This window comes from Pristiophorus japonicus, chromosome 7, assembly GCF_044704955.1.
Source record: "Pristiophorus japonicus isolate sPriJap1 chromosome 7, sPriJap1.hap1, whole genome shotgun sequence".
In the NCBI taxonomy this organism is placed as follows: Eukaryota; Metazoa; Chordata; class Chondrichthyes; family Pristiophoridae; genus Pristiophorus; species Pristiophorus japonicus.
The window spans coordinates 251,374,788-251,446,876 of NC_091983.1; the positions used below are offsets into that span (position 1 = coordinate 251,374,788).

General features: G+C 47.8%; 1 protein-coding gene across 1 annotated transcript; it reads right to left on the reverse strand.

Annotated features, from left to right (window-relative positions):
* Positions 1 to 5,755: 5,755 nt before the first annotated feature.
* On the reverse strand, positions 5,756 to 37,094 carry fbxo28 (F-box protein 28). The gene is made up of 5 exons (XM_070885901.1): positions 36,868 to 37,094; positions 35,312 to 35,421; positions 27,745 to 27,883; positions 11,061 to 11,256; positions 5,756 to 8,031 (listed from the first exon to the last, which is right to left on the reverse strand). The coding sequence occupies exons 1-5, from the start codon at positions 37,054 to 37,056 to the stop codon at positions 7,574 to 7,576; spliced, it is 1,092 nt and encodes a 363-aa protein (XP_070742002.1). The 5' UTR covers positions 37,057 to 37,094; the 3' UTR covers positions 5,756 to 7,573.
* Positions 37,095 to 72,089: the final 34,995 nt, after the last annotated feature.

Genomic DNA, 72,089 nt, shown 5'->3' on the forward strand with positions numbered 1-72,089 from the left:
AAGGTCGTGTCTGATTACCTCCTCAAAAAATTCTATCTAATGAGGAGGGTTGATGAGGGCAGTGCATTTGATGTATTTCAGCAACGCCTTTGACAAGGTCCCACATGGCAGGTTGGTCAGGAAAAGTAAAAGCCCATGGGATCCAAGGGAAAGTGCCAAGTTGGATCCAAAATTGGCTCAGTGGCAGGAAGCAAAGGGAAATGGTTGACGGCTTTTTCCAGTAGGGTTCTGCAGGGCTCAGTACTAGGTCCTTTACTTTTTGTGGTATATAATCAATGATTTAGACCTGAATGTAGGGAGTATAATTAAGAAGTTTGTAGATTATACAAAATGTGGCCGTCTGGTTAATAGTGAGGAAGAAAGCTGTGGACTGCAGGAAGGTATTAATGAACTGGTCAGGTGGGCACAACAGTGGCAAATGGAATTCAATCCAGAGAAGTGTGAGGTGATGCATTTGGGGAGGACTAACAAGGCAAGGGAATACACATTAAATGGTAGGATACTGAGAAGTGTAGAGGAACAGAGGGAGTGCATGTCCACAGATCCCTGAAGGTAGCAGGCCAGATAGATAAGGTGGTTAAGAAGGCATACAGAATACTTGCCTTTATTAGCTGAAGCATAGAATACAAGAGCAGGGAGGTTATGCTTGAACTATATAAAACACTAGTTAGGCCACAGCTAGAGTACTGTGTGCAGTTCTGGTCGCATTACATGAAAAAATGGGACTGCACTAGAGGGTGAGGAGATTTACGAGGATGTTGCCTGGACTGGAGAATTTTGGCTATGAGGAAATATTGAATAGGCTGGGTTTGTTTGGAACCAAGGAGGCTGAGGGGAGACCTTAATGAGGTGTATAAAATTGAGGGGCCTAGATAGAGTAGATAGGAAGGCCCTATTTCCCTTAGCAAAGGAGTCAACAACCAGGGGCGCATAGATTTCAAGTAATTGGTAAGTGATTTAGAGGGGAAATCTTTTCACGCGGAGGGTGGTAGAGGCAGAAACCCTCATCCTATTTAAAAAATACTTAATAGTGCACTTGAAGTGCTGTAACCTACAAGGCTATGGACCAAGAGCTGGAAAGTGGGTTTAGGCTGGATAGCTCTGTCGGCCAGCTCGGACACGATGGGCCAATATGGCCTCCTTCCGTGCTGTAAATTTATATTATAGTTGACTTACAACCACTGGGTGCCAGTGCGCTGAATCTAGTTCCTGCCTTACTAAGACTCGTGCAGAGAATGAGATCGCTCTCACCAGGAGCTGTCAGGTGTACAACTGGATTTACAGAGTGCCAAAATAAGAACCTAAATTCTGTTTTGCACGCTGCCGTTTGACCCCAGCACGACGGGACATCCCAGTTCAGAATCCACGATGAAGTCGGAACTATAGCTGCTTTGTTTGGAGGTGATGGGATTTCATTGCTCTCCTTGAGACTCTTCCGGCTCACCCAGGCAGACAGCCTCATCTCCCCCGACCAACCCTAGCCCGAGAGAATCGACCAGGCCATATGCTGCGCATCCGTCAGCATCAAGCACTTCTCTCTCCTTCCTCACCGAAGGGCCACTGTGCCACATCATGCCCAGTTGAGAGATCAGCCAATGGCACCCATCAGTGCATTAATCTGGTGCCTCCCAACTCAACATCTTTCAAATGGAACGGGAAAGATTTGGAACCGAAACAAGCAACGTCACATTGGATCAGAGACAGTGAGAAGGGGCCAGACCAGAGGTCCCTACCAGAGCAGAGCAGCCAGCCTGTGAATGAGATGCTTGATTTCTGCATGCTCTTGGCGATGAGACTCAAGGTGCTCAGCGCCCTCCCAGATGCAGGCAGTGGAAAGAGCATGCGGCAAACCAGTCCCACCAACCCTTTCCCTCAACGACTGAATGTCCCACCTGTGACAGGGACTGTGGTTCTTGTATTGGACTGTTCAGCCACCTAAGGGCTCATTTTTATAGTGGAAGCAAGTCTTCCTCAATTCCGAGGGATTGCCTATGATGATGAATGAGACCTTGAGCAGTCTGGGTGTAACTGTAAAGAAGACGCAGACTCCAGCCGCCACCGAGAAAGCAGTGCGGTGTTTTTTTTAAAAAACAAACCTTGTTTTTTCAACTCAACAATCCATGAATGGTTAACCTTCGCTGCTTGTTACAACAGTCAGTACAGTCTCAACTTAAGGAACAGCCTTCCCGGACATCTCAATCAGCGAAAGACAAATATTTTAAACAAATAGAAATGTGCTTTTTTTCTCCTTTTGTAAAGCAAGGTGCTTAACCCTTGGAGTACTCCATTGCCCTTTCACACAGCTTTAAGGACACAAAGGCGCTGACATCATGACTTATATAGCATTTGGCCACAGATTTTTGTTGAGCTTAAAAGAAGAAATCCCACACTGAACATTTATTTTATTCTCTCCCTCTCCCCTCCTCCAAAGCTAATTCCATGCTGGGGTACAGTACCACAATTATTGACAGCACTCTGGTACCAAAGTGCTCATTCCTTGCTGCGTGAATTCTGGCAGGATGATCGACTGTGGAATGCATCATAGCTGAGCCCAATGTGGTCTTCCAATGGGCACGCCCTCCCTGATCAGAGATCGCTGGATCGCAAGCAGGAAACAGACAACTGGCCACATTTTCCTTCCAGACCAAAGCCACTGAGATCAACTGGCCTTACCTCCACCCCACTCAACCAAGTTATTCAGCTCATGGGACCCTTACCCGTTAGTCTTCTTCAACAAGATGAAGCTGTAAACCAAGCTTCTCTATAATCTGTTGGTGGGTTGGTGGGCGAGGTATCTGTAAACCAGAACCTGTTACACTACGGCACTACACAATAGGAAGGAGTTAGCACGGACTTGAAATGGGCAGGACCAGGATGTGCCCTTGGGATCCTCAATATGTCAAGAGTCTCTGCAGACCTCCTTGAATGGGGGTTCAGCCCTGCAACCTGAAGGCTTTTCTTCCCTTCAAGAGTTTTGGTTCAGTTCAGTGGCGTATTCCCCTCCCAGGAAACAGGAACCCATTGGTACACAGGAAGCCTTTGAGGGTCCTGGAACGTCACTGTGAATCCTGCAGAGTTTGAGGGGATAGTGCCGCATTGCAAGGGTGAAACACAGGACGTCTCAAAACCCAAGCTATTCCCTGGGCCAATCGGTGACTATCAGCTCAAAGGCACACTCACAGGGCAGTGGGAATTAGGAATAAATTAAAACTGAGGATTAATTATGGACCAAAGGATTGAGAGAAAGGAGCTCAAACAGGGCGGGGGGGGTGTGTCGGAACGAGGGGGACGCGGGAGCAAATCAGCAGTGGAGTCATTTAACTCTGATTCAAGCTGAAAGCTTGATGAGTGTACAAGTGGCACAGGAGACCAGCAGCTACCAGTGACGGTAACACAATGATGGGAGGGAGGGTTTGGAGACTGGTTAAACACCGTGATTTTTGGAGAATCTGAGACCGTCACTCCCGAATCTGGTTGGTGTTAATGCACTGTGTCGAGCAGCACAGAGCCAACTTCAAGTTGGCGCCAATGGTCTGGGAGGACAAAGCCAGCGTGTTTCCAGTGACTCCCTGCTGGACAGTGCAGGTGTGGACACTGGCTGAAGGCAGGCAGGCAGGGGCGGGCTCGGCAGTGACAACACCTGTGGCCGAATAGGCGCTGACCTCACAGTGTGGTTTGTACCCCTCAAGGATAGCAGGTGACGAGGAAAAAACAAATGGAGCAGAGATCGGCCGCGGTTGTGGTTCGCAGGAAGGTCACTGTCCAACCGAGCCCCTCCAAACAGCACCAGAGGGAGACTGTGAGACAGAGCCCATCCACACAGCACCAGTGGGAGACTGTGGGACCGAGCCCCTCCACACAGCACCAGTGGGAGACTGTGGGACCGAGCCCCTCCACACAGCACCAGTGGGAGACTGTGAGACAGAGCCCCTCCACACAGCACCAGAGAGAGCACTGTGGGACCGAGCCCATCCACACAGCACCAGAGGGAGACTGTGGGACCGAGCCCCTCCACACAGCACCAGTGGGAGACTGTGAGACAGAGCCCATAAACACAGCACCAGAGAGAGCACTGTGGGACCGAGCCCCTCCACACAGCACCAGAGGGAGACTGTGAGACAGAGCCCATCCACACAGCACCAGAGGGAGACTGTGAGACAGAGCCCATCCACACAGCACCAGTGGGAGACTGTGGGACCGAGCCCCTCCACACAGCACCAGTGGGAGACTGTGGGACCGAGCCCCTCCACACAGCACCAGAGGGAGACTAAGACCGAGCCCCTCCACACAGCACCAGTGGGAGACTGTGAGACCGAGCCCATCCACACAGCACCAGTGGGAGACTGTGAGACAGAGCCCATCCACACAGCACCAGAGGGAGACTGTGAGACCGAGCCCATCCACACAGCACCAGAGGGAGACTGTGGGACCAAGCCCCTCCACACAGCACCAGAGGGAGACTGTGGGACCAAGCCCCTCCACACAGCACCAGTGGGAGACTGTGAGACAGAGCCCATCCACACAGCACCAGTGGGAGACTGTGAGACAGAGCCCCTCCACACAGCACCAGAGGGAGACTGTGGGACCGAGCCCCTCCACACAGCACCAGAGGGAGACTGTGGGACCGAGCCCATCCACACAGCACCAGAGGGAGACTGTGAGACAGAGCCCATCCACACAGCACCAGTGGGAGACTGTGAGACAGAGCCCATCCACACAGCACCAGTGGGAGACTGTGAGACAGAGCCCATCCACACAGCACCAGTGGGAGACTGTGAGACCGAGCCCATCCACACAGCACCAGTGGGAGACTGTGGGACCGAGCCCCTCCACACAGCACCAGTGGGAGACTGAGAGACAGAGCCCATCCACACAGCACCAGAGGGAGACTGTGGGACCGAGCCCCTCCACACAGCACCAGTGGGAGACTGAGAGACAGAGCCCATCCACACAGCACCAGAGGGAGACTGTGGGACCGAGCCCCTCCACACAGCACCAGTGGGAGACTGAGAGACAGAGCCCATCCACACAGCACCAGTGGGAGACTGTGAGACCGAGCCCATCCACACAGCACCAGAGGGAGACTGTGAGACAGAGCCCCTCCACACAGCACCAGAGGGAGACTGTGAGACAGAGTCCCTCCACACAGCACCAGTGGGAGACTGTGGGACCGAGCCCCTCCACACAGCACCAGTGGGAGACTGTGAGACAGAGTCCCTCCACACAGCACCAGAGGGAGACTGTGGGACCGAGCCCCTCCACACAGCACCAGTGGGAGACTGTGAGACCGAGCCCATCCACACAGCACCAGAGAGAGCACTGTGGGACCGAGCCCATCCACACAGCACCAGAGACTGTGGGACCGAGCCCCTCCACACAGCACCAGAGGGAGACTGTGAGACCGAGCCCATCCACACAGCACCAGAGACTGTGGGACTGAGCCCCTCCACACAGCACCAGAGGGAGACTGTGAGACCGAGCCCATCCACACAGCACCAGAGGGAGACTGTGGGACCGAGCCCATCCACACAGCACCAGAGGGAGACTTTGGGACGGAGGGTTTCACATTCTCCTGTCACTCCGTCACCCCCTCGATGCGTGCAGTTTCATTTACAGTTTGTCTCTGGCGTAAAGTTTTCTCCTTGTTCCTATCTTCCTCCAGTACTCAGAGGGTTAAGCCAGAGGAATTCTGGACTTGAAAGCTTTAATGATCCCAGCATGTGTATAGCCCACCCTACCTTTGCCCCCACCCACCATTACCCCTCCCCTCCCTACGTGATTTGGAGATTGGACTTGCAGAGGTGGGGAGTGAAATAAACCTCCTGAAAATCGAATGGCCAGTGGACCATCAGAAGAAAACATACGGTGGCCCAAATTGTCCACATTCAGCATCTTGTCAAAGCCAGGCTCTCCATCTCTCCTGAACGCTCGAACTCTGGCTGGGCGAACGGACAGTCCCCTGGGCACCAGCCTATCACGTTCAAGATTCCTGCAGGCTATTGGGCCATGGGGGATTCATAGCAGAGTCTGACCCAGTCCCCACCTGGTGTATATACGTGTTTTTCCAGCGGATGGTATTGGACTGCACAGGAGCAGGATCCACCCTACAACCCGAGGGGGGGGGGGGGGTGGGGGGGAAAGAGAGGGACGGACAGATGTTGGTACTGAGGCCAGCTGTACTGCTGCGCTGCCAGAGACCAACAAACTCAGCTCAGACAGAAACTGTCACAACAGCACAATTATAAATTTGCCATCTTGCAAATGGCTTTTTTTAAATACAGATTCAGGCGAATAACTCCAGTAACAAGAGTCAGCCCGAGCCAGAGGAATAACCTGAACGTGTGGGCTGGATTATATTCCTTTCTACCTCTCTATGTTGGGTGTTCCCTCCCAGGGGAGTTTAACTCTGTCACCCAGCACTGGGGAAAGTCAGAGTTTAACTCTCGGTCACCCAGCACTGAGGAAAGGCAGAGTTTAACTCTGTCACCCAGCACTGGGGAAAGGCAGAGTTTAACTCTCGGTCACCCAGCACCGGGGAAAGGCAGAGTTTAACTCTGTCACCCAGCACTGGGGAAAGGCAGAGTTTAACTCTCGGTCACCCAGCACTGGGGAAAGGCAGAGTTTAACTCTCGGTCACCCAGCACTGGGGAAAGGCAGAGTTTAACCCTCTGTCACCCAGCACTGGGGAAAGGCAGAGTTTAACTCTCGGTCACCCAGCACTGGGGAAAGGCAGAGTTTAACTCTCGGTCACCCAGCACTGGGGAAAGGCAGAGTTTAACTCTCGGTCACCCAGCACTGGGGAAAGGCAGAGTTTAACTCTCAGTCACCCAGCACTGGGGAAAGGCAGAGTTTAACTCTCGGTCACCCAGCACTGGGGAAAGGCAGAGTTTAACTCTCGGTCACCCAGCACTGGGGAAAGGCAGAGTTTAACTCTCGGTCACCCAGCACTGGGGAAAGGCAGAGTTTAACTCTCGGTCACCCAGCACTGGGGAAAGGCAGAGTTTAACTCTCGGTCACCCAGCACTGGGGAAAGGCAGTTTAACAGAGTCACTCAGCATTGGGGAAAGGCAGAGTTTAACTCTCGGTCACCCGGCACCGGGGAAAGGCAGAGTTTAACTCTCGGTCACCCAGCACTGAGGAAAGGCAGAGTTTAACTCTCGGTCACCCAGCACTGGGGAAAGGCAGTTTAACAGAGTCACTCAGCACTGGGGAAAGGCAGAGTTTAACTCTCGGTCACCCAGCACTGAGGAAAGGCAGAGTTTAACAGAGTCACCCGGCACTGGGGAAAGGCAGAGTTTAATACAGTCACCAGTTGTTCGAATCGGTTCCCACTGGATGCTTTCCCTCTCCCTACCTCCCTATTCCCACAAAACCCAGAGTAATCCTGTGACTGCAGCTTGTCGCAGTCCCGATCCCCCGCCTGTTCCCCTGACCCGTGTCGCCCCGTCCCATACACAGTGTAACCTGGTGTAGGTGCAGCGGCGCCCCTCCCCCACACACACACACACACACACACACACACACACACAGATAGGGAGACACCAGAACGACACCTCCCTCCGCCACCACCAGCTCACTTCCGGCTCCGAAGGCGCTTGGCGCAGGCAGGTGAGTCCGAGCTGGTGCTCTCGGGAGGCGGGGCCTTCTTGCGTTTGTTCTGCCCGCTGACAGCTGGCCCGCCTCTGGTCCCCGTCTCGATGACCCGCTCCAGCAGTTCCTGCAGGTCCTTGATCTTCTGCTCGTTCTGCTGGTGTTTGAGCGTGTGCTCGCCCAGCTTGCGGTCCAGCTCGGCGAGGCGGGCATTCTGCTCGCCGATGATCTGGTTCTGCTCCAGGATCTTCTGGTCCTGGTCCTGCAGCTGCTTGAGCTGCTCCTGGAACTTGACGCGGAACTCCGACACCTCGCGCCTGGTGGCCGTCACGTTCAATCCCTGCGCCTTCAGCTGCTGCTGGAGTTTGCAGAGCTCCTGTCGGGCGGGGTTCTGCTTGGAGAAGAGCTGCACGGCTGTGAGTGTGGTGGACGGCCCGGGAACTGCACACAGAAAACAGCAACAAAACACCGTTAAAAACCCACTCGGCACCCGATGCCCCTCCCACTCTCCCCCCGCCCCTCCCACTCTCCCCCCTCCCCCCCCACCTCCAATCTACAGCTCCACGTCGTTGCTGGAGACGGTAGTCAGCATTGTCGATGCAGCGCAGGTCAAAGCATAAAGTTACAACGGGATATCGATAGTTTATGGGCAAAACTGGATCAATTGAATTTCAATGTAGGCAACTGTGAGGTCATCCACTTTGGAGCTAAAAAGGATAGAACAGGATACTTTCTAAATGGTGAAAAGGTTAAAAACAGTGGGGGTCCAAAGAGACTTAAGGGTTCAGGTACATAGATCATTAAACTGTCGTAAACAGGTACAGAAAATAATCCAAAAGGCTACGGAATGCTGGCCTTTATATCTAGAGGGCTAGAATACAAGGCGATAGAAGTTAGACCACACCTGGAGCCTGTGAGCAGTTCTGGGCACCACAGGAAGGATATATTGGCCTTGGAGGGAGTGCAGCGTGGGTTCACCAGAATGATACCCGCAATCCCAAGGGTTAAGTTATGAGGAGATTTTACACAAATTAGGGTTGTATTCCCTGGAATTTAGAAGGTCAAGGGGTGATCTGATCGAAGGTTTCAGGGTATTAAGGGGAACAGAGGGTAGATAGAGAAACTATTCCCGCTTGTTGGGGAGTCTCGGACTCGGGGACATAATCAGAAAATTAGAGCCAGACCTTTGAGTGAAATTAGGCAACACTTCTGCACACACAGGTTGGTGGAAGTTTGGAACTCTCTTCCGCAAACAGTAATTGATGCTGGGTCAATTGTTAATTTCAAATCGGACACTGATAGCTTTTTGTTAACCCAAGGGTATCAAGGGAGATGGGCCAAAGGCGGGTATATGGAGTTAGGTCGCAGATCAGCCCTGATCTCATTGAATGGCGGAACAGGCTCGAGGGGCTGAATGACCTCCTATGGAGATACAGTTCCCTGGACACCCCTCCAGCAATGAATCATAGAATGGCTACAGCAAGGAAGGCCATTCGACCCATCGCGTCCGTGCCAGTAAAAGCACCTCAGCTAGTCCCATTCACCCACCCTTTCCCCGTAGCTCTGCAAATTTTTTGCTTTCAGGTACTTATCCAACTCCCTTTTGAAAGCTGTGATTGAGTCTGCCTTCACCACCCTTTCAGGCCGTGCATTCCAGATCCTAACCACTCGCTGCGTAAAAAAAGTTCTTTCTTACATCGCCTTTGGATCTTCTGCCAATCACCTTAAATCTGTGTCCTCTGGTTCTTGACCCTCTGCCAATGGGAACAGTTTCTCTATCTACTGTGTCCAGACCCCTCAACATCTCGATCAATTCTCCTCTCAATCTTCTCTGCTCTCTGCAGAATACGCCCAGCTTCTCCAGTCTATCAACGTAACTCAAGTTCCTTATCCCTGGAACCATTCTGGTAAATCTTTTCTGCACCCTCTCGAAGGCCTTCACGTCCTTCCTGAAGTGCAGTGCACAGAATTGGACACAATACTCCAGTTGGGACCGAACCAGTGTTTTATCGAGGTTCATCATAATTTCCACGCTTTTGTACTCTAGTTTGTGTTTTGGGCAGCGTGGGCCCTTTAAGGGCTTGCACGGCCCATTCAAACATTTGCGCTTGTGCGATTTTTGCATTTAAAAGCCGGTGAGCCGGCTGTGCAGGAGCTCCAGACAGCTGTGTGGCTTAAAGGGAACATGTCCTCCCCCCCGCGTATTTCACGGGCAGCCACTCTCGGTTTGCTCGAGCCCATTTCGGTGGCAGATTATTCGGCCTTGGGGGTGGATGTGGCAGTTCACAGCCAGGCCCCATTGTCTGCACGTGCTTTTCCCAATGTGGGGGAGGGGGTTTTACCAATCAGCAGCAGCAGGGACCCTGCCTGAATCTCTCCATGGACTGCAAGGTGCCTCGACCTTGACACCCCCCCACCCCGGACACCTCACTTCACTGACCATGTACCTGGGCACAGTGCCCAATGTGCGAGAACAGGGCAGCACCAGCGCCAGTCCCTGGTCTGGGCGGATGGCCAGCCAGCATCACTGGACCGTGGAGCCTCAGTGGCTCTATAACTGCCCTGGGTTAGGGAGCGTAAGATCACCCAGTTTGCTAGCCAGTGACCCCCGCTCTAGAGGTCGGGGCAGGAAGAGAAAAAAACTGGACACAAATACTCAAATCATGTGATCATCGTCCTGTATCTGGCTAATGGCAAATACTGGGCAGTGAGCTGTTACAACTTCACCTGTAGGTTCAGTCTGGAGGGACCTGTGGGAGGGACGGGACTCTTGGCAACTTGGGCTAGGTCTTTCGGTCAGGGGAGAAGCAGAGATCAAGTAACGTTCACCCTACGTCTGCAACACCAAGCATGTGCAGCGCGCATGTGCTTGTATGGGCATATACATGCATGTTTGTATAGTTGTGTGTACATGTTTGCATAGTTGTGTGTACATGTTTGCATACAGTGTCAATGTGGCTCAGTGGGTAGCACTTTCACCTCCGAGTCAGAAGGTTGTGGGTTCAAGAACTTGTAGCACAAAAAAATCTAGACTGACACTCCAGTGCATTACTGAGGGAGTGCTACACTATCAGAGGTGCCTTCTTTCAGATGAAACGTTAAACCGAGGCACCGTCTGCTCTCTCAAGTGCACGTAAAAGATCCCATGGCACTATTTCGAAGAAGAGCAGGGGAGTTAGCGCCGGTGTCCGGGTCAATATTTGTCCCTCAATCAACATTAAAAAAAGCGCCTTGAGACGTCCGGTGGTCGTGAAAGGCGCTATATAAATCCAAGTCTTTTTTTTGACATGTATATGCATGGGTGAGCATGTGCGTGCATGTCTGTGTACATGTATATGGGCACAGTTTAACCATGCACACAAGCACAATCCCTGCCCACTGGGAGGAGGGTCCTCCACACTTGCCCTGGCAGATTTCGGGGCCCTCGAAGACTGTAGAATGAAGGGATTGTCAGTGTTTTGGGGAAGTACCTGGCGGGACTCCAAGCAGACGACCCGACATATCTGAACCACTCAGCTTCTTCTTCAGGATGGGGACGATCTTCTCGTCGAAGTATTCCATGGCCATGGAGGAGATGTCCCGCAGTTCCTGCAGGACCTCATGGGCTCGCTGAGGGGACCGGGTGGAGTTCACATACCTTAGCACCCGGTAAATCTCATCAATCACCTGCATGACAGATCACAGTACACAGTACACTGGGTAATAGCACACAGCAAGGGACCAGTCAGCCCAGAGAGAATCGCGGACTCCACCTCAAATCTCCACCACACAGCAAGGGACCAGTCAACCGAAAATCCCCCGACACATCGACACTGTCCCAAACACTCCCAGGGCAGGTATAGGGGGTTAGATACAGAGTAAAGCTCCCTCTACACTGTCCCAAACACTCCCAGGGCAGGTACAGCACAGGTTAGATACAGAGTAAAGCTCCCTCTACACTGTCCCATCAAACACTCCCAGGTCAGGTACAGCACGGGGTTAGGTACAGAGTAAAGCTCCCTCTACACTGTCCCATCAAACACTCCCAGGGCAGGTACAGGGGGTTAGATAAAGAGTAAAGCTCCCTCTACACTGTCCCATCAAACACTCCCAGGGCAGGTACAGCACGGGTTAGATACAGAGTAAAGCTCCCTCTACACTGTCCCATCAAACTGTCCCAGGGCAGGTACAGCACGGGTTAGATACAGAGTAAAGCTCCCTCTACACTGTCCCATCAAACACTCCCAGGGCAGGTACAGCACAGGTTAGATACAGAGTAAAGCTCCCTCTACACTGTCCCATCAAACACTCCCAGGGCAGGTACAGGGGATTAGATACAGAGTAAAGCTCCCTCTATACTGTCCCATCAAACACTCCCAGGGCAGGTACAGCACGGGTTAGATACAGAGTAAAGCTCCCTCTACACTGTCCCATCAAACACTCCCAGGTCAGGTACAGCACGGGGTTAGATACAGAGTAAAGCTCCCTCTACACTGTCCCATCAAACACTCCCAGGGCAGGTACAGCACGGGGTTAGATACAGAGTAAAGCTCCCTCTACACTGTCCCATCAAACACTCCCGGGGCAGGTACAGCACGGGTTAGATACAGAGTAAAGCTCCCTCTCCACTGTCCCATCAAACACTCCCGGGGCAGGTACAGCACGGGTTAGATACAGAGTAAAGCTCCCTCTACACTGTCCCATCAAACACTCCCAGGGCAGGTACAGGGGGTTAGATACAGAGTAAAGGTCCCTCTACACTGTCCCATCAAACACTCCCAGGGCAGGTACAGCACGGGTTAGATACAGAGTAAAGCTCCCTCTACACTGTCCCAGGAAACATAAGAACATAAAAATTGGAACAGGAGTAGGCCATACGGTGCCTCGAGCCTGCTCCGCCATTCAATACCATGGCTGATCTGATCATGGACTCAGCTCCATTTCCCTGCCCGCTCCCCATAACCCGTTATTCCCTTATTGCTCAGGAAACTGTATTTCTGGCTTCAATTTATTCAATGTCCCAGCTTCCACAGCAAATTCTACAGATTTACAACCCTCAGAGAAGAAATTTCTCCTTATCTCAGTTTTAAATGGGCGGCCCCTTATTCTAAGATCATGCCCTCTAGTTCTAGTCTCCCCCATCAGTGGAAACATCCTCTCTGCATCCACCTTGTCAAGCCCCCTCATAATCTTATGTTTCAATAAGATCACTTCTCATTCTTCTGAATTCCAATGAGTAGAGGTCCAACCTACTCAACCTTTCCTCATAAGTCAATCTCCTCATCACCAGAATCAACCAAGTGAACCTTCTCTGAACTACCTCCAAAGCAAGTATATTCTTTCGGAAATATGGAAACCAAAACTGCACGCAATATTACAGGTGTGGCCTCACCAATACCCTGTATAGCTGTAGCAAGACTTCCCTGCTTTTATACTCCATCCCTTTTGCAATAAAGGCCAAGATTCCATTGGCCTTCCTGATCACTTGCTGTACCTGCATACCATCCTTTTGTGTTTCATGTTCAAGTACCCCCAGGTCCCGCTGTACTGCAGCACTTTGCAATCTTTCTCCATTTAAATAATAACTTGCTCTTTGATTTTTTTCTGCCAAAGTGCATACCCTCACACTTTCTAACATTATACTCCATCTGCCAAATTTTTACCCCCTCACTTAGCCTGTCTATGTCCTTTTGCAGATTTTTTGTGTCCTCCTCACATATTGCTTTTCCTCCCATCTTTGTATCGTCAGCAAACTTGGCTACGTTACACCCAGTCCCTTCTTCCAAGTCATTAATGTAGATCCCTGCGGCACCCCACTAGTTACTGGTTGCCAACCAGAGAATGACCCATTTATCCCAACTCTCTGTTTTCTGTTAGTTAGCCAATCCTCTATCCATGCTAATATATTACCCCCAACCCCGTGAACTTTTATCTTGTGCAGTGGCACCTTGTCAAATGCCTTCTTGAAGTCCAAATACCCCACATCCACTGGTTCCCCTTTATCCACCCTGTTTGTTACATCCTCAAAGAACTCCAGCAAATTTGTCAAACATGACTTCCCCGTCATAAACTGACTCTGCCTGACTGAATTATGTTTTTCCAAATGTCCTGCTACTGCTTCTTTAATAACGAACTCCAACATTTTCCCAACCACAGATGTTAGGCTAACTGGTCTATAGTTTCCTGCTTTTTGTCTGCCTCCTTTTTTAAATAGAGGTATTACATTTGCAGGACCTCCCCAGAATCCAGGGAATTTTGGTAAATTACAACCAATGCATCCACAATGCATCTACTTCTTTTAAGACCCTAGGATGCAAGCCACCAGGTCAAGGGAATTTATCTGCCTTTAGTCCCATTATCTTAACTAGCCACTGTCGGAATATTGTTAGTGTCCCCTACCGTAAAGACTGATACAAAATATTTGTTCAGAGTTTCTGCCATCTCCATGTTCCCCATTACTAATTCCCCGGTCTTGTCCTCCAAGGGACCAACATTTACCTTAGCCACTCTTTTCCTTTTTATATACCTATAGAAACTCTTGCTTTCTGTTTTTATATTTTGCGCTAGTTTACTTTCATAGTCTATCTTCCCTTTCTTAATCATTTTTTGTCGTTCTTTGCTGGCTTTTAAAAGCTTCCCAGTCTTCTATCCTCCCACTAGTTTTGGCCACATTGTATACCCTTGTTTTTAATTGGAACCGTTCTTTATTTCTTTAGTTAGTCACGGATGGCTATCTTTTCTCTTACACCCTTTCCTTCTCACTGGAATGTATTTTTCTTGAGAGTTGTGAAATATCTCTTTAAATGTACAACACTGTTCATCAACCGCCCTACACTAATCTATTTTCCCAGTCCACTTTACCCAACTCTGCCCTCAAACCTTCATAGTCTCCTTTATTTAAGCTTAGTACGCTGGTTAGAGATCCAACTTTCTCACCCTCCATCTGAATTTGAAATTCAATCAAGCTTTGATCACTCATTCCGAGGGGATCCTTTACTAGTAGATTGTTTATTAATCCTGTCTCATTACACAGGAGCAGCCTGCCCCCTGGTTGGTTCTGTTACATGCTGCTGAAGGAACCCGTCCCTTACGCATCCTTTTGGCTAAGATCATGCGTAACTGACCTGACAGGGGAGTAGCCACCATGACCTCCGGGTGGTTCTCCCTCTGAGGGTTGCTTTTTTGGAAACAGGAGGTGGGTGGGGTGGCTTGACCCATCCACCTCCACGGAGGTGTGTGGGGGACCTGACCCATCCACCTCCATGGCACGATCCTGGTATTGCAGTACTTCCAGGAACGGTGCAGTGGCTCTAGGCCTTTTGGCTAAGAGCATTGGCGCAGAGTGATCCTTGGCGTGTGCAAGGTGACCTCTGGCGTTTGTGATTTGACAAAGAATTGGAACGATTGGCTATGAATTTAAATTAAAAAAAATAAAAAACCCGTCCCTTATGAACTCCTCCTCCAGGCTACCCTGACCTAGGGGTTAGATACAGAGTAAAGCTACCTCTACACTGCCCCATCAAACACTCCCAGGGCTGGTACAGCACAGGTTAGATACAGAGTAAAGCTCCCTCTACACTGCCCCATCAAACACTCCCAGGGCAGGTACAGCACAGGTTAGATACAGAGTAAAGCTCCCTCTACACTGCCCCATCAAACACTCCCAGGGCTGGTACAGCACGGGGTTAGATACAGAGTAAAGCTCCCTCTACACGGTCCCATCAAACACTCCCAGGACAGGTACAGGGGGTTAGATACAGAGTAATGTTCCTCTACAATGCCCCATCAAACACTCCCCAGGCAGGTACAGCGCGGGAAAGAAAGACTTGGATTTATATAGCGCCTTTCACGACCACCAGACGTCTCAAAGCGCTTTACAGCCAATGAAATACTTTTGAAGTGTAGTCACTGTTGTAATGTGGGCACTGTCATGTATTCTACATGGCTATTGTTGGTACTATCACAAGGTGTGCCACCAGAGGGCACAGCAGTGGGAGACTTGTAGGTTACCTGTACAGGTGTGCCTGGCCTAGTATAAAAGGCAGGCCACCAGGTGTGATCCTCACTCTGGAGTTAGCAAATAAAGGACTAAGGTCACTACAGTTCAAGTACAACACATTGCCTCGTGGAGTCATTATTAAAGCATCTAAGGACACAACAGGAAACACGGCAGCTAATTTGCACACAGCAAGCTCCCACAAACAGTAATGTGATAATGACCAGATAATTTGTTTTTGTTATGTTGATTCTGGGAAAAACACTGGCCAGGAACCTGGGGATAACTCCCCCGCTCTTCTTCGAAATAATGCGACGGGATCTTTTAAGTCCACCTGAAAGGGCAGACGGGGCCTCGGTTTAACGGCTCATCCGAAAGATGGCAACCTTAACAGTGCAGCCCTCCCTCAGCACTGCACTGGAATGTCAGCCTAGATTTACGGGCTCAAGTTCCTGGAGTGGAACTTGGACCCACGATGTTCTGACTCAAGAGGTGAGTGTGCTGCCCACTGAGTCACAGCTGACACTTAAAGAGTTAGATACAGAGAAAAGCTCCCTCTATACTGTCCTATCAAATACTCCCAGGCCAGGTTAATTTTTTTTATTCATTCCGGGATGTGGGCAAGGCCAGCATTTATTGTCCATCCTCGAGAAGATGGTGGTGAGCTGCCTTCTTGAACCGCTGCAGTCCGTGTGGTGAAGGTACTCCCACAGTGCTGTTAGGGAGTGAGTTCTAGGATTTTGACACAGCGACTATGAAGGAACAGCGATATATTTCCTTGTTAGAATGGTGTGCAAGTTGGAGGGGAACTTGCAGATGATGGTGCCACCATGTGCCGCTGCCCTTGTCCTTCTAGGTAGTAGAGGTCACGAGTTTGGGAGGAATTGTCGAAGAAGCCTTGGCGAGTTGCTGCAGTGCATCTTGGAGATGGTACACACTGCAGCCACGGTGCGCTGGTGGTGGAGGGAGTGAATGTTAAAGGTGGTGGATGGGGTGCCGATCAAGCGAGCTGCTTTGTCCTGGATGGTGTTGAGCTTCTCGAGTGTTGTTGGAGCTGCACTCATCCAGGCAAGTGGAGAATAATCTATCACACTCCTGACTTGTAGATGGTGGAAAGGCTTTGGGGAGTCAGGTGGTGAGACACTCGCCGCAGAATATCCAGCCTCCGACCTGCCGTTAAGTGGCTGGTCCAGTTAAGTTTCTGGTCAATGGTGATCCTCAAGATGTTGATGAACATAAGAAATAGGAGCAGGAGTAGGCAATTCGGCCCCTCGAGCCTGTTCCGCCCTTCAATAAGATCATGGCTGATCTTCTACCTCAACTCCACTTTCCTGTACTATCCCCATATCCCTTGCTTCCTTTAATATCCAAAAATCTGTATCTCTGTCTTGAATATACTTAACAACTGAGGCTCCACAGCCCTCTGGGGTAGAGAATTCCAAAGATTCACAACCTTCTGAGTGAAGAAATTTCTCATCTCAGTCTTAAATGGCCGACCTCTTATTCTGAAACTGTGATCCCTGGTTCTAGACTCCATAGTCAGGGGAAACATTCTCCCTGCATCTATCCTGTAAAAATGTTGTATGTTTCAGTGAGATCACTTCCCATTCTTCTAAACTCTAGAGAATATAGGCCTAGTCTACTCCATCTCTCCTCATAGGACATTCCCCCATCCCAGGAATCAGTCTGGTGAACCTTTGTTGCACTCCCTCCTCAGGTAAGGAGACCAAAACTACACAATACTCCAGGTGCGGTCTCACCAGGTCCCTATATAACTGCAGTCGGACATCTTTACTCTTGTACTCAAATCCTCTTGTAATAAAGGCCAACATACCAAATGCTCTCTTAATTGCTTGCTGTACCTGCAAGTTAACTTTCAGTGATTCTTGTACAAGGACACCCAGGTCCCTCTGAACACCAACATTTCCCAATCTCTCACCATTTAAAAATACTCTGCTTTTCTATTTTTCCGACCAAAGTGGATGACTTCACATTTCCCCACATTATATTCCATTTGCCATGTTCTTGCCCATTCACTTAGCCTATCTATATCCCTTTGAAGCCTCTTTGCATCCTCCTCACAACTTACATTCCCACCTAGCTTTGTATTATCAGCAAACTTGGATATATTACACTTAGGCCCCTCATCCAAATCATTGATATAGATTGTGAATAGCTGAGGCCCCAGCACTGATCCTTGCGGTACCCCACTAGTTACAGCCTGCCAACCCGAAAATGACCTGTTTATTCCTACTCTCTGTTTTCTGTCCGTTAACCAATCCTCAATCCATGCTAGTATATTACCCCTAATCCCACGTGCCCTAATTTTGTTTAATAACCTCGTGTGGCACCTTATCGAATGCATTCTGAAAATCCAAATACACCACATCCACTGGTTCCCCCTCATCTAATCTACTAGTTACAACCTCAGAAACTAACAGATTCGTCAAACATGATTTCCCTTTCATAAATCCGTGTTGATTCTGCCCAATCTTATTTTCTAAGTGCCCTGTTACCACGTCCTTAATAGATTCTAGCATTTCCCTACAACTGATGTCAGACTAACTGGTCTGTAGTTCTCCATTTTCTCTCTTCCTACTTTCTTAAATAGCAAGGTTACATTTGCTACCTTCCAATCCACGGGAACCAGTCCAGAATCTGTGGAATTTTGAAAGATGACAACCAATGCATCCACTATCTCTATAGCCACCTCTTTCAAGACCCTAGGATGTAGACCACCAGGTCCAGATGATATATCAGATTTCAGTCCCATTCATTGCTCCAGAACTATTTTTTATTAATTCTAATTTCTTTGTTCCTCATTCTCGCTAGAACTCTTGTTTCTTCACTATTTCTGGGAAGTTTTTTGAGTTTTCTTCCGTGAAGAAAGACACAAAGTATTTGTTTAATTTCTCTGCCATTTCCTTATTCTCCATTATAATTTCTCCTGTCTTAGCCTGCATGGGACCCAATTTACTTTCGCAAAACTTTTCTTTACATACCTATAGAAGCTTTTACAGTCTGTTTTTATATCTCTCGCTAGTTTACTCTCATATACTATTTTCCCTTTCTTTATCAATCTCTTTTGTCATCCTTTGCTGAATTCTAAAATCCCCCCAATCCTCAGGCTTGCATTACAAGCCTCTTCCTTTGATCTAATACTGCCTTTAACGTCACTTGTTAACCACAGTTGGACCACTTTTCATAGAATCAGAGAAGTTTACAGCACGGAAGGAGGCCATTTCGGCCCATTGTGTCCATGCCAGCCAACAGAGGCTATCCAGCCTAATCCCACTTTCTAGCTCTAGGTCAGTAACCCTGCAGTGCACATCCAAGTACTTTTTTAAATGTGGTGAGGGTTTCTGCCTCTACCACCCTTTCAGGCAGTGAGTTCCAGACCCCCACAACCCTCTGCGTGAAGAAATTTCCTCTCAAATCCCGTCTAAACCCTCTATCAATTACTTTAAATTTATGCCCCCTGGTTGTTGACTCCTCTGCTAAGGGAAACAGGTCCTTTCTATCCACTATATCTAGGCCCTCATAATTTTATACACCTCAATGAAGTCCTCCCTCAGCCTCTTCTGTTCCAAGGAAAACAAACCCAACCTATCCAATCTGTCCTCATAGCTAAGATTCTCCACTCCCGGCAACATCCTCGTAAATCTCCTCTGTACCCTCTCCAGTGCAATCGCGTCCTTCCTGTAATGTGGTGACCAGAACTGCACGCAGTACTCCAGCTGTGGCCTAACCAATGTTTTATACAGTTCAAGCATAACTTCCCTGCTCTTTTATTCTATGCCTCGGCTAAAAAGGCAAGCTTTCTGTATGCCTTCTTAACCACCTTATCCACCTGGCCTGCTACCTTCAGGGATCTGTGGACATACACTCCCAGGTCCCTTTGTTCCTCTACACTCTCAATGTTCTACCATTTAATGTGTAATCCCTTTCCTTGTTCACCCTCCCAAATGCATTGGCTTCTCTGGATTAAATTCCATTTGCCACTGTTCTGCCCACCTGACCAGTACATCGATATCTTCCTGCAGTCCGCAGCTTTCTTCTTCATTATCAACCACACAGCCCATTTTTCTGTGGGGTTTTTGTACATTAATGGAATGTATATTTGTTGTAAATTATGTATGAATTTGTTAAATGCTAGCCATTGCTTGTCTACCATCATATCTTTTAATGTAGTTTCCCAATCTACCGTAGCCAACTCTCCCCTCACATCTATGTAGTTTGCTTTGTTTACATGCAAGACCCTAGTTTCAGATTTGACTTTCAAGCTCAATATAAAATTCTATCATATTATGGTCGAGAGCAGGGACTTCAGCCATGATCTTATTGAATGGCAGAGCAGGCTCGAGGGGCCGTATGGCCTACTCCTGTTCCTATTTCTTATGTTCTTAAAACTAGGGGACATAGTCTCAGAGTAAGGGGCCGCCCATTTAAAACTGAGATGAGGAGGTATTTCTTCTCCCAGAGGGTTGTAAATCTGTGGAATTCTCTGCCCCAGACAGCTGTGGAGGCTGGGTCATTGTATAGATGTATGGCGGATAGAGACAGAATTTTGAACTATAAGGGAGCAAAGGGTTATGGGGAGCGGGCAGGGAAGTGAAGCTGAGTCCATGATCAGATCAGTCATGATCTTATTAAATGGCGGAGCAGGCTCGAGGGGCCAGGTGACCTGCTCCTATTTCTTATGTTCTTATGTCTACTGCCCTAGTTATTTGGTTCGCCAGAACACTGGTCACAGCCCAGTTAAAGTGGAGCCTTTCCCAACGGACAAGCCCTCTTTCCCCAGTACTGGTGCCAGTGCCCCATGAACTGAAACCCGTTCCTCCCTTGAGCCATGCATTTAAACTTCTAATCTACATTTCCCTATGCCAATTGGTGCATGACTCAGGCAACAATCCAGAGATTATTACTTCTGAGGTTCTGCTTTTCAATTTGGATCCTAGCTCCTTAAACTCCCTCAGCAGAACCTCATTCCTAGTTCTACCTATGTTGTTGGTTCCTACGTGGACCACGGCAATTGGATCCTCTCCCTCCAAGTTCTTCTCCAGCCGCGAGGAGATATCCTTAACCCTGGCACCGGGGCAGGCAACACAGCCTCCGGAACTCCTTGTCACAGCTGCAGAGAACAGTATCTATCCCCCGGACTATACAGTCCCCTACCACTACCACATTCTGTTTCACTCCCCCCTCTTGGATGTCCCCCTGTACCACGTTGCCATGGTCAGTTTACCCATCCTCCCTGCAGTCCTTGTCATCTATACAGCAAGTACCTCGTACCTGGGAAAAAGTCAAGGCTGAGGCTTATCCTGGGTCACTATATCCTGGGACCCCATACCTTCCTGACTCGCAGTCACACCCTCCTGTCCTTGACCACTGATGAACTCTAAAGTACTGCTTCAGCTGAGGGGCGTGACCGCCTCCTGGAACAAAGTGTCCAGGTAACTCTTCCCCCTCCCTGATGCATCGCACTGTCTGCAGCTCAGACTCCATCTGAACAACTCTGAGCCAAAGTTCCTTGAGCTACAGGCACTTACTGCAGATGTGGGCTGTCCAGGATTGCACTGGTCTCCACTAACTCCCACATGCTGCAGTTACCACACACCATCTGCACTGCCATCTCGATCAACCTTATTTTAATTCATATAATTCGTTACAGTATTTATTCAAACAATTATTTTTGCTTTTAATTTGTAGTTTTAATTTGTTAATTTAGTTAAAATTAATTCAATAAAATTATTGTAGTTAATACTCTCCCAGTTCTGAATTTAATCCACTTACCTGACCTAGAGAGCAAAAGAGTGTAATACTCACCAACCAATCACTACCTGCTGTCCTGTGACATCACTCCTTGTTTTGTGAACTTGCTGCTCAGCATTCTGTATGCCTCAGATGCTCACGTCCGCCAGTGGGGGATTCGGCGATGGGAATGCCATTGAATGTCAAGGGGCGGTGGTTAGACTCTCGCTTGTTGGAGATGGTCATTGCCTGGGACTTGTGTGGCACAAATGTTATTTGCCACTTATCAGCCCAAGCCTGAATGTCACCCAGGTCTTGCTGCAAGCGGGCATGGACTGCTTCATTATCTGAGGAGTTGCGAATGGCACTGAACACTGTGCAGTCATCAGTGAACATTCCCACTTCTGACCTTATGATGGAGGGGAGGTCATTGATGAGTAGCTGAAGATGGTTGGGCTTAGGACACTGCCTTGAAGCACTCCTGCAGCGATGTCCTGTGGCTGAGATGATTGACCTCCAACAACCACCTTCCTTTGGCTGGAGTCATACCTAGCACAGTGGAGAGTTTTCTCCCTGATTCCCATTGACCAGTTTTGCGAGAGCTCCTTGATGTCAAATGCTGCCTTGATGTCAAGGGCAGTCACTCTCACTTCACCTCTGGAATTCAGCTCTTTTGTCCATGTTTGGACCAAGGTTGCAAAGAGGTCTGGATCCTGGTGGAACCCAAACTGAGCATTGGTGAGCAAGTTATTGATGAGTAAGTGCCACTTGATAGCAGTGTCGATGACAGCTTCCATCACTTTGCTGATGATTGAGAGTTGGCTGATGGTGCGGTAATTGGCCGGATTGGATTTGTCCTGCTTTTTGTGGACAGGACTTACCTGGGCAGTTTTCCACATTGTCAGATAGATGCCAGGGTTGTAGCTGTACTGGAAAAGCTTGGCTAGAGGCGCAGCTAGTTCTGGAGCACAAGTCTTCAGTAAGACAGCCGGGATGTTGTCAGGGACCATAGCCTTTGCTGTATCCTGTAAAGGGTAAAGCTCCCTCTACATAGTTACATCAAACACTTGCCTGGGAGTGTTTGCGACAGTGTAGAGGGAGTTTTATTCTGTATCTAACCCGTGCTGTACCTGTCCTGGGAGTATTTGGACAGTGTAGAATATAAGAACATAAGAAATAGGAGCAGGAGAAATATAGCCCCTCGAGTCTGCTCCGCCATTTAATACGATCAGGTACACTTCCCTGCCCCTTCCCCATAACCCCTTATCGGTTAAGAAACTGTATCTCAGTCAGCTCTCTGAGGCAGCGAATTCCACACATTTACAACCCTCAGAGGAAATTTCTCCTCATCTCAGTTTTAAATGAGCGGCCCCTTATTCTAAGATTATGCCCTCTAGTTCTAGTCTTCCCCATCAGTGGAAACATCCTCTCTGCATCCACCTTGTCAAGTCCCCTCATAATTTTATAAGTTTCGATAAGATCACCTCTCATTCTTCTGAATTTCACTGAGTAGAGGCCCAACCTACTCAACCTTTCCTCATTATTACTGTAGAGGGAGCTTCACTCTGTATCTAATCCCGTGCTGTACCTGCCTGGGAGCGTGTGACAGGACAGTGTAGAGTGAGCTTTACTCTGTATCTAACCCGTGCTGTACCTGCCCTGGGAGTGTTTGATGGGATAGTGTAGAGGGAGCTTTACTTTGTAATTTAGGGAACTAGGAGTTAAAAAAAAAGTAGGGCCTCAAAAGGTAGTAATCTCAGGATTGCTACCAGTGCCATGTGCAAGTCAGAGTAGAAATAGCAGGATAGTTAAGATGAGTACGTGGCTTGAGGAATGGTGCAAGAGTGTGGGATTCAAATTCCTGGGACATTGGAACTGGTTCTGGGGGAGGTGGGACCAGTACAAACCGGACGGTCTGCACCTGGGCAGGACCGGAACCAATGTCCTAGGGGGGAGTGTTTGCTAGTGCTGTTGGGGAGGGTTTAAACTAATATGGCAGGGGAATGGGAATCTATGCAGGGAGACAGAGGGAAGTAAAATGGGGGCAGAAGCAAAAGGTAGAAAGGAGATAAGGAAAAGTGGAGGGCAGAGAAATCAAAGGCAAAAATCAAAAAGGGCCACATAATTCTAAAAGGACAAAGAGTGCTAAAAAAAACAAGCCTGAAGGCTCTGTGTCTCAATGCGAGGAGCATTCGTAATAAGGTGGATGAATTAACTGCGCAGATAGCTGTTAGCGGATATGATGTAATTGGAATTACGGAGACATGGCTCCAGGGTGACCAAGGTTGGTAACTCAACATCTAGGGGTATTCAATATTCAGGAAGGATAGACACAAAGGAGGTGGGGTAGTGTTGCTAGTTAAAGAGGAGATTAAGGCAATAGTAAGGAAGGACATTAGCTTGGATGATGTGGAATCTGTATGGGTAGAGCTGCGGAACACCAAAGGGCAGAAAACGCAAGTGGGAGTTGTGTACAAACCATCAAACAGTAGCAGTAGTGAGACATCAAACAGGAAATTGGGGATGTGTGCAATAAAGGGACAGCAGTTATCATGTGTGACTTTAATCTACATAGATTGGGCTAACCAAACTGATAGCAATACGGTGGAGGAGGATTCCCTGGAGTGTATTAAGGATGGTTTTCTAGACCAATATATCGAGGAACCAACTAGAGAGCTGGCCATCCTCGACTGGGTGATGTGTAATGAGAGAGGACTAATTAGCAATCTTGTTGTGTGAGGCCCCTTGGGGACGAGTGACCATAATATGGTAGAATTCTTTATTAAGATGGAGAGAGACACAGTTAATTCAGAGACTAGGGTCCTGAACTTGACAGGTAACTTCGATGGTATGAGACGTGAATTGGCTAGGATAGACTGGCAAATGATACTTAAAGGGTTGATGGTGGATAGGCAATGGCAGACATTTTAAATATCACATGGATGAACTTCAACAATTGTACATCCCTGTCTGGCGTAAAAATAAAACGGGGAAGGTGGCTCAATCGTGGCTAACAATGGAAACTAGGAATAGTGTTAAATCCAAGGAAGAAGCATATAAATTGGCCAGAAAAAGCAGCAAACCTGAGGACTGGGAGAAATTTAGAATTTAGCAGAGGAGAACAAAGGGTTTAATTAAGAGGGGGAAATAGAGTACGAGAGGAAGCTCGCAGGGAACATAAAAACTGACTACAAATGCTTCTATAGATATGTGAAGAGAAAAAGATTAGTGAAGACAAATGTAGGTCCCTTGCAGTCAGAATCAGGTGAATTTATAATAGGGAACAAAGAAATGGCAGACCAATTGAATAAATACTTTGGTTCCGTCTTCACTAAGGAAGACACAAATAACCTTCTGGAAATACTAGGGGACCGAGGGTCTAGCAAGAAGGAGGAACTGAAGGAAATCCTTATTAGGTGGGAAATTGTGTTAGGGAAATTGATGGGCTTGAAGGCCGATAAATCCCCAGAGCCTGATAATCTGCAACCCAGAGTACTTAAGGAAGTGGCCCTAGAAATAGTGGATGCATTGGTGGTCATTTTCCAACATTCTATAGACTCTGGATCAGTTCCTATGGATTGGAGGGTAGCTAATGTAACCCCACTTTTTAAAAAAGGAGGGAAGAGAGAAAACAGGGAATTATAGACCAGTTAGCCTGACATCGGTAGTGGGGAAAATGTGGGAACCAATTATTAAAGATATAATAGCAGCGCATTTGGAAAGCAGTGACAGGATCGGTTCAAGTCACCATGGATTTATGAAAGGGAAATCATGCTTGACAAATCTTCTAGCATTTTTTGAGGATGTAACTAGTAGAGTGGACAAGGGAGAACCAGTGGATGTGGTGTATTTGGACTTTCAGAAAGGTTTCAAAAGTGACTAGTGGAGTACCGCAAGGTTCAGTGCTGAGACCCCAGCTATTTACAATATACATTAATGATTTAAACAAAGGAATTGAGTGTAATATCTTCAAGTTTACAGATGACACTAACCTGGATGGCAGTGTGAGCTGTGAGGAGGACGCTAAGAGGCTGCAGGGTGACTTGGACAGGTTTTGCGAGTGGGCAAATGCATGGCAGATGCAGTATAAATGTGGATAAGTGTGAGGCTATCCACTTTGGGGGCAAAAACACGATGGCAGATTATCTGAATGGTGACAGATTAGGAAAAGGTGAGGTGCAACGAGACCTGGGTGTCATCGTACATCAGTCATTGAAGGTTGGCATGCAGGTACAGCAGGCGGTGAAAGCAGCAAATGGCATGTTGGCCTTCATAGCGAGAGGATTTGAATATGGGAGCAGGGAGGTCTTACTGCAGTTGTACAGGGCCTTGGTGAGGTCACACCTTGAATACTGTGTACAGTTTTGGTCTCCTAATCTGAGGAAGGACATTCTTGCTATTAAGGTAGTGCAGCGAAGGTTCACCAGACTGATTCCCAGGATGGCAGGACTGACATATGAGGAAAGATTGGATCGACTAGGCTTATATTCACTGGAATTTAGATGAATGAGAGGGGATCTCATAGAAACATATAAAATTCTGACGGGATTGGACAGGTTAGACGCAGGAAGAATGTTCCCGATGTTGGGGAAGTCCAGAACCAGTGGTCGCAGTCTAAGGATAAGGGGTAAGCCATTTAGGACTGAGGTGAGGAGAAACTTCTTCACTCAGAGAATTGTGAACCTGTGGAATTCTCTACCACAGAAAGTTGTTGAGGCCAGTTCATTGGATATATTCAAGAGGGAGTTAGATATGGCCCTTACGGGTAAAGGGATCAAGGGATATGGAGTGAAAGCAGGAATGGGGTACTGAAGTTGCATGGTCAGCCATGGTCATATTGAATGGTGGTGCAGGCTCAAAGGGCTGAATGGCTGACTCCTGCACCTATTTTTTATGTTTCTAACCCGAGCGGTACCTACCCTGGGAATGTTTGATGGGACAGTGTAGAGGGAGCTTTACTCTGTATCTAACCCCCTGTACCTGCCCTGGGAGTGTTTGATGGGACAGTGTAGAGGGAGCTTTACTCTGTATCTAACCCTGTGCTGTACCTGCCCTGGGAGTGTTTGGTGGGACAGTGTAGAGGGAGCTTTACTCTGTATCTAACCCATGCTGTACCTGCCCTGGGAGTGTTTGATGGGACAGTGTAGAGGGAGCTTTACTCTGTATCTAACCTGTGCTGTACCTGCCCTGGGAGTGTTTGATGGGACAGTGTAGAGGGAGCTTTACTCTGTATCTAACCCGTGCTGTACCTACCCTGGGAATGTTTGATGGGACAGTGTAGAGGGAGCTTTACTCTGTATCTAACCCGTGCTGTACCTGCCCTGGGAGTGTTTGATGGGACAGTGTAGAGGGAGCTTTACTCTGTATCTAACCTGTGCTGTACCTGCCCTGGGAGTGTTTGATGGGACAGTGTAGAGGGAGCTTTACTCTGTATCTAACCCGTGCTGTACCTGCCCTGGGAGTGTTTGATGGGACAGTGTAGAGGGAGCTTTACTCTGTATCTAACCCGTGCTGTACCTACCCTGGGAATGTTTGATGGGACAGTGTAGAGGGTGCTTTACTCTGTATCTAACCCGTGCTGTACCTGCCCTGGGAGTGTTTGATGGGACAGTGTAGAGGGAGCTTTACTCTGTATCTAACCCCCTGTACCTGCCCTGGGAGTGTTTGATGGGACAGTGTAGAGGGAGCTTTACTCTGTATCTAACCTGTGCTGTACCTACCCTGGGAATGTTTGATGGGACAGTGTAGAGGGTGCTTTACTCTGTATCTAACCCGTGCTGTACCTGCCCTGGGAGTGTTTGATGGGACAGTGTAGAGGGAGCTTTACTCTGTATCTAACCCCCTGTACCTGCCCTGGGAGTGTCTGATGGGACAGTGTAGAGGGAGCTTTACTCTGTATCTAACCCCCTGTACCTGCCCTGGGAGTGTTTGATGGGACAGTGTAGAGGGAGCTTTACTCTGTATCTAACCCCCTGTACCTGCCCTGGGAGTGTTTGATGGGACAGTGTAGAGGGAGCTTTACTCTGTATCTAACCCCCTGTACCTGCCCTGTAAGTGTTTGATGGGACAGTGTAGAGGGAGCTTTACTCTGTATCTAACCCGTGCTGTATCTGCCCTGGGAGTGTTTGATGGGACAGTGTAGAGGGAGCTTTACTCTGTATCTAACCCGTGCTGTACCTGCCCTGGGAGTGTATGGTCAGTGTAGAGGGAGCCATATCCTGTATGCGAAAGCAGTTTGGGCGCTGATGTCGTGAAAGGTGCTATTTAAATGCATCTTTCTTCTTTCTTTCTTTAAATGCTCCCCTACATTTCGAACCAACAGAAAGAGCAGATTCTCGGCCTATTGTCGGGTCAGATTATAAAAGGCCTAGATTTGATAGCTGTCCGAATCGGCCACTCCCCATGACTCTGTCCCTTTCATCACCCACCTTTCCGGGGATGAAGCAGCACAGATTGGTGTCGACATATTTCATGAAGGTCATGTTGAGCAGGGATAATCTCGTCTCCACGGCTGCCAAGATATCTGCGTGACGGGCCAGCGAGTGATTCCTCCGCTCCGACTCCCGTCTGTAAGAAGAGAGCATTAGGCCTTGCCGTGCAGAGTTCCCAAAGTCTGCCCATATCGATTGCTCGCCCCTCGATCATTCCGGCCTCTGTCACGGATTGTGTTGTAGCCAGGGGTCCCCTTTACTTTGCCCTCTTCTGCCTCCCCAGCTGCTGAGCTCCACTTCAGCCCTCCATTATTCAAGGCTGAGCCAGACTGTCCACGGCCTTAATGTCGTATCTGACCCTGAGCTGAGCCTTCGACTGCTTACCCACGCCATCACCGGGACTGCCTACTTACAACTCCGGATCATCACCCGACTCCGCCCTGTCTCTGCTCATCTGCTGCTGAAACCCTCATCCATTCAAGTTGGATGGTATCAAATTGAAAACAAGGGCATACAATGTGGCCAAGACTAGTGGGAGGCCAAAGGATTGGGAAACCTTTAAAAGCCAGCAAAGAAAGACTAAAAAAATAATAAAGAGAGGGAAGATAAATTATGAAAGTAAACTAGCACGAAATATAAAAACAGATAGTAAGAGTTTCTACAAGTACATAAAAAGATAAAGAGTGGCTAATGTAAGTGTTGGTCCTCTGGAGGATGAGACTTAATAATGGGGAACAGGGAAATGGCAGAGACTTTGAACAAATATTTTGTATCGGTCTTTACAGTAGAAGACACGAAAACATCCCAATAGTGGATAATCAAGGGGCTATAGGGAGGGAAGAACAATCACTATTGCTAAAGTAGTAGTACTCGGTAAAATAATGGGACTAAAGGCGGACAGGTCATAGAAACATAGAAAATAGGTGCAGGAGTAGGCCATTCGGCCCTTCGAGCCTGCACTGCCATTCAATAAGATCATGGCTGATCATTCCCTCAGTACCCCTTTCCTGCTTTCTCTCCATACCCCTTGATCCCTTTAGCCGTAAAGGCCATATCTAACTCCCTCTTGAATATATCCAATGACTGGCATCAACAACTCTCTGCGGCCAGGAATTCCACAGGTTAACAACGAGGTCCCCTGGACCTGATGGCTTACATCCTCGGGTCCTAAAAGAAGTGGCTGCAGAGATAGTGGATGCATTGGTTGTAATCTACCAAAATTCCCTGGATTCTGGAGAGGTCCCAGCGGATTGGAAAACCGCAAATGTAACGCCCCTATTTAAAAAAGGAGGCAGACAAAAAGCAGGAAACTATAGACCAGTTAGCCTAATATCTGTCGTTGGGAAAATGCTGGAGTCCATTATTAAGGAAGCAGTAGCGGGACATTTGGAAAAGCATGATTCAATCAAGCAGAGTCAGAATGGTTTTATGAAAGGGAAATCATGTTTGACAAATTTGCTGGAGTTCTTTGAGGATGTAACGAGCAGAGTGGAAAAGGGGAAACCAGTGGATGTGGTGTATTTGGATTTCCAGATGGCATTCGATAAGGTGCCACATAAAAGGTTACTGCACAAGATAATATATTAGCATGGATAGAGGATTGGCTAACTAACAAAAAACAGAGTCGGGATTAATGGGTCATTTTCCAATTGGCAAACAGTGACTAGTGGAGTGCCGCAGGGATCAGTGCTGGGGCATCAACTATTTACAATCTATATTAATAACTTGGATGAAGGGACTGAGTGTAATGTAGCCAAGTTTGCTGATGATACAAAGATGGGTGGGAAAGCAAATTGTGAAGAGTACACAGAAAATCTGCAAAGGGATATAGACAGGCTAAGTGAGTGGGCAAAAATTTGGCAGATGGAGTATAATATGTAGGAAAATGTGAGGTTATCCACTTTGGCAGAAAAAATAGAAAAACAAATGATAATTTAAATGGTGAAACATTGCAAAGTGTTGCAGTACAGCGGGACCTGGGGGGTCCTTGTGCATGAAACACAAAAGTTAGAATGCAGCTACAGCAAATAATCAGGAAGGCAACTGTGACGTTGGCCTTTATTGCAAGGGGGATAGAGTATAAAAGCAGAGAAGTTCTGCTTTCATACTTTACGCAAAAGGCAGGAGGCAACAGAGCAGAGTAGCACTGGGGTAAGTGAAAACCACAAGGCGATAGGAAGGGACAATATGTATGAATATAAAGGGGCTGCAGGAGGGGTTAAAACTAAAATTCATGGCTTTAAAAACTAATATTAAAACACTCTACCAAAACGCACGCAGCATTCGAAATAAAGTAAATGAGTTGACGGCACAAATCATTACAAATGTACAAATGGGTATGATTTGGTGGCAATTACAGAAATGTGGTTGCAGGGTGGCCAAGACTGGGAATTAAACATACAGGCGTATCTGACAATTCGGAAAGATAGACAAGAAGGGAAAGGAGGTGGGGTAGCTCTGTTAATAAAGGATGATATCAGGGCAGTTGTGAGAGACGATATTGGCTCTAATGAACAAAATGTTGAATCATTGTGGGTGGAGATTAGAGATAGTAAGGGGAAAAAGTCACTGGTGGGCGTAGTTTATAGACCCCAAAATAATAACTTCACGGTGGGGCGGACAATAATCAAGGGAATAATGGAGGCATGTGAAAAAGGAACGGCAGTAATCATGGGGGATTTTAACCTACATATCGATTGGTCAAATCAAACCACACAGGGTAGCCTTGAGGAGGAATTCATAGAATGCATACGGGATTGTTTCTTAGAACAGTATGTTACAGAACCTAAAAGGGAGCAAGCTATCTTAGATCTGGTCCTGTGTAATGAGACAGGAATAATAAACGATCTCCTAGTAAAAGATCCTCTCGGAATGAGTGATCACAGTATGGTTGAATTTGTAATACAGATTGAGGGTGAGGAAGTAGTGTCTCAAACGAGCGTACTATGCTTAAACAAAGGGGACTACAGTGGGATGAGGGCAGAGTTAGCTAAAGTACACTGGGAAAACAGACTAAACGGTGGCACAACTGAGGAAGAGTGGAGGACTTTTAAGGAGCTCTTTCATAGTGCTCAACAAAAATATATTCCAGTGACAAAGGGCGGTAAGAGAAGGGGTAACCAAGGAAATAAAGGAGAGTATCAAATTAAAAACCAATGCGTATAAGGTGGCCAAGGTTAGTGGGAAACTAGAAGATTGGGAAAATTTTAAACGACAGCAAAGAATGACTAAGAAAGCAATAAAGAAAGGAAAGATAGATTACGAAAGTAAACTTGCGCAAAAAATAAAAACAGATAGTAAAAACTTTTACCGATATATAAAACGGAAGAGAGTGACTAAAGTAAATGTTGGTCCCTTAGAAGATGAGAAGGGAGATTTAATAATGCGAAATGTGGAAATGGCTGAGGCTTTAAACAATTATTTTGCTTCGGTCTTCACAGTGGAAGACACAAAAAACCATGCCAAAAATTGCTGATCACGGGAATGTGGGAAAGGAGGACCTTGAGATAATCACTATCACCAGGGGGGGGAGGGGGTAGTGCTGGACAGGCTAATGGGACTCAAGGTAGACAAGTCCCCTGGTCCTGATGAAATGCATCCCAGGGTATTAAAAGAGATGGTGGAAGTTATAGCAGATGCATTCGTTATAATCTACCAAAATTCTCTGGACTCTGGGGAGGTACCAGCGGATTGGAAAGCAGCTAATGTAACGCCTCTGTTTAAAAAAGGGGGCAGACAAAGGCAGGTAACTATAGGCCGGTTAGTTTAACATCTGTAGTGGGGAAAATGCTTGAAGCTATCATTAAGGAAGAAATAGCGGGACATCTAGATAGGAATAGTGCAATCAAGCAGACGCAACATGGATTCATGAAGGGGAAATCATGTTTAACTAATTTACTGGAATTCTTTGAGGATGTAATGAGCATGGTGGAGAGAGGTGTACCGATGGATGTGGTGTATTTAGATTTCCAAAAGACATTCGATAAGGTGCCACACAAAAGGTTACTGCAGAAGATAAAGGTAGGCGGAGGCAGAGGAAATGTATTCGCATGGATAGAGAATTGGCTGGCGAACAGAAAGCAGAGAGTCGGGCTAAATGGGTCCTTTCGGGTTGGAAATCGGTGGTTAGTGGTGTGCCACAGGGATCGGTGCTGGGACCACAACTGTTTACAATATACATAGATGACCTGGAAGAGGGGACAGAGTGTAGTGTAATAAAATTTGCAGATGACACAAAGATTAGTGGGAAAGCGGGTTGTGTAGAGGACACAGAGAGGCTGCAAAGAGATTTAGATAGGTTAAGGGAATGGGCTAAGGTTTGGCAGATGGAATACAATGTCAGAAAATGTGAGGTCATCCACCTTGGGGAAAAAAAAAGAGAGTAAAAGGGAATATTATTTGAATGGGGAGAAATTACAACATGCTGCGGTGCAGAGGGACCTGGGGGTCCTTGTGCATGAAACTCTTTTAGATCCTTATCCCAAAAAGTTAGTTTGCAGGTGCAGCAGGTAATCAGGAAGGCAAATGGAATGTTGGCCTTCATTGCGAGAGGGATGGAGTACAAATGCAGGGAGGTCCTGCTGCAACTGTATAGGGTATTGGTGAGGCCGCACCTGGAGTACTGCGAGCAGTTTTGGTCACCTTACTTCAGGAAGGATATACTAGCTTTGGAGGGGGTACAGAGACGATTCACTAGGCTGATACCGGAGATGAGGGGGTTACCTTATGATGATAGATTGAGTAGACTGGGTCTTTACTCATTGGAGTTCAGAAGGATGAGGGGTGATCTTATAGAAACATTTAAAATAATGAAAGGGATAGACATGATAGAGGCAGAGAACTTGTTTCCACTGGTCGGGGAGACTAGAACTAGGGGGCACAGCCTCAAAATACGGGGGAGCCAATTTAAAACCGAGTTGAGAAGGAATTTCTTCTCCCAGAGGGTTGTGAATCTGTGGAATTCTCTGCGCAAGGAAGCAGTTGGAGTACTGCGTACTGTTTTGGTCTCCATATTTAAGGATATACTTGCATTGGAGGCTGTTCAGAGAAAGTTCACTCGGTAGATTCCGGAAATGAGGGGCTTGACTTGTGAAGATAGGTTGATATATTCATTGGAGTTCAGAAGAATGAGAGGTGATCATATCGAAACATAAAAGATACTGAGGGGGCTTGACACGGTGGGTGCAGAGAGGATATTTCCACTGATAGGGGAAACTAAAACTAGGGGGCAAAATTTCACAATAAGGGGCTGCCCATTTAAAACTGAAATGAGGAGGAATTTCTTCTCTCAGAGGGTTGTAAATCTATGGAATTCTCTGCCCCAGACAGTTGTGGAGGCTGGGTCATTGAATATATTTAAGGCGGAGATAGACAGATATTTGAGCGATAAGGGAATAAGGGGTTATGGGTAGCGGGCAGGAAAGTGGAGCTGAGTCCATGATCAGATCAGCCATGATCTTATTAAATGGCGGAGCAGGCTCGAGGGACCAAATGGCCTACTCCTATTTCTTATATTCTTATGCGTGTTGCCTCTAGACTGGACTATTCCAACGCTCCCCTGGCCGGCCTCCCATCTTCACCCTCCATAAACTTGAGCTCATCCCAAAACTCTGCTGCCCTTGTTCTAACTCGCACCAAGTCCCGCTCACCCATCACCCCCTGTCCTAACTCGCATCGAGCCCCGCTCACCCATCATCCCCTGTGCTCACTGCTCCGTGTCCTAACTCGCACCGCTCACCCATCACCCCTGTGCTCGCTGCCCCATGTCCTAACTCGCACCGAGTCCCGCTCACCCTCTGTGCTTGCTGCCCCGTGTCCTAACTCGCACCGAGTCCCGCTCACCCAGCACCCCCTGTGCTCGCTGCCCCGTGTCCTAACTCGCACCGAGTCCCGCTCACCCATCACCCTCTGTGCTCGCTGCCCCGTGTCCTAACTCGCACCGAGTCCCGCTCACCCATCACCCCCTGTCCTAACTCGCACCGAGTCCCGCTCACCCATCACCCTCTGTGCTCGCTGACCCCGTGTCCTAACTCGCACCGAGTCCCGCTCACCCATCACCCCCTGTCCTAACTCGCACCGAGTCCCGCTCACCCATCACCCTCTGTGCTCGCTGACCCCGTGTCCTAACTCGCACCGAGTACCGCTCACCCATCACCCTCTGTGCTCGCTGCCCCGTGTCCTAACTCGCACCGAGTCCCGCTCACCCAGCACCCCCTGTGCTCGCTGTCCCGTGTCCTAACTCGCACCGAGTCCCGCTCACCCATCACCCCCTGTCCTAACTCGCACCGAGTCCCGCTCACCCATCACCCTCTGTGCTCGCTGACCCCGTGTCCTAACTCGCACCGAGTACCGCTCACCCATCACCCCCTGTGCTCGCTGACAAACCTTGGCTCCAGTCCTGCAACGCCTCAATTGTAAGATTCCCATCATTGTTTTCAAATCTCTCCACTGTCTTGCCCCTCCCTATCACTGTAACCTCCTCCAACCCGACAACCCTTGGAGATGTCTGCGCTCCTCCAATTCTGGCCTCCAGAGCATCCCTGATTTTAATCAGTCCACCATTGACAGATCGTGCCTTCTGCTTCCTTGGCCCCAAGCTCTGGAAATCCCTCCCCACCTATCCCTCTTCCTTAAAACCCAGTCATCTGCCCGAATATCCCTTTCTGTGGTTCAGTCAGGCACCTAGCAATGTTATACTGCATTAAAGGTGTTGTGGAAATGCAAGTAGTGGTTCTGTTCCCCCCACTCCGACCCTTTCCCCCGGTCCCCCCACTCCGACCCTTTCCCCCGGTCCCCCCACTCCGACCCTCCCCCCCCCCCCCCTCCGACCCTCCCCCCCCCCTCCCCCTCCGACCCTCCCCCCCCCCCCTCCCCCTCCGACCCTCCCCCCCCCCCCCCCCTGACCCTCTCCCCCCCCTCCCCCCCCACTCTGACCCTTTCCTCCCTGGGGCCATCCAACATGTGAGTTGCTAGGTGCTCACAGCAACAGGCCATGGGCACCGGGAGTTAACCCCCAGTCTCTGCAATGCCTTCCCAATGAATAAAAGCAGCTGTTAACAGGTGGTACAGCAGTAGGTGCTGTCAGTGGGCACCTCTCAGACAGCAATGGCTGGCGCTGGGGCACAGCTCCATCATCCGCCTTCCACCTCCTCTCCCATCGCTATTGTGTGTCGGACTCGCAGGATCGGTAGGAGGCTGAGCCAGCCTGCTGCAGTCAACACAGGCTGCTGACTGGCCACAGGTGTGTCCATGGCGACACCTTTTAAGCCACGCCCACTGATTTTAAAAGAAAAAAAAAATCTTTCATACACTCACACTGCAATCGTGTATAATGCACTTCACGTGTATCCACGTAAACGCCGAGCACCATTCAGTAAGCGATGAAGAAAAGCTCAACGAACAAAAAAGCACTCACTCACACCACTTTTTATCTAACCATCAATACCAACAAAAACACATCAGAATTCCTAATTGATCACATCCGGGTTGCCAAGGATCTGTGGAGGGCCCACTGAACTTCCATGCCTACTGGATGCTGAGAACTTTAAGCGGTGTGGTTACTCACCGTGGGAGCTGTGCTTTGACCTGTTTCTGACACAGGCTGTGGTACCGCTCCACCTTCAGAAATCCCTGGTTCAGCATCCGCTGACAGATAGCATCCATCCGCTTACACACCTGGGGAAAGGACATGAGAAGGTGATGGGAGATTCTCACACACACCTCCGAGGTGTGGAAACAAAGATACTGTACCACGATCCCTGAATAAACCCACTCCCTCAACCTCCCCTTATCCAGAGACGTGGAGATCCAGACCCCTCACCGGGGAACAGGCAGAGCACCAGGCACACCGACCCCTCACCGGGGAACAGGCAGAGCACCAGACCCTTCACCGGAGAACAGGCAGAGATCCAGACCCTTCACCGGGGAACAGGCAGAGATCCAGACCCTTCACCGGGGAACAGGCAGAGCACCAGGCACACCGACCCCTCACCGGGGAACAGGCAGAGATCCAGACCCCTCACCGGGGAACAGGCAGAGCACCAGGCACACCGACCCCTCACCGGGGAACAGGCAGAGATCCAGACCCCTCACCGGGGAACAGGCAGAGCACCAGGCACACCGACCCCTCACCGGGGAACAGGCAGAGCACCAGACCCTTCACCGGGGAACAGGCAGAGATCCAGACCCTTCACCGGGGAACAGGCAGAGCACCAGGCACACCGACCCCTCACCGGGGAACAGGCAGAGATCCAGACCCCTCACCGGGGAACAGGCAGAGCACCAGGCACACCGACCCCTCACCGGGGAACAGGCAGAGCACCAGACCCTTCACCGGGGAACAGGCAGAGATCCAGACCCTTCACCGGGGAACAGGCAGAGCACAAGGCACACCGACCCCTCACCGGGGAACAGGCAGAGATCCAGACCCTTCACCGGGGAACAGGCAGAGATCCAGACCCCTCACCGGGGAACAGGCAGAGCACCAGACCCTTCACCGGGGAACAGGCAGAGATCCAGACCCTTCACCGGGGAACAGGCAGAGATCCAGACCCTTCACCGGGGAACAGGCAGAGCACCAGGCACACCGACCCCTCACCGGGGAACAGGCAGAGCACCAGGCACACCGACACCTCACCGGGGAACAGGCAGAGCACCAGGCACACCGACACCTCACCGGGGAACAGGCAGAGATCCAGACCCTTCACCGGGGAACAGGCAGAGATCCAGACACACCGACCCCTCACCAGAGAACGGACAGAGCACCAGACCCTTCACCGGGGAACAGGCAGAGTTCCAGAGACCCCCCCGGGGGGTATATAACCCTCCCCCCCCGGGGGGTATATAACCCTCACTCCCCCCCCCGGGGGGTATATAACCCTCACTCCCCCCCCCCCGGGGGGTATATAACCCTCACTCCCCCCCCCCCGGGGGGTATATAACCCTCACTCCCCCCCCCCCGGGGGGTATATAACCCTCACTCCCCCCCCCCCGGGGGGTATATAACCCTCACTCCCCCCCCCCCGGGGGGTATATAACCCTCACTCCCCCCCCCGGGGGGTATATAACCCTCACTCCCCCCCCCCGGGTGGTATATACCCCTCTCCCCCCCCGGACTCTCACCAGCCGCAGGCCGCTGATCTCATCGTACGACAGCAGCCCCAGGACGGAGTCGATGGCGACGATAGGGAGGTTGAGCAGCGGGTTGTCCTGATGCAGCTGCTCGGGACCGAGGCAGGGCCCAGTCCCCGGCTCCGGGCCCGCCTCTCCCCCGGGCCCCGGGCCGCCGCCGTCCACTCGCTCGGCCGCCATCTTCCCGCAGCGCCCGGCCGGAACTGACGTCAGGTCGTGTCACAGCCCCGCGTGACGTCAGCTGGCCGCCGCCCCGCGTGACGTAGCCGCCCTGCAGCCGGGCACCGACGGTGCGCATGCGCAAGGTAGGCCTCAAACACAGCAATGTGCTCAGATCAGGAGGTGCCCCATAGAACAGGAGGTGTCCCAAAAACAGGAGGATCCCCATAAAACAGGAGGTGTCCCCATAGAACAGGAGGTGTCCCAAAAACAGGAGGATCCCCATAAAACAGGAGGTGTCCCCATAGAACAGGAGGTGTCCCAAAAACAGGAGGATCCCCATAAAACAGGAGGTGTCCCCATAGAACAGGAAGTGTCCCATAGAACAGGAGGTGTCCCCATAGAACAGGAGGATCCCCATAGAACAGGAAGTGTCCCCATAGAACAGGAGGGTCCCATAGAACAGGAGGTGTCCCCATAGAACAGGAGGATCCCCATAGAACAGGAGGTGTCCCCATAGAACAGGAGGATCCCCATAGAACAGGAGGGTCCCATAGAACAGGAGGGTCCCATAGAACAGGAGGGTCCCATAGAACAGGAGGTGTCCCAAAAACAGGAGGATCCCCATAGAACAGGAGGTGTCCCCATAGAACAGGAGGTGTCCCCATAGAACAGGAGGTGTCCCATAGAACAGGAAGTGTCCCAAAAACAGGAGGTGTCCCATAGAACAGGAGGTGTCCCATAGAACAGGAGGTGTCCCCATAGAACAGGAGGTGTCCCATAGAACAGGAAGTGTCCCAAAAACAGGAGGTGTCCCATAGAACAGGAGGTGTCCCATAGAACAGGAAGTGTCCCAAAAACAGGAGGTGTCCCATAGAACAGGAGGTGTCCCATAGAACAGGAAGTGTCCCCATAGAACAGGAGGTGCCGCATAGAACAGGAGGATCCCCATAAAACAGGAGGTGTCCCATAGAACAGGAAGTGTCCCCATAGAACAGGAGGTGCCCCATAGAACAGGAAGTGTCCCAAAAACAGGAGGATCCCCATAGAACAGGAGGTGTCCCGAAAACAGGAGGATCCCCATAAAACAGGAGGTGTCCCATAGAACAGGAAGTGTCCCAAAAACAGGAGGATCCCCATAGAACAGGAGGTGTCCCAAAAACAGGAGGATCCCCATAAAACAGGAGGTGTCCCCATAGAACAGGAGGTGTCCCAAAAACAGGAGGATCCCCATAAAACAGGAGGTGTCCCCATAGAACAGGAGGTGTCCCAAAAACAGGAGGATCCCCATAAAACAGGAGGTGTCCCCATAGAACAGGAAGTGTCCCATAGAACAGGAGGTGTCCCCATAGAACAGGAGGATCCCCATAGAACAGGAAGTGTCCCCATAGAACAGGAGGGTCCCATAGAACAGGAGGTGTCCCCATAGAACAGGAGGTGTCCCCATAGAACAGGAGGATCCCCATAGAACAGGAGGTGTCCCCATAGAACAGGAGGATCCCCATAGAACAGGAGGGTCCCATAGAACAGGAGGGTCCCATAGAACAGGAGGGTCCCATAGAACAGGAGGTGTCCCAAAAACAGGAGGATCCCCATAGAACAGGAGGTGTCCCCATAGAACAGGAGGTGTCCCCATAGAACAGGAGGTGTCCCATAGAACAGGAAGTGTCCCAAAAACAGGAGGTGTCCCATAGAACAGGAGGTGTCCCATAGAACAGGAGGTGTCCCCATAGAACAGGAGGTGTCCCATAGAACAGGAAGTGTCCCAAAAACAGGAGGTGTCCCATAGAACAGGAGGTGTCCCATAGAACAGGAAGTGTCCCAAAAACAGGAGGTGTCCCATAGAACAGGAGGTGTCCCATAGAACAGGAAGTGTCCCCATAGAACAGGAGGTGCCCCATAGAACAGGAGGATCCCCATAAAACAGGAGGTGTCCCATAGAACAGGAAGTGTCCCCATAGAACAGGAGGTGCCCCATAGAACAGGAAGTGTCCCAAAAACAGGAGGATCCCCATAGAACAGGAGGTGTCCCGAAAACAGGAGGATCCCCATAAAACAGGAGGTGTCCCATAGAACAGGAAGTGTCCCAAAAACAGGAGGATCCCCATAGAACAGGAGGTGTCCCAAAAACAGGAGGATCCCCATAGAACAGGAGGTGTCCCCATAGAACAGGAGGTGTCCCATAGAACAGGAGGTGTCCCATAGAACAGGAGGTGTCCCATAGAACAGGAAGTGTCCCCATAGAACAGGAAGTGTCCCAAAAACAGGAGGTGTCCCATAGAACAGGAGGATCCCCATAGAACAGGAGGGTCCCATAGAACAGGAGGGTCCCATAGAACAGGAGGGTCCCATAGAACAGGAGGTGTCCCAAAAACAGGAGGATCCCCATAGAACAGGAGGTGTCCCCATAGAACAGGAGGTGTCCCCATAGAACAGGAGGTGTCCCATAGAACAGGAAGTGTCCCAAAAACAGGAGGTGTCCCATAGAACAGGAGGTGTCCCATAGAACAGGAGGTGTCCTCATAGAACAGGAGGTGTCCCATAGAACAGGAAGTGTCCCAAAAACAGGAGGTGTCCCATAGAACAGGAGGTGTCCCATAGAACAGGAAGTGTCCCAAAAACAGGAGGTGTCCCATAGAACAGGAGGTGTCCCATAGAACAGGAAGTGTCCCCATAGAACAGGAGGTGCCCCATAGAACAGGAGGATCCCCATAAAACAGGAGGTGTCCCATAGAACAGGAAGTGTCCCCATAGAACAGGAGGTGCCCCATAGAACAGGAAGTGTCCCAAAAACAGGAGGATCCCCATAGAACAGGAGGTGTCCCGAAAACAGGAGGATCCCCATAAAACAGGAGGTGTCCCATAGAACAGGAAGTGTCCCAAAAACAGGAGGATCCCCATAGAACAGGAGGTGTCCCAAAAACAGGAGGATCCCCATAGAACAGGAGGTGTCCCCATAGAACAGGAGGTGTCCCATAGAACAGGAGGTGTCCCATAGAACAGGAAGTGTCCCCATAGAACAGGAAGTGTCCCAAAAACAGGAGGTGTCCCATAGAACAGGAGGTGTCCCATAGAACAGGAAGTGTCCCCATAGAACAGGAGGTGCCCCATAGAACAGGAGGTGCCCCATAGAACAGGAAGTGTCCCAAAAACAGGAGGATCCCCATAGAACAGGAGGTGTCCCAAAAACAGGAGGATCCCCATAAAACAGGAGGTGTCCCATAGAACAGGAAGTGTCCCAAAAACAGGAGAATCCCCATAGAACAGGAGGTGTCCGAAAAACAGGAGGATCCCCATAGAACAGGAGGTGCCCCATAGAACAGGAAGTGTCCCAAAAACAGGAGGATCCCCATAAAACAGGAGGTGTCCCACAGAACAGGAGGTGCCCCATAGAACAGGAAGTGTCCCATAGAACGGGAGGTGTCCCATAGAACAGGAGGTGTCCCATAGAACAGGAAGTGTCCCGAAAACAGGAGGTGTCCCATAGAACGGGAGGTGCCCCATAGAACAGGAGATGTCCCATAGAACAGGAGGTGTCCCATAGAACAGGAGGTGCCCCATAGAACAGGAGATGTCCCATAGAACAGGAGGTGTCCCATAGAACATGAGGTGTCCCATAGAACATGAGGGTCCCCATAGAACAGGAGGTGTCCCATAGAACAGGAGGTTCCTCACAGAACAGGAGGTGCCCCATAGAACAGGAGGTGCCCCATAGAACAGGAGGTGTCCCATAAAACAGGAGGGTCCCATAGAACAGGAGGGTCCCATAGAACAGGAGGTGTCCCATAGAACAGGAGGGTCCCATAGAACAGCAGGTGCCCCATAGAACAGGAGGTGTCCCATAGAACAGGAGGTGTCCCATAGAACAGGAAGTGTCCCCATAGAACAGGAGGTGTCCCATAGAACAGGAAGTGTCCCAAAAACAGGAGGGTCCCCATAGAACAGGAGCTGTCCCATAGAACAGGAGGTGCCCCATAGAACAGGAGGTGTCCCATAGAACAGGAGGGTCCCCATAGAACAGGAGGCTTCCTATAGAAAAGGAGGTGTCCCATAGAACAGGAGGTGTCCCATAGAACAGGAGGTGTCCCATAGAACAGGAGGATCCCATAGAACAGGAGGTGTCCCATAGAACAGGAGGTGTCCCATAGAACAGGAGGTGTCCCATAGAACAGGAGGTGCCCCATAGAACAGGAGGTGCCCCATAGAACAGGAGGTGCCCCATAGAACAGGAGGTGTCCCATAGAACAGGAGGTGCCCCATAGAACAGGAGGTGTCCCATAGAACAGGAGGTGCCCCATAGAACAGGAGGTGTCCAATAGAACAGGAGGCGTCTCATAGAACAGGAGGTGCCCCATAGAACAGGAGGTGCCCCATAGAACAGGAGGTGCCCCATAGAACATGAGGTGTCCCATAGAACAGGAGGTGTCCCATAGAACAGGAGGTTCCTCACAGAACAGGAGGTGCCCCATAGAACAGGAGGTGTCCCATAGAACAGGAGGTGCCCCATAGAACAGGAGGTGCCCCATAGAACAGGAGGTGCCCCATAGAACAGGAGGTGCCCCATAGAACAGGAGGTGTCCCATAGAACAGGAGGCGTCCCATAGAACAGGAGGATCCCCATAGAACAGGAGGTGTCCCATAGAACAGGAGGGTCCCCATGGAACAGGAGGGTCCCCATGGAACAGGAGCATCCCCATAGAACAGGAGGTGTCCCATAGAACAGGAGGTGTCCCATAGAACAGGAGGTGTCCCCATAGAACAGGAGGTGTCCCCATAGAACAGGAGGTGTCCCATAGAACAGGAGGTGTCCCCACAGAACAGGAGGTGTCCCATAGAACAGGAGGTGTCCCCATAGAACAGGAGGTGTCCCATAGAACAGGAGGTGTCCCCATAGAACAGGAGGTGTCCCATAGAACAGGAGGTGCCCCATAGAACAGGAGGTGCCCCATAGAACAGGAGGTGTCCCATAGAACAGGAGGTGCCCCATAGAACAGGAGGTGTCCAATAGAACAGGAGGCGTCTCATAGAACAGGAGCTGCCCCATAGAACAGGAGGTGCCCCATAGAACAGGAGGTGCCCCATAGAACAGGAGGTGCCCCATAGAACAGGAGGCGTCTCATAGAACAGGAGGTGCCCCATAGAACAGGAGGTGCTCCATAGAACAGGAGGTGCCCCATAGAACATGAGGTGTCCCATAGAACAGGAGGTGTCCCATAGAACAGGAGGTTCCTCACAGAACAGGAGGTGTCCCATAGAACAGGAGGTTCCTCACAGAACAGGAGGTGTCCCATAGAACAGGAGGTGCCCCATAGAACAGGAGGTGCCCCATAGAACAGGAGGTGCCCCATAGAACAGGAGGTGTCCCATAGAACAGGAGGTGCCCCATAGAACAGGAGGTGCCCCATAGAACAGGAGGTGCCCCATAGAACAGGAGGTGCCCCATAGAACAGGAGGTGTCCCATAGAACAGGAGGTGCCCCAAAAACAGAAATAATCCCTGAACAGGAGGTCCCACTCTTCCCCCCCCCCCCCCACTGAGCTAATCCATACTTTAGTGCCTCAGCAGGGATTCATCTGCTCCCGTTGCCTTGTTCTTGAGCTGACGGATGGCCTTTTCTACCTTGTGCCGGGCTGGGGTTGTGCTGAGATGGTGGCGGGTAGCATGCTGCGGGATAGAGTCGAGGACACTCGTGTCAAAGGCAGAGTCTCGGTTAAGCACCAACCCTTGGCCTTCTTTGACCACATAAAGGCCTTTGACACTTGTCTACTGCAGCGGATTATGGAGCGTCCTCCTCCGTTTCGACTACCCCCAAAAGTTTGTCACTACCTCCACCTGCTCCACGATGACATGAAAGCCGTGATCCTGACCAACGGATCCACCACAGACCCAATTCAATGTCCGGACCAGGGGTCAAGCAGGGCTACATCATCGCACCAATGCTCGTCTCGATCTTCCTCGCTGCAATGCTCCATCTCACTCCAACAAGCTCCTCGCTGGGGTGGAGCTAAATTATAGAATAAATGGGAATCTGTTCAACCTTCGCCACCTCCAGGCCAGATCCAAGGTCGTCCCATCCTCTGTCATCGAATTACAGTATGCAGACGACGCCTGCATCTGCGCACACTTGGAAGCTGCACTCCAAGCCATCGTCAACACCTTCACTGAGGTGTATGAGAGCATGGGCCTTACACTAAACATCCATAAGACAAAGGTCCTCTACCAACCTGCCCCTGCCGATTATCAAAATCCACGACGAGGCCTTGGACAACGTGGACCATTTTCCATACCTCGGGAGCCTACTCGAGAGCAGACATTGACGACGAGGTCCAACACTGCCTCGAGTGAGCCAGCACAGCCTATGATCACCTGAGGAAGAGAGTGTTTGAAGACCAGGACCTCAAACCCGGCACCAAACGTATGGTCTATAGGGCAGTAGTGATACCCGCCCTCCTTTTTGGCTCAGAGACGTGGACTATATACAGCAGACATCTCAAAATGTTGGAGATGTACCACCAGCACTGCCTCCACAAAATCCTTCAAATCCATTGGGAGGACTGGCGCACCAACGTCAGTGTTCTTGCACAGGCCAACATCCCCAGCATCGGAGCACTGACCACGCTTGACCAGCTCCGCTGGGCAGGCCACATCATCCGCAAGCCACGACACGAGACTCCCAAAGCAAGCGATCTACTCGGAACTCCTACACGGCAAGCAAGTCCCAGGTGGGCAGAGGAACCGCTTCAAGGACACACTGAAAGCCTCCACTGGCACCTGGGAGTCATAGTGGAGGAAAAGCATCCGAGAGGGCGCTGAACACCTCGAGTCTCGTCGCTGAGATCAAGCTGAAGCCAAGCGCAGACAGCGGAAGGAGCGCACGGCAAACCAGGCTCCCCAACCACCCTTTCCTTCAACGACTGTCTGCCCCACCTGGGACACAGACTGTAATCCCAGTATTGGACTCTTCAGTCACCTGAGAACTCACTTTTAGAGTGGAAGCAAGTCATTCTCGACTCTGAGGGACTGCCTATGATGATAATGATGCACTTAAACAGAGTGGTTTATTTGGGAATTTGGAAAGTGAGAGAATTTCTGGTAAGTATTGGGAAAGTAGAAGCTGTACACAGTGAAATCTAGTTTAACATTTTGATTTAAACCTAGAACTTTAAAACTGTAATTAGCAAACATTGTCTGCCAGTGGCAGTTAAGTGTCAGTCAGCTGTAAGTATTTGTCTTGAATAGGTGTTAATCACAGAGAATCATAGAATCATAGAAATTTACAGCACATCGGCCCATCATGTCCGCACCGGCCGATCGGGGCCCAGAAGAGGCAAGGGCCCAGGGGCAGCACGGGCCAGCTCATACTGCGATATGCGCGCGCACTAGGTCTGTGCAGCAGAGCAGGTGGGTTATGCTTGAACTGTAAAAAACATTGGTTAGGCTACAGCTGGAGTACTGCGTGCAGTTCTGGTCACCACATTACAGGGAGGACGTGATTGCACTGGAGAGGGTACAGAGGATATTTACAAGGATGTTGCCGGGAGTGGAGAATCTTAGCTATGAGGACAGATTGGATAGGCTGGGTTTGTTTTCCTTGGAACAGAGGAGGCTGAGGGGAGACCTTATTGAGGTGTATAAAACCAAGAGGGCCTAGATATAGTGGATAGAAAGGGCCTATTTCCCTTAGCAGAGGTGTCAACAACCAGGGAGCATACATTTAAAGTAATTGTTAGAAGGGATATGAGGGGAAATTTCTTCACGCAGAGGGTTGTGGGGGTCTGGAGCTCACTGCCTGAAAGGCTGGTAGAGGCAGAAACCCTCACCACATTTAAAAAGTACTTGGATGTGCAATTAAAGTGACGTAACCTGCAGGGCTATGGACTGAGAGCTGGAAAGTGGGATTAGACTGGATAGCCTATTGTTGGCTGGCGAGGACACGATGGGCCGAAATGGCCTCCTTCCGTACTGTAAATTTCTCTGATTCTATGATTCTCAAGGGCAATTCGAGATGGGAAATAAATGCTGGCCCTGCCAGAGACGCCCGCATCCCGAAACTAATAAAAGAAAGGTCAGACCATGTGGAGTCAGGGGACAAGTATCAGAATGGATAGCAAGCTGACTACAAGACAGGCAATAGAGAGTAGGGGTTAAAGGTCGTTGTTCAGATTGGCAAATGGTGTTCTACAAGGATTGGTGCTGGGACCAACTCTTGTTCACCATTGATAGTGTTATGTATGGAGCAAGAGTCAGACTGAACACTGTGAGCTCAAAGTAAAGTGTGACCTTAGTCTTTTATTGCAGGTCTCCAGAGTGCCTCTCCAACCTGTGAAGCCTTCTTAAATACCTGTGCTCCCAAGGGATTATGGGATCCCTTGGGACTCCAGGGGATGAGCCCTCTGGTGGCTGTACAGAGTAAATACAAGTTTACATATATAACACCACTCCCCCCCCTCCCCGCTCCCCCCAGCCAAAGTCAATCCAATCCATCCAGATACATCACTGACCTCACTTAATCTGTCACTATCGATCCAGACACATCACCGATTTCACTCATACTGTCACTATCCATCCAGTTTTATCACTGACTTCTCTCACAGTGTCACAACTCACCCATATACGGCCGTGAAAATAATCTGACGTATTTCTGCTGGAATTCAGCATCACTCTTCGTGTTTGAAATATCAAAGTGATCTTGTGTTGGGCAGTTTTCGCTCAGTACGAGAGCATTAAAATATATGATCCAAATTCTCACCATCATAGGCAAACGTTCAGCTCAATCTCCCGCCCTGCAATGAGGGACTGTGTGTGTTGTGTGGTTTCTGCCTTATTAGGAGGGATGGGGATTTCCAAATTGATGCACTTGAGACTGAAATTATAAAGATGAACAGTGAAACTATGAACGGTGTTGTTTATAATGGGAGTATCTGTTACTGTATTTTGGAAGTCCTGCTATTACTTAGAACAATCGCACACAAAGTCTGAATTTTCAATCCTGCAGAGTGAACCCGATTTCCACAATGCAACCTCACTGAGTGAGATAAACATCGCTGAGTTTTTTACAGTCAGGGTTTTAATGATTAAATGATAGGAATTGATTTATTGCCGAGAGCAACATGCAGATCTGAACTATGTTCGAAATATATTCCAAAATAATAAACATTAAGAAGAATACTGTATGAACCTGCTGTGTTCAACTGACTGCAATTAATATCAATAATTAGTTCCCATGGAAAGTAGTATTAATTACAGTCATTGCATAGGGGGATATTAACCTGTTCTGGTCCGGCACTTTACATATAAAACAGAAGGTACATAATATATACGCATATAATTAGAGAGGTGTTGAACTTTCACAAGGAGGATGCTCCAAAGAGCTGAATATTATTTCAGTACCTATTGGGAAGTTTAGTGCATGTAAGCACTGCAGTCTGATAGCAGATTTTCAGAGACGGATTTTTGGTAATTTCGGTAATAAATTGTAATCTTGCCATTTCAGCGACTCTCCATCCAATTTATCCAGGTCGGTTTACACTCATACACTGCCCCTGAACCATGGAGCTGGTCAGTTCCCAACTAACGTTATCTGGTACAGTATGTCACAGTGATCAGTTTACACTCATACACTGTACCTGAACCATGGTGCAAGTCAGTTCATAACTAACGTTATCTGGTACAGTACGTCATAATGATCAGTTTACACTCCAGACGTTCCATGATCCATGGTGCAAGTCAGATCACAATTAACATTATCTGTTACAGTACGATTTGACGATCATATTATTTTAGCAAATATGGTGTGTTCAGAAACTGATCTTTGGGCGAATTGGAATATCCTGATTGCCCCTGCTCGATATTTGTACTTAAATAAATTCAGTTATTTAACAAACATGACCGGGAATAATTCCTGTGTGCAACCGACTGGCACTAATATGGTGATCTCATCTGAAAGACTCACTGGAATTTGCAACACCAACAACAGAAGTTATCGCTTCTCACAGAAAATGCGGGAAAATCTGGTAGTTATTTGGATACACCATTGACATAATAGCAACAGTTACAGACCATCCAATGTTCATCGTTGCTCTCAAGCGTATTCTCACGACCCATCCAGTTACATCACTGACCTCACTCATACTGTCACTACCCATCCAGATACATCACTGACCTCACTCATACTGTCATTACCCATCCAGATACATCACTGATCTCACTCATACTGTCACTACCCATCCAGTTACATCACTGACCTCACTCATACTGTCATTACCCATCCAGTTACATCACTGACCTCACTCATATTGTCACGACCCATCCAGATACATCACTGACCTCACTCAGACAGTCATTATCCATCCACGTACATCACTGACCTCACTCATACTGTCATTACCCATCCAGATACATCACTGACCTCACTCATACTGTCACTACCCATCCAGATACATCACTGACCTCACTCACACTGTCACTACCCATCCAGATACATCATGGACCTCACTCATACTGTCACTACCCATCCAGATACATCACTGACCTCACTCACACTGTCACTACCCATCCAGATACATCACTGACCTCACTCATACTGTCACTACCCATCCAGATACATCACTGACCTCACTCATACTGTCACTACCCTTCCAGATACATCACTGACCTCACTCATATACTCACCACCCATCCAGATACATCACTGACCTCACTCACACTGTCACTACCCATCCAGATATATCACTGACCTCACTCATACAGTCACTACCCATCCAGTTACATCACTGACCTCACTCATACTGTCACTACCCATCCAGATACATCACTGACCTCACTCATACTGTCGCTACCTATCCAGTTACATCACTGACATCACTCATACTGTCATTACCCATCCACGTACATCACTGACCTCACTCATACTGTCATTACCCATCCAGATACATCACTGACCTCACTCATACTGTCACTACCCATCCAGATACATCACTGACCTCACTCACACTGTCACTACCCATCCACGTACATCACTGACCTCACTCATACTGTCGCTACCCATCCAGTTACATCACTGACCTCACTCATACTGTCACTACCCATCCAGATACATCACTGACCTCACTCATACTGTCACTACCCATCCACGTACATCACTGACCTCACTCATACTATCGCTACCCATCCAGTTACATCACTGACATCACTCATACTGTCATTACCCATCCACGTACATCACTGACCTCACTCATACTGTCACTACCCATCCACGTACATCACTGACCTCACTCATACTGTCACTACCGATCCAGATACATCACTGACCTCACTCATACTGTCACTACCCATCCAGATACATCACTGACCTCACTCATACTGTCACTACCCAGTCACTACCCATCCACGTACATCACTGACCTCACTCATACTGTCACTACCGATCCAGATACATCACTGACCTCACTCATACTGTCACTACCCATCCAGATACATCACTGACCTCACTCATACTGTCACTACCCATCCACGTACATCACTGACCTCACTCATACTGTCACTACCCATCCAGATACATCACTGACCTCACTCATACTGTCACTACCCATCCACGTACATCACTGACCTCACTCATACTGTCACTACCCATCCAGATACATCACTGACCTCTCTCATACTGTCACTACCGATCCAGATACATCACTGACCTCACTCATACTGTCACTACCCATCCAGATACATCACTGACCTCACTCATACTGTCACTACCCATCCAGATACATCACTGACCTCACTCATACTCTCACTACCCATCCAGGTACATCACTAACCTCACTCATACTGTCATTACCCATCCATGTACATCACTGACCTCACTCATACTGTCACTACCCATCCAGATACATCATTGACATCACTCATACTGTCATCACTCATCCAGATACATCACTGACCTCACTCATACTATCACTACCCATCCAGATAAATCACTGATCTCAGTCATACTGTCACTACCCATCCAGATACATCACTGACCTCACTCATACTGTCATTACCCATCCAGATACATCACTGACCTCACTCATACTGTCACTACCCATCCAGATACATCACTGATCTCAGTCATACTGTCACTACCCATCCAGATACATCACTGATCTCACTCATACTGTCACTACCCATCCAGATACATCACTGACCTCACTCATACTGTCACTACCCATCCAGATACATCACTGACCTCACTCATACTGTCACTACCCATCCAGATACATCACTGATCTCACTCATACTGTCATTACCCATCCACGTACATCACTGACCTCACTCATACTGTCACTACCCATCCAGATACATCACTGACCTCACTCATACTGTCATTACCCATCCAGATACATCACTGACCTCACTCATACTGTCACTACCCATCCAGATACATCACTGATCTCAGTCATACTGTCACTACCTATCCAGTTATATCACTGACCTCACTCATACTATCACTACCCATCCAGATACATCACTGACCTCACTCATACTGTCACTACCCATCCAGATACATCACTGACCTCACTCATACTGTCACTACCCATCCAGATACATCACTGATCTCACTCATACTGTCATTACCCATCCACGTACATCACTGACCTCACTCATACTGTCACTACCCATCCAGATACATCACTGACCTCACTCATACTGTCATTACCCATCCACGTACATCACTGATCTCACTCATACTGTCACTACCCATCCAGATACATCACTGATCTCACTCATACTGTCACTACCCATCCAGATACATCACTGATCTCACTCATACTGTCATTACCCATCCAGATACATCACTGATCTCAGTCATACTGTCACTACCTATCCAGTTATATCACTGACCTCACTCATACTATCACTACCCATCCAGATACATCACTGACCTCACTCATACTGTCATTACCCATCCACGTACATCACTGATCTCACTCATACTGTCATTACCCATCCAGATACATCACTGACCTCACCCATACTGTCATTACCCATCCAGATACATCACTGACCTCACTCATACTGTCACTACTCATCCAGATACATCACTGATCTCACTCATACTGTCATTACCCATCCAGATACATCACTGATCTCAGTCATACTGTCATTACCTATCCAGTTACATCACTGACCTCACTCATACTATCACTACCCATCCAGATACATCACTGACCTCACTCATACTGTCACTACCTATTCAGTTACATCACTGACCTCACTCATACTGTCACTACCTATCCAGTTACATCACTGACCTCACTCATACTGTCATTAACCATCCAGATACATCACTGACCTCACTCATACTGTCACTACCCATCCAGATACATCACTGACCTCACTCATACTGTCACTACCCATCCAGATACATCACTGATCTCACTCATACTGTCACTGCCCATCCAGTTACATCAGTGACCTCACTCAAACTGTCATTAACCATCCAGATACATCAGTGACCTCACTCATACTGTCATTACCCATCCAGATACATCAGTGACCTCACTCATACTGTCACTACCCATCCAGTTACATCACTGACCTCACTCATACTGTCACTATCCATCCAGATACATCACTGATCTCACTCATACTGTCATTACCCATCCAGATACATCACTGACCTCACTCAAACTGTCATTTCCCATCCAGATACATCACTGACCTCACTCATACTGTCACTACCCATCCAGATACATCACTGACCTCACTCATACTGTCACTACCCATCCAGATACATCACTGACCTCACTCATACTGTCACTACCCATCCAGATACATCACTGACCTCACTCATACTGTCACTACCCATCCAGATACATCACTGATCTCACTCATACTGTCACTGCCCATCCAGTTACATCAGTGACCTAACTCATACTGTCACTACCCATCCAGTTACGTCACTGATCTCACTCATACTGTCACTACCCATCCAGATACATCACTGACCTCACTCATATACTCACTACCCATCCAGATACATCACTGATCTCACTCATACTGTCACTACCCATCCAGTTAGGTCACTGATCTCACTCATACTGTCACTACCCATCCAGATACATCACTGATCTCTCTCATACTGTCACTACCATCCAGATACATCACTGACCTCACTCATACTGTCATTACCCATCCAGATACATCACTGACCTCACTCATACTGTCACTACCCATCCAAATACATCACTGATCTCACTCATACTGTCACTACGCATCCAGATACATCACTGACCTCACTCATACTGTCATTACCCATCCAGTTACATCACTGACCTCACTCATACTGTCACTACCCATCCAGATACAGCACTGACCTCACTCATACTGTCATTACCCATCCAGATACATCACTGACCTCACTCATATACTCACTACCCATCCAGTTACATAACTGACCTCACTCATACTGTCATTACCCATCCAGATACATCACTGACCTCACTCCTACTGTCACTACCCATCCAGTTACATCAGTGACCTCACGCATACTGTCATTACCCATCCAGATACATCACTGATCTCACTCATACTGTCACTACCCATCCAGATACATTACTGACCTCACTCATACTGTCACTACCCATCCAGATACATCACTGACCTCACTCATACTGTCATTACCCATCCGATACAGCACTGATCTCACTCATACTGTCACTACCCATCCAGATACATCACTGACCTCACTCATACTGTCACTACCCATCCAGATACATCACTGACCTCACTCATACTCTCACTACCCATCCAGATACATCACTGACCTCACTCATACTGTCACTACCCATCCAAATACATCACTGACCTCACTCATACTGTCACTACCCATCCACGTACATCACTGACCACACTCATACTGTCATTACCCATCCACGTACATCACTGACCTCACTCATACTGTCATTACCCATCCACGTACAACACTGACCTCACTCATACTGTCATTACCCATCCAGATACATCACTGACCTCACTCATACTATCACTACCCATCCAGATAAATCACTGATCTCAGTCATACTGTCACTACCCATCCAGATACATCACTGATCTCAGTCATACTGTCATTACCTATCCAGTTATATCACTGACCTCACTCATACTATCACTACCCATCCAGATACATCAGTGACCTCACTCATACTGTCACTACCCATCCAGATACATCACTGACCTCACTCATACTGTCACGACCCATCCAGATACATCACTGATCTCACTCATACTGTCATTACCCATCCACGTACATCACTGATCTCACTCATACTGTCATTACCCATCCAGATACATCACTGACCTCACTCATACTGTCACTACTCATCCAGATACATCACTGATCTCACTCATACTGTCACTACCCATCCAGATACATCACTGACCTCACTCATACTGTCACTACCCATCCAGTTACATCACTGATCTCACTCATACTGTCATTAACCATCCAGTTACGTCACTGACCTCACTCATACTGTCACTACCCATCCAGTTACATCACTGACCTCACTCATGCTGTCATTAACCATCCAGATACATCACTGACCTCACTCATATACTCACTACCCATCCAGTTACATAACTGACCTCACTCATACTGTCATTAACCATCCAGATACATCACTGACCTCACTCATATACTCACTACCCATCCAGATACAGCACTGATCTCACTCATACTGTCATTACCCATCCAGATACATCACTGACCTCACTCATACTGTCATTACCCATCCAGATACATCACTGACCTCACTCATACTGTCAATACCCATCCAGTTACATCAGCGACCTCACTCATACTGTCATTACCCATCCAGATACATCACTGATCTCACTCATACTGTCACTACCCATCCAGATACATTACTGACCTCACTTATACTGTCACTACCCATCCAGATACATCACTGACGTCACTCATACTGTCATTACCCATCCAGATACAGCACTGATCTCACTCATACTGTCACTACCCATCCAGATACATCACTGACCTCACTCATACTGTCACGACCCATCCAGATACATCACTGACCTCACTCATACTCTCACTACCCATCCGGGTACATCACTGACCTCACTCATACTGTCACTACCCATCCAAATACATCACTGACCTCACTCATACTGTCACTACCCATCCACGTACATCACTGACCTCACTCATACTGTCATTACCCATCCACGTACATCACTGACCTCACTCATACTGTCATTACCCATCCACGTACATCACTGACCTCACTCATACTGTCATTACCCATCCACGTACATCACTGACCTCACTCATACTGTCACTACCCATCCAGATACATCACTGATCTCACTCATACTGTCATTACCCATCCAGATACATCACTGATCTCAGTCATACTGTCATTACCTATCCACGTACATCACTGATCTCACTCATACTGTCATTACCCATCCACGTAGATCACTGATCTCACTCATACTGTCATTACCCATCCAGATACATCACTGACCTCACTCATACTGTCACTACTCATCCAGATACATCACTGATCTCACTCATACTGTCACTACCCATCCAGATACATCACTGACCTCACTCATACTGTCACTACCCATCCAGTTACATCACTGATCTCACTCATACTGTCATTAACCATCCAGTTACATCACTGACCTCACTCATACTGTCACTACCCATCCAGTTACATCACTGACCTCACTCATACTGTCATTAACCATCCAGATACATCACTGACCTCACTCATACTGTCATTACCCATCCAGATACATCACTGACCTCACTCATACTGTCACTACCCATCCAGATACATCACTGATCTCACTCATACTGTCATTACCCATCCAGATACATCACTGATCTCAGTCATACTGTCATTACCTATCCACGTACATCACTGATCTCACTCATACTGTCATTACCCATCCACGTACATCACTGATCTCACTCATACTGTCATTACCCATCCAGATACATCACTGACCTCACTCATACTGTCACTACTCATCCAGATACATCAGTGATCTCACACATACTGTCACTACCCATCCAGATACATCATTGACCTCACTCATACTGTCACTACCCATCCAGTTACATCACTGATCTCACTCATACTGTCATTAACCATCCAGTTACATTACTGACCTCACTCATACTGTCACTACCCATCCAGTTACATCACTGACCTCACTCATACTGTCATTAACCATCCAGATACATCACTGACCTCACTCATACTGTCACTACCTATCCAGTTACATCACTGACCTCACTCATACTATCACTACCCATCCAGATACATCACTGACCTCACTCATACTGTCACTACCCATCCAGATAGATCACTGACCTCACTCATACTGTCATTACCCATCCAGATACATCACTGACCTCACTCATACTGTCATTAACCATCCAGTTACATCACTGACCTCACTCATACTGTCACTACCCATCCAGATACATCACTGACCTCACTCATACTGTCACTACCCATCCAGTTACATCACTGACCTCACTCATACTGTCATTACCCATCCAGATACATCACTGACCTCACTCATACTGTCACTACCCATCCAGATACATCACTGACCTCACTCATACTGTCATTACCCATCCACGTATATCACTGACCTCACTCATACTGTCATTACCCATCCACGTACATCACTGACCTCACTCATACTGTCATTAACCATCCAGTTACATCACTGACCTCACTCATACTGTCACTACCCATCCAGATACATCACTGACCTCACTCATACTGTCATTACCCATCCACGTACATCACTGACCTCACTCATACTGTCATTAACCATCCAGTTACATCACTGACCTCACTCATACTGTCACTACCCATCCAGATACATCACTGACCTCACTCATACTGTCACTACCCATCAAGTTACATCACTGACCTCACTCATACTGTCACTACCCATCCAGATACATCACTGACCTCACTCATACTGTCATTACCCATCCACGTACATCACTGACCTCACTCATACTGTCACTACCCATCCAGATACATCACTGACCTCACTCATACTGTCATTAACCATCCAGTTACATCACTGACCTCACTCATACTGTCACTACCCATCCAGATACATCACTGACCTCACTCATACTGTCACTACCCATCCAGTTACATCACTGACCTCACTCATACTGTCATTAACCATCCAGATACATCACTGACCTCAGTCATACTGTCATTACCCATCCAGTTACATCACTGACCTCACTCATACTGTCATTACCCATCCACGTACATCACTGACCTCACTCATACTGTCACTACCCATCCAAATACATCACTGATCTCACTCATACTGTCACTACGCATCCACATACATCACTGACCTCAATCATACTGACATTACCCATCCAGTTACATCACTGACCTCACTCATACTGTCACTACCTATCCAGTTACATCACTGACCTCACTCATACTATCACTACCCATCCAGATACATCACTGACCTCACTCATACTGTCACTACCCATCCAGATACATCACTGACCTCACTCATACTGTCACTACCCATCCAGATACATCACTGACCTCACTCATACTGTCATTAACCATCCAGTTACATCACTGACCTCACTCATACTGTCACTACCCATCCAGATACATCACTGACCTCACTCATACTGTCACTACCCATCCAGTTACATCACTGACCTCACTCATACTGTCATTACCCATCCAGATACATCACTGACCTCACTCATACTGTCACTACCCATCCAGTTACATCACTGACCTCACTCATACTGTCATTAACCATCCAGATACATCACTGACCTCAGTCATACTGTCATTACCCATCCAGTTACATCACTGACCTCACTCATACTGTCATTACCCATCCACGTACATCACTGACCTCACTCATACTGTCACTACCCATCCAGATACATCACTGACCTCACTCATACTGTCATTACCCATCCACGTACATCACTGACCTCACTCATACTGTCATTACCCATCCACGTACATCACTGACCTCACTCATACTGTCATTAACCATCCAGATACATCACTGACCTCAGTCATACTGTCATGACCCATCAAGTTACATCACTGACCTCACTCATACTGTCACTACCCATCCAGATACATCACTGACCTCACTCATACTGTCATTACCCATCCACGTACATCACTGACCTCACTCATACTGTCACTACCCATCCAGATACATCACTGACCTCACTCATACTGTCATTAACCATCCAGTTACATCACTGACCTCACTCATACTGTCACTACCCATCCAGATACATCACTGACCTCACTCATACTGTCACTACCCATCCAGTTGCATCACTGACCTCACTCATACTGTCATTAACCATCCAGTTACATCACTGACCTCACTCATACTGTCATTACCCATCCAGATACATCACTGACCTCACTCATACTGTCACTACCCATCCAGTTACATCACTGACCTCACTCATACTGTCATTAACCATCCAGATACATCACTGACCTCAGTCATACTGTCATTACCCATCCAGTTACATCACTGACCTCACTCATACTGTCACTACGCATCCACGTACATCACTGACCTCACTCATACTGTCATTACCCATCCAGTTACATCACTGACATAGAAACATAGAAACATAGAAAATAGGTGCAGGAGCAGGCCATTCAGCCCTTCTAGCCTGCACCGCCATTCAATGAGTTCATGGCTGAACATGAAACTTCAGTACCCCCTTCCTGCTTTCTCGCCATAACCCTTGATCCCCCGAGTAGTAAGGACTTCATCTAACTCCCTTTTGAATATATTTAGTGAATTGGCCTCAACTACTTTCTGTGGTAGAGAATTCCACAGGTTCACCACTCTCTGGGTGAAGAAGTTTCTCCTCATCTCGGTCCTAAATGGCTTACCCCTTATCCTCAGACTGTGACCCCTGGTTCTGGACTTCCCCAACATTGGGAACATTCTTTCTGCATCTAACCTGTCTAAACCCGTCAGAATTTTAAACGTTTCTATGAGGTCCCCTCTCATTCTTCTGAACTCCAGTGAATACAAGCCCAATTGATCCAATCTTTCTTGATAGGTCAGTCCCGCCATCCCGGGAATCAGTCTGGTGAACCTTCGCTGCACTCCCTCAATAGCAAGAATGTCCTTCCTCAAGTTAGGAGACCAAAACTGTACACAATACTCCAGGTGTGGCCTCACCAAGGCCCTGTACAACTGTAGCAACACCTCCCTGCCCCTGTATTCAAATCCCCTCGCTATGAAGGCCAACATGCCATTTGCTTTCTTAACCGCCTGCTGTACCTGCATGCCAACCTTCAATGACTGATGTACCATGACACCCAGGTCTCGTTGCACCTTCCCTTTTCCTAATCTGTCACCATTCAGATAATAGTCTGTCTCTCTGTTTTTACCACCAAAGTGGATAACCTCACATTTATCCACATTATACTTCATCTGCCATGCATTTGCCCACTCACCTAACCTATCCAAGTCACTCTGCAGCCTAATAGCATCCTCCTCGCAGCTCACACTGCCACCCAACTTAGTATCATCCGCAAATTTGGAGATACTGCATTTAATCCCCTCGTCTAAATCATTAATGTACAATGTAAACAGCTGGGGCCCCAGCACAGAACCTTGCGGCACTCCACTAGTCACTGCCTGCCATTCTGAAAAGTACCCGTTTACTCCTACTCTTTGCTTCCTGTCTGACAACCAGTTCTCAATCCACGTCAGCACACTACCCCCAATCCCATGTGCTTTAACTTTGCACATTAATCTCTTGTGTGGGACCTTGTCGAAAGCCTTCTGAAAGTCCAAATATACCACATCAACTGGTTCTCCTTTGTCCACTTTACTGGAAACATCCTCAAAAAATTCCAGAAGATTTGTCAAGCATGATTTCCCTTTCACAAATCCATGCTGACTTGGACCTATCATGTCACCATTTTCCAGATGCACTGCTATGACATCCTTAATAATTGATTCCATCATTTTACCCACTACTGAGGTCAGGCTGACCGGTCTATAATTCCCTGTTTTCTCTCTCCCTCCTTTTTTAAAAAGTGGGGTTACATTGGCTACCCTCCACTCCATAGGAACTGATCCAGAGTCAATGGAATGTTGGAAAATGACTGTCAATGCATCCGCTATTTCCAAGGCCACCTCCTTAAGTACTCTAGGATGCAGGCCATCAGGCCCTGGGGATTTATCTGCCTTCAATCCCATCAATTTCCCCAACACAATTTCCCGACTAATAAAGATTTCCCTCAGTTCCTCTTCCTTACTAGACCCTCTGACCCCTTTTATATCCGGAAGGTTGTTTGTATCCTCCTTAGTGAATACCGAACCAAAGTACTTGTTCAATTGATCCGCCATTTCTTTGTTCCCCGTTATGACTTCCCCTGATTCTGACTGCAGGGGACCTACGTTTGTCTTCACCAACCTTTTTCTCTTTACATACCTATAGAAACTTTTGCAATCCGCCTTAATGTTCCCTGCAAGCTTCTTCTCGTACTCCATTTTCCCTGTCCTAATCAAACCCTTTGTCCTCCTCTGCTGAGTTCTAAATTTCTCCCAGTCCCCAGGTTCGCTGCTATTTCTGGCCAATTTGTATGCCACTTCCTTGGCTTTAATACTATCCCTGATTTCCCTAGATAGCCACGGTTGAGCCACCTTCCCCTTTTTATTTTTACGCCAGACAGGAATGTACAATTGTTGTACTTCATCCATGCGGTCTCTAAATGTCTGCCATTGCCCATCCACAGTCAACCCCCTAAGTATCATTCGCCAATCTATCCTAGCCAATTCTCGCCTCATACCTTCAAAGTTACCCTTCTTTAAGTTCTGGACCATGGTCTCTGAATTTACTGTTTCATTCTCCATCCTAATGCAGAATTCCACCATATTATGGTCACTCTTCCCCAAGGGGCCTCGCACAATGAGATTGCTAATTAATCCTCTCTCATTACACAACACCCAGTCCAAGATGGCCTCCCCCCTAGTTGGTTCCTCAACATATTGGTCTAGAAAACCATCCCTTATGCACTCCAGGAAATCCTCCTCCACCGTATTGCTTCCAGTTTGGCTAGCCCAATCTATGTGCATATTAAAGTCACCCATTATAACTGACCTCACTCATACTGTCACTACCCATCCAGATACATCACTGATCTCGCTCATACTGTCATTACCCATCCAGTTACATCACTGGCCTCACTCATACTGTCACTACCCATCCAGATACATTACTGACCTCACTCATACTGTCACTACCCATCCAGATACATCACTGACCTCACTCATACTGTCACGACCCATCCAGTTACATCACTGACCTCACTCATACTGTAATTAACCATCCAGATACATCACTGACCTCACTCATATACTCACTACCCATCCAGTTACATAACTGACCTCACTCATACTGTCATTAACCATCCAGATACATCACTGACCTCACTCATATACACACTACCCATCCAGATACAGCACTGATCTCACTCATACTGTCATTACCCATCCAGATACATCACTGACCTCACTCATACTGTCATTACCCATCCAGATACATAACTGACCTCACTCATACTGTCATTACCCATCCAGATACATCACTGACCTCACTCATACTGTCATTACCCATCCAGATACATCACTGACCTCACTCCTACTGTCACTACCCATCCAGTTACATCAGTGACCTCACACATACTGTCATTACCCATCCAGATACATCACTGATCTCACTCATACTGTCACTACCCATCCAGATACATTACTGACCTCACTCATACTGTCACTACCCATCCAGATACATCACTGACCTCACTCATACTGTCATTACCCATCCAGATACAGCACTGATCTCACTCATACTGTCACTACCCATCCAGATACATCACTGACCTCACTCATACTGTCACTACCCATCCAGATACATCACTGACCTCACTCATACTCTCACTACCCATCCAGATACATCACTGACCTCACTCATACTGTCACTACCCATCCAAATACATCACTGACCTCACTCATACTGTCACTACCCATCCACGTACATCACTGACCACACTCATACTGTCATTACCCATCCACGTACATCACTGACCTCACTCATACTGTCATTACCCATCCACGTACATCACTGACCTCACTCATACTGTCATTACCCATCCACGTACATCACTGACCTCACTCATACTGTCACTACCCATCCAGATACATCATTGACATCACTCATACTGTCATCACCCATCCAGATACATCACTGACCTCACTCATACTATCACTACCCATCCAGATAAATCACTGATCTCAGTCATACTGTCACTACCCATCCAGATACATCACTGATCTCAGTCATACTGTCATTACCTATCCAGTTATATCACTGACCTCACTCATACTATCACTACCCATCCAGATACATCAGTGACCTCACTCATACTGTCACTACCCATCCAGATACATCACTGACCTCACTCATACTGTCACGACCCATCCAGATACATCACTGATCTCACTCATACTGTCATTACCCATCCACGTACATCACTGATCTCACTCATACTGTCATTACCCATCCAGATACATCACTGACCTCACTCATACTGTCACTACTCATCCAGATACATCACTGATCTCACTCATACTGTCACTACCCATCCAGATACATCACTGACCTCACTCATACTGTCACTACCCATCCAGTTACATCACTGATCTCACTCATACTGTCATTAACCATCCAGTTACGTCACTGACCTCACTCATACTGTCACTACCCATCCAGTTACATCACTGACCTCACTCATACTGTCATTAACCATCCAGATACATCACTGACCTCACTCATATACTCACTACCCATCCAGTTACATAACTGACCTCACTCATACTGTCATTAACCATCCAGATACATCACTGACCTCACTCATATACTCACTACCCATCCAGATACAGCACTGATCTCACTCATACTGTCATTACCCATCCAGATACATCACTGACCTCACTCATACTGTCATTACCCATCCAGATACATCACTGACCTCACTCATACTGTCAATACCCATCCAGTTACATCAGCGACCTCACTCATACTGTCATTACCCATCCAGATACATCACTGATCTCACTCATACTGTCACTACCCATCCAGATACATTACTGACCTCACTCATACTGTCACTACCCATCCAGATACATCACTGACCTCACTCATACTGTCATTACCCATCCAGATACAGCACTGATCTCACTCATACTGTCACTACCCATCCAGATACATCACTGACCTCACTCATACTGTCACTACCCATCCAGATACATCACTGACCTCACTCATACTCTCACTACCCATCCGGGTACATCACTGACCTCACTCATACTGTCACTACCCATCCAAATACATCACTGACCTCACTCATACTGTCACTACCCATCCACGTACATCACTGACCTCACTCATACTGTCATTACCCATCCACGTACATCACTGACCTCACTCATACTGTCATTACCCATCCACGTACATCACTGACCTCACTCATACTGTCATTACCCATCCACGTACATCACTGACCTCACTCATACTGTCACTACCCATCCAGATACATCACTGATCTCACTCATACTGTCATTACCCATCCAGATACATCACTGATCTCAGTCATACTGTCATTACCTATCCACGTACATCACTGATCTCACTCATACTGTCATTACCCATCCACGTACATCACTGATCTCACTCATACTGTCATTACCCATCCAGATACATCACTGACCTCACTCATACTGTCACTACTCATCCAGATACATCACTGATCTCACTCATACTGTCACTACCCATCCAGATACATCACTGACCTCACTCATACTGTCACTACCCATCCAGTTACATCACTGATCTCACTCATACTGTCATTAACCATCCAGTTACATCACTGACCTCACTCATACTGTCACTACCCATCCAGTTACATCACTGACCTCACTCATACTGTCATTAACCATCCAGATACATCACGGACCTCACTCATACTGTCATTACCCATCCAGATACATCACTGACCTCACTCATACTGTCACTACCCATCCAGATACATCACTGATCTCACTCATACTGTCATTACCCATCCAGATACATCACTGATCTCAGTCATACTGTCATTACCTATCCACATACATCACTGATCTCACTCATACTGTCATTACCCATCCACGTACATCACTGATCTCACTCATACTGTCATTACCCATCCAGATACATCACTGACCTCACTCATACTGTCACTACTCATCCAGATACATCAGTGATCTCACACATACTGTCACTACCCATCCAGATACATCACTGACCTCACTCATACTGTCACTACCCATCCAGTTACATCACTGATCTCACTCATACTGTCATTAACCATCCAGTTACATTACTGACCTCACTCATACTGTCACTACCCATCCAGTTACATCACTGACCTCACTCATACTGTCATTAACCATCCAGATACATCACTGACCTCACTCATACTGTCACTACCTATCCAGTTACATCACTGACCTCACTCATACTATCACTACCCATCCAGATACATCACTGACCTCACTCATACTGTCACTACCCATCCAGATACATCACTGACCTCACTCATACTGTCATTACCCATCCAGATACATCACTGACCTCACTCATACTGTCATTAACCATCCAGTTACATCACTGACCTCACTCATACTGTCATTACCCAGCCAGATACATCACTGACCTCACTCATACTGTCACTACCCATCCAGATACATCACTGATCTCACTCATACTGTCATGACCCATCCAGATACATCACTGATCTCACTCATACTGTCACTACCCATCCAGATACATCACTGATCTCACTCATACTGTTATTACCCATCGAGATACATCACTGACCTCACTCATACTGTCATTACCCATCCACGTACATCACTGGCCTCACTCATACTATCGCTGCCCATCCAGATACATCACTGACCTCACTCATACTGTCACTATCCATCCAGTTACATCACTGACCTCACTCATACTGTCACTATCCATCCAGTTACATCACTGACCTCACTCATACTGTCACTACCCATCCAGTTACATCACTGACCTCACTCATACTGTCACTACCCATCCAGATACATCACTGATCTCACTCATACTGTCACTACTCATCCAGATACATCACTGACCTCACTCATACTGTCATTACCCATCCACGTACATCACTGACCTCACTCATACTGTCACTACCCATCCAGTTACATCACTGACCTCACTCATACTGTCATTACCCATCCACGTACATCACTGACCTCACTCATACTGTCACTATCCATCCAGTTACATCACTGACCTCACTCATACTGTCATTACCCATCCACGTACATCACTGACCTCACTCATACTGTCATTACCCAGCCAGATACATCACTGACCTCACTCATACTGTCACTACCCATCCAGATACATCACTGATCTCACTCATACTGTCATGACCCATCCAGATACATCACTGATCTCACTCATACTGTCACTACCCATCCAGATACATCACTGATCTCACTCATACTGTTATTACCCATCGAGATACATCACTGACCTCACTCATACTGTCATTACCCATCCACGTACATCACTGGCCTCACTCATACTATCGCTGCCCATCCAGATACATCACTGACCTCACTCATACTGTCACTATCCATCCAGTTACATCTCTGACCTCATTCATACTGTCATTACCCATCCACGTACATCACTGACCTCACTCATACTGTCACTACCCATCCAGATACATCACTGACCTCACTCATACTGTCACTACCCAACCAGATACATCACTGATCTCACTCATACTGTCACTACCCATCCAGATACATCACTGACCTCACTCATACAGTCATTACCCATCCAGATACATCACTGACCTCACTCATACTGTCACTACCCATCCAGATACATCACTGATCTCACTCATACTCTCACTACCCATCCAGATACATCACTGACCTCACTCATACTGTCACTACCCATCCAGATTCATCACTGATCTCACTCATACTGTCACTACCCATCCAGATACATCACTGACCTCATTCATACTGTCACTACCCATCCAAATACATCACTGACCTCACTCATACTGTCACTACCCATCCAGATACATCACTGACCTCACTCATACTGTCATTACCCATTCAGATACATCACTGACCTCACTCATACTGTTATTACCCATCGAGATACATCACTGACCTCACTCATACTGTCAATACCCATCCACGTACATCACTGACCTCACTCATACTATAGCTGCCCATCCAGATACATCACTGACCTCACTCATACTGTCACTACCCATCCAGTTACATCACTGACCTCACTCATACTGTCACTATCCATCCAGTTACATCACTGACCTCACTCATACTGTCATTACCCATCCTGATACATCACTGACCTCACTCATACTGTCACTACCCATCCAGTTACATCACTGACCTGACTCATACTGTCACTACCCATCCAGATACATCACTGATCTCACTCATACTGTCACTACCCATCCAGTTACATCACTGATCTCACTCATACTGTCACTACTCATCCAGATACATCACTGACCTCACTCATACAGTCACTATCCATCCAGTTGCATCACTGACCTCACTCATACTGTCATTACCCATCCACGTACATCACTGACCTCAGTCATACTGTCACTATCCATCCAGTTACATCACTGCACTCACTCATACTGTCATTACCCATCCACGTACATCACTGACCTCACTCATACTGTCATTACCCAGCCAGATACATCACTGACCTCACTCATACTGTCACTACCCATCCAGATACATCACTGATCTCACTCATACTGTCACTAATCATCCAGATACATCACTGACCTCACTCATACTGTCATTACCCATCCACGTACATCACTGACCTCACTCATACTGTCATTACCCAGCCAGATACATCACTGACCTCACTCATACTGTCACTACCCAGCCAGATACATCACTGACCTCACTCATACTGTCATTACCCATCCAGATACATCACTGATCTCACTCATACTGTCATTACCCATGCAGATACATCACTGACCTCACTCATACTGTCATTACCCATCCAGATACATCACTGACCTCACTGATACTGTCATTACCCATCCAGATACATCACTGACCTCACTCATACAGTCACTACCCATCCAGATACTTCACTGACCTCACTCATACTGTCATTACCCATTAATATACATTACTGACCTCACTCATATACTCACTACCCATCCAGATACATCACTGACCTCACTCATATACTCACTACCCATCCAGATACATCACTGACCTCACTCATACTGTCACTACCCATCCAGATACATCACTGACCTCACTGACACTGTCACAACCCATCCAGTTACATCATTGACCTTACTCATACTGTCACTACCCATCCAGATACATCACTGACCTCACTCATACTGTCACTACCCATCCAGTTACATCACTGACCTCACTCATACTGTCACTACCCATCCAGTTACATCACTGATCTCACTCATACTGTCACTACCCATCCAGATACATCACTGACCTCACTCATACTGTCACTACCCATCCAGATACATCACTGATCTCACTCATACTGTCACTACCCATCCAGATACATCACTGACCTCACTCATATACTCACTACCCATCCAGATACATCACTGACCTCACTCATACTGTCACTACCCATCCAGATACATCACTGACCTCACTCATACTGTCACTACCCATCCAGATACATCACTGACCTCACTCATATACTCACTACCCATCCAGATACATCACTGACCTCACTCATACTGTCACTACCCATCCAGGTACAGCACTGACCTCACTCATATACTCACTACCCATCCAGATACATCACTGACCTCACTCATATACTCACTACCCATCCAGATACATCACTGACCTCACTCATACTGTCACTACTCATCCAGATACATCATTGACCTCACTCATACAGTCACTATCCATCCAGTTACATCACTGACCTCACTCATACTGTCATTACCCATCCACGTACATCACTGACCTCACTCATACTGTCACTGTCCATCCAGTTACATCACTGACCTCACTCATACTGTCACTACCCATCCAGATGCATCACTGACCTCACTCATACTGTCATTACCCATCCAGATACATCACTGACCTCACTCATACTGTCATTACCCATCCAGATACATCACTCATCTCACTCATACTGTCACTACTCATCCAGATACATCACTGACCTCACTCATACAGTCATTACCCATCCAGATACATCACTGACCTCACTCATACTGTCATGACCCATCCAGATACATCACTGATCTCACTCATACTGTCATTACCCATCCAGATACATCACTGACCTCACTCATACTGTCACTACCCATCCAGATACATCACTGATCTCACTCATACTGTCATTACACATCCAGATACATCACTGACCTCACTCATACTGTCACTACCCATCCAGATACATCACTGACCTCACTCATACTGTCATTACCCATCCAGATACATCACTGACCTCACTCATATACTCACTACCCATCCAGATACATCACTGACCTCACTCATATACTCACTACCCATCCAGATACATCACTGACCTCACTCATAATGTCATTACCCATCCAGATACATCACTGACCTCACTCATACTGTCACTACCCATCCAGATACATCACTGATCTCACTCATACTGTCATTACACATCCAGATACATCACTGACCTCACTCATACTGTCACTATCCATCCAGAAACATCACTGATCTCACTCATACTGTCACTACTCATCCAGATACATTACTGACCTCACTCATACAGTCATGACCCATCCAGATACATCACTGATCTCACTCATACTGTCATTACCCATCCAGATACATCACTGACCTCACTCATACTGTCACTACCCATCCAGATACATCACTGACCTCACTCAAATAGTCACTACCCATCCAGATACATCACTGACCTCACTCATACTGTCATGACCCATCCAGATACATCACTGATCTCACTCATACTGTCATTACCCATCCAGATACATCACTGACCTCACTCATACTGTCACTGCCCATCCAGATACATCACTGACCTCACTCATACTGTCATTACCCATCCAGATACATCACTGACCTCACTCATACTGTCACTACCCATCCAGATACTTCACTGACCTCACTCATACTGTCATTACCCATTCAGATACATCACTGACCTCACTCATAAACTCACTACCCATCCAGATACATCACTGACCTCACTCATATACTCACTACCCATCCAGATACATCACTGACCTCACTCATACTGTCACTACCCATCCAGATACATCACTGACCTCACTCATACTGTCACTACCCATCCAGTTACATCAGTGACCTCACTCATACTGTCACTACCCATCCAGATACATCACTGATCTCACTCATACTGTCACTACCCATCCAGTTACATCACTGATCTCACTCATACTGTCACTACCCATCCAGATACATCACTGACCTCACTCATACAGTCATTACTCTTCCAGATACATCACTGACCTCACTCATACTGTCACTACCATCCAGATACATCACTGATCTCACTCATACTGTCACTACCCATCCAGTTACATCACTGATTTCACTCATACTGTCACTATCCATCCAGATACATCACTGACCTCACTCATACTGTCATTACCCATCCAGATACAGCACTGATCTCACTCATACTGTCATTACCCATCCACGTACATCACTGACCTCACTCATACTGTCATTAACCATCCAGATACATCACTGACCTCACTCATACTGTCACTACCCATCCAGATACATCACTGACCTCACTCATACTGTCACTACCCATCCAGATACATCACTGATCTCACTCATACTGTCACTGCCCATCCAGTTACATCAGTGACCTCACTCAAACTGTCATTAACCATCCAGATACATCAGTGACCTCACTCATACTGTCATTACCCATCCAGATACATCAGTGACCTCACTCATACTGTCACTACCCATCCAGTTACATCACTGACCTCACTCATACTGTCACTATCCATCCAGATACATCACTGATCTCACTCATACTGTCATTACCCATCCAGATACATCACTGACCTCACTCAAACTGTCATTTCCCATCCAGATACATCACTGACCTCACTCATACTGTCACTACCCATCCAGATACATCACTGACCTCACTCATACTGTCACTACCCATCCAGATACATCACTGACCTCACTCATACTGTCACTACCCATCCAGATACATCACTGACCTCACTCATACTGTCACTACCCATCCAGATACATCACTGATCTCACTCATACTGTCACTGCCCATCCAGTTACATCAGTGACCTAACTCATACTGTCACTACCCATCCAGTTACGTCACTGATCTCACTCATACTGTCACTACCCATCCAGATACATCACTGACCTCACTCATATACTCACTACCCATCCAGATACATCACTGATCTCACTCATACTGTCACTACCCATCCAGTTAGGTCACTGATCTCACTCATACTGTCACTACCCATCCAGATACATCACTGATCTCTCTCATACTGTCACTACCATCCAGATACATCACTGACCTCACTCATACTGTCATTACCCATCCAGATACATCACTGACCTCACTCATACTGTCACTACCCATCCAAATACATCACTGATCTCACTCATACTGTCACTACGCATCCAGATACATCACTGACCTCACTCATACTGTCATTACCCATCCAGTTACATCACTGACCTCACTCATACTGTCACTACCCATCCAGATACAGCACTGACCTCACTCATACTGTCATTACCCATCCAGATACATCACTGACCTCACTCATATACTCACTACCCATCCAGTTACATAACTGACCTCACTCATACTGTCATTACCCATCCAGATACATCACTGACCTCACTCCTACTGTCACTACCCATCCAGTTACATCAGTGACCTCACGCATACTGTCATTACCCATCCAGATACATCACTGATCTCACTCATACTGTCACTACCCATCCAGATACATTACTGACCTCACTCATACTGTCACTACCCATCCAGATACATCACTGACCTCACTCATACTGTCATTACCCATCCGATACAGCACTGATCTCACTCATACTGTCACTACCCATCCAGATACATCACTGACCTCACTCATACTGTCACTACCCATCCAGATACATCACTGACCTCACTCATACTCTCACTACCCATCCAGATACATCACTGACCTCACTCATACTGTCACTACCCATCCAAATACATCACTGACCTCACTCATACTGTCACTACCCATCCACGTACATCACTGACCACACTCATACTGTCATTACCCATCCACGTACATCACTGACCTCACTCATACTGTCATTACCCATCCACGTACAACACTGACCTCACTCATACTGTCATTACCCATCCAGATACATCACTGACCTCACTCATACTATCACTACCCATCCAGATAAATCACTGATCTCAGTCATACTGTCACTACCCATCCAGATACATCACTGATCTCAGTCATACTGTCATTACCTATCCAGTTATATCACTGACCTCACTCATACTATCACTACCCATCCAGATACATCAGTGACCTCACTCATACTGTCACTACCCATCCAGATACATCACTGACCTCACTCATACTGTCACGACCCATCCAGATACATCACTGATCTCACTCATACTGTCATTACCCATCCACGTACATCACTGATCTCACTCATACTGTCATTACCCATCCAGATACATCACTGACCTCACTCATACTGTCACTACTCATCCAGATACATCACTGATCTCACTCATACTGTCACTACCCATCCAGATACATCACTGACCTCACTCATACTGTCACTACCCATCCAGTTACATCACTGATCTCACTCATACTGTCATTAACCATCCAGTTACGTCACTGACCTCACTCATACTGTCACTACCCATCCAGTTACATCACTGACCTCACTCATGCTGTCATTAACCATCCAGATACATCACTGACCTCACTCATATACTCACTACCCATCCAGTTACATAACTGACCTCACTCATACTGTCATTAACCATCCAGATACATCACTGACCTCACTCATATACTCACTACCCATCCAGATACAGCACTGATCTCACTCATACTGTCATTACCCATCCAGATACATCACTGACCTCACTCATACTGTCATTACCCATCCAGATACATCACTGACCTCACTCATACTGTCAATACCCATCCAGTTACATCAGCGACCTCACTCATACTGTCATTACCCATCCAGATACATCACTGATCTCACTCATACTGTCACTACCCATCCAGATACATTACTGACCTCACTTATACTGTCACTACCCATCCAGATACATCACTGACGTCACTCATACTGTCATTACCCATCCAGATACAGCACTGATCTCACTCATACTGTCACTACCCATCCAGATACATCACTGACCTCACTCATACTGTCACGACCCATCCAGATACATCACTGACCTCACTCATACTCTCACTACCCATCCGGGTACATCACTGACCTCACTCATACTGTCACTACCCATCCAAATACATCACTGACCTCACTCATACTGTCACTACCCATCCACGTACATCACTGACCTCACTCATACTGTCATTACCCATCCACGTACATCACTGACCTCACTCATACTGTCATTACCCATCCACGTACATCACTGACCTCACTCATACTGTCATTACCCATCCACGTACATCACTGACCTCACTCATACTGTCACTACCCATCCAGATACATCACTGATCTCACTCATACTGTCATTACCCATCCAGATACATCACTGATCTCAGTCATACTGTCATTACCTATCCACGTACATCACTGATCTCACTCATACTGTCATTACCCATCCACGTAGATCACTGATCTCACTCATACTGTCATTACCCATCCAGATACATCACTGACCTCACTCATACTGTCACTACTCATCCAGATACATCACTGATCTCACTCATACTGTCACTACCCATCCAGATACATCACTGACCTCACTCATACTGTCACTACCCATCCAGTTACATCACTGATCTCACTCATACTGTCATTAACCATCCAGTTACATCACTGACCTCACTCATACTGTCACTACCCATCCAGTTACATCACTGACCTCACTCATACTGTCATTAACCATCCAGATACATCACTGACCTCACTCATACTGTCATTACCCATCCAGATACATCACTGACCTCACTCATACTGTCACTACCCATCCAGATACATCACTGATCTCACTCATACTGTCATTACCCATCCAGATACATCACTGATCTCAGTCATACTGTCATTACCTATCCACGTACATCACTGATCTCACTCATACTGTCATTACCCATCCACGTACATCACTGATCTCACTCATACTGTCATTACCCATCCAGATACATCACTGACCTCACTCATACTGTCACTACTCATCCAGATACATCAGTGATCTCACACATACTGTCACTACCCATCCAGATACATCATTGACCTCACTCATACTGTCACTACCCATCCAGTTACATCACTGATCTCACTCATACTGTCATTAACCATCCAGTTACATTACTGACCTCACTCATACTGTCACTACCCATCCAGTTACATCACTGACCTCACTCATACTGTCATTAACCATCCAGATACATCACTGACCTCACTCATACTGTCACTACCTATCCAGTTACATCACTGACCTCACTCATACTATCACTACCCATCCAGATACATCACTGACCTCACTCATACTGTCACTACCCATCCAGATACATCACTGACCTCACTCATACTGTCATTACCCATCCAGA

Excerpts from the sequence above, each read along its gene's own strand:
- fbxo28 (XM_070885901.1), bottom strand. The coding sequence starts at position 37,056 with ATGGCGGCCGAGCGAGTGGACGGCGGCGGCCCGGGGCCCGGGGGAGAG. Across the intron at positions 35,422-36,867 it reads AGATCAGCGGCCTGCGGCTG|GTGTGTAAGCGGATGGATGC; the intron begins GTGAGAGTCCGG and ends TCCTTTCCCCAG. Across the intron at positions 11,257-27,744 it reads GCTGCTTCATCCCCGGAAAG|GTGATTGATGAGATTTACCG; the intron begins GTGGGTGATGAA and ends TCTGTCATGCAG.